The sequence below is a fragment of the Vigna angularis genome, chromosome 1 (assembly GCF_016808095.1).
Source record: "Vigna angularis cultivar LongXiaoDou No.4 chromosome 1, ASM1680809v1, whole genome shotgun sequence".
NCBI classification, from domain to species: domain Eukaryota; kingdom Viridiplantae; phylum Streptophyta; class Magnoliopsida; order Fabales; family Fabaceae; genus Vigna; species Vigna angularis.
The window spans coordinates 26,865,437-26,937,525 of record NC_068970.1 but is presented as its reverse complement, the minus strand read 5'-3'; the positions used below and the strand labels follow the sequence as shown (position 1 = coordinate 26,937,525).

The 72,089-nt window shown below is 34.8% G+C and overlaps 3 protein-coding genes across 8 annotated transcripts; 1 reads left to right on the top strand and 2 right to left on the bottom strand.

Moving 5' to 3' along the window:
• The first annotated feature begins 37,477 nt into the window (after positions 1–37,477).
• On the top strand, positions 37,478–42,563 carry LOC108344566 (UBP1-associated protein 2C-like). Of its 6 annotated transcripts, none has more exons than XR_008248821.1 (2): positions 37,478–41,708; positions 41,968–42,033. XR_008248821.1 is itself a non-coding variant. In XM_052877556.1 (2 exons), the coding sequence occupies exon 1, from the start codon at positions 37,583–37,585 to the stop codon at positions 38,756–38,758; it is 1,176 nt and encodes a 391-aa protein (XP_052733516.1). In that variant the 5' UTR covers positions 37,478–37,582; the 3' UTR covers position 38,759; positions 42,220–42,563. The 6 variants fall into 6 exon arrangements, 5 of the variants coding, with proteins under 5 accessions (XP_052733516.1, XP_052733513.1, XP_052733510.1 ...); XM_052877556.1 differs by lacking the exon at positions 41,968–42,033 and adding an exon at positions 42,220–42,563 and having other exon boundaries at positions 37,478–38,759; XM_052877553.1 differs by lacking the exon at positions 41,968–42,033 and adding an exon at positions 42,216–42,563 and having other exon boundaries at positions 37,478–38,759.
• A 299-nt stretch (positions 42,564–42,862) lies between these two features.
• LOC108327871 (U-box domain-containing protein 2) lies at positions 42,863–44,854 on the bottom strand. Its single transcript, XM_052868659.1, has 2 exons — positions 44,586–44,854; positions 42,863–44,205 (listed from the first exon to the last, which is right to left on the bottom strand). Exons 1-2 carry the CDS (start codon positions 44,852–44,854, stop codon positions 43,245–43,247), a joined length of 1,230 nt encoding a protein of 409 aa, XP_052724619.1. The 3' UTR covers positions 42,863–43,244.
• Positions 44,855–53,355: 8,501 nt separating this feature from the next.
• LOC108324830 (putative transcription factor bHLH107) lies at positions 53,356–57,008 on the bottom strand. Its single transcript, XM_017557758.2, has 2 exons — positions 56,042–57,008; positions 53,356–54,051 (listed from the first exon to the last, which is right to left on the bottom strand). The coding sequence occupies exons 1-2, from the start codon at positions 56,360–56,362 to the stop codon at positions 53,566–53,568; spliced, it is 807 nt and encodes a 268-aa protein (XP_017413247.1). The 5' UTR covers positions 56,363–57,008; the 3' UTR covers positions 53,356–53,565.
• Between the last annotated feature and the right edge of the window lie 15,081 nt (positions 57,009–72,089).

Below are 72,089 nucleotides of genomic sequence, written 5' to 3'. Positions count from 1 at the left end.
ATCTAAAGATCATATATTAAATGTTTTGTTTCCTAAACAATGTTTCTATTAACGAGCTGACGTGTGCAAAAATATTTTTAACACACAATATGTCTAAACGATTACCTACATTTAAAACATTCATTGCATGTACGAAAATTACCTCTTTGCTTATATGTTTTGTTCTCTTTATTTGTGTTGATCATTGATCGAGGTCATACCCGAATCAAATTAATGTGCAATTAAAGTGCAATATAAATTACGAAGTGACTCCTAGGTTGTCTCTCAAGGACCAAATATTGGTTCAGTCATTAGATCAAACACTTGGTGGGAGGATTTTGTGGACAGTTTTGTGACTTAAAATCTACCAAACTAAAGCATGAATTCAAACACTAATAGAAAACGGTTGATCACCAACTCAATTACATTGTTCCAATCACATATTAACAACAATAACTCACTCCTTTAACCTTTATTCCAACACAAGCTAACCAATTAAGCAAAGACTAACCATGTTTCCATAAAAGCGAATTAAGCAAACGCCTTACACATATTCAATCGATTCTGCACCACATAGTTCATCAACTAAGCGAAGATTAAACACCAATTAGGAAACTAAGCATATGCCCAATTGCAAGTGCACAAACAAATTTAATATCAGCCAAGTCAAAGTAGTAAAAACATACTTCCAACCCAAAAATCTCATGGAAACGATCCAATTTTGCTAATGACCAACCAAGCATACCTAAGTTACCATTAAAATAGAAAAATTAAATGGAATTAGAGCACATAAACGTGACAGTAGTACCAAACAAAATAAGAAACGCAAAACTAAATTGGAAATGAAAACGCAAATCTGAAATGTAAATGCAAAGCGTAAAAATAAATTGGAAACGTATATGCAAAGCTTAAAACAAAATTGGAATCTAAAATGGAAGCAAGAAACGAAAATAAAATTCAAATTGCAATTGAAAACGGAATTCATTCAAAACAATAAAAAAAAAGACGAAAACAAACATAAAACCCCCACAACGGGGGTGGAAAACGCCTAATGTTAGGAAACCTCAAAAGAAGAAAACGTGAATGAGGGAGACATGAATGAGGGAGACGAGAGAAGAGAGAAATATGATTTTGGGTTTATAGACCCCAAATTACAATTTTTCCTTTCTAACGGGCTTCTACAAAAGATGCCCAAAAATGGCCCAAAGTTAACCTAAAAACAAAATTAAAAAGAAATGGTGATGTGGAAAACAATAAATGATGTGGCGGCTCTCTTTACGTCCCAATAATAATTCCAAAATTGTCAAGCAAATAATAATTTGGAATAATTAGGCCGAAATAATTCAAATTAATTAAAATAAGAATTATTAGTCAAATTAAGTCCAAATATTGAAAATGAGACAATAATTGGAAATTAAACACAATTCACTTATACAATTCGGTGTAGAAAGCTAAGTGAATAGTACAAGGAACAATTCAAAAAGATATCAAGAGAGTGACACAACATCCACACACCGAAACAAAAATACATACAAGAAAACAAATAGATTTACACAATCCTCAATGAATCCTGGAAAGAGAAAAAGAGTAGACAACATCCAATGCATAAAGAATAATAGAAAGCAAAAACTCATGGAAATCATCTAGGCAATTCAAGACATGACAAAATAATCAATCAACTCAAGAGGTGAATCAAAAGTAACAAAACCTCACAAATGTACTATCATTGTTTCTCTCAAGTGTCTAGGGTAAAGAATTTCAACTCAATGCACTCAAGAAAGCAAGCAACAAACAGACTTGGCAAACCTATAATATTAAAACTGAAAACATATGCACGTTCAAATCAAAAGGTCTTTTCATGGTTGTAATGGGGCCAAGGACAAGGTAGGATAACATATGGATGAGAAGTTACAAACCAAAAGAAATAAGGGAGCAATGGAGAACAAGTGAAAACACAATCAAATTACACCCAAAACCACTAATTCAATCCTCTTCTTAACTCCACTACTATTCAAAAATTTTATTTTTCTGATTTTATTTGTATTGTTCTATCTTTTTTATATTTTTCTTTCTTTTATTGTCTAGTCTCTTTTCTTTTCTCTCTTTTTTAGAACACAATTGACTGTAGGAGAAAAGATACACAACATATTTATAAAACAAGCAAGAAGAGGAACCAACTAGTCAATTCATCAGACTCTCAAGAAGACCACATTTGTTCCCAAAACAATTCCAGAGCTCCAAAATTTCCTAAGGTTGAAGTAATAATGGTTTTTCACTTAAGGATAATTGATGAGCTTCAAAACAATGTAAAGGGAAAAAACATAGGCTAAAAAGGGGTTATCAAAGGATTAAACACAAGGTAGGCTTATTTGGCTAGAAAGGCTCAAGAACAAAATTGCCTTTATTACTTCCAAACATGCATATCAATTAGGAATTATCAACAAGAGTCAAGCCAAGGCATGTGCGTAAGCAATCAAGAGATCTATCGTATAACGTAATTGTTTTTTGGCCTTTCACGTCAAATTTGAGGTCGACGTCATATCAGGAGACGTTAAATTGACGTCGAATTTAAAAAATTCGACGTTAATCAAATTGACATTGAATTTTGTTAATATTCGACGTTAAGAAATTTGTTTTTTTTTAATTAATTTCAATCCTTTTTTACAACTTTACAAGACCTGAAAAGTAGAAAAACAACAAATTTTAGTTTTGGTATTTTACAAAGCATGAACTATGAACGTGTAGTATAGTATCAACAACAAACAACAATAACAAACAAGAAACAAGTTCAATCAAACAACAACAACAACAACAACAACAAACAAGTTCACCCAAATAACAACAACAAACAAGTTGAACAAAAAACAACAAACAACTTCAACAAATAAGTTCTTCAAAACAAAAACGAAAACGAAAACTAACCTTCAAAAGGTGGGTTCGTCGGAATAAAGTGTTTCCACTAGTGAGAGAGAAAGTTGCGCCTATGAAGGACAAGAACACGAAAATAATCGGTCAAAACAAACGAAAATTATACATAAAGTAGTTAATTAACATGCATTTATATCAAATGAAAGAAAGATTACATGTGATGGTCGTCAAACTTCATTCGAGAAAAGTTTGAGAAGACAATAGGGTCTCGCGCACTAAGATAAAGTGAATGAATTTTCAATCTCCCGCTCAAATTAAAAAAGGGAAACTTTTGGCTGAAAAATAATATGTTCGAGCTCCTACAATATTCGACGTATTATATGTGGTTTAAAAGAAAAAAATAAAATAAAAAGGGATTACTTTTTGGCTTCTGACTAACAAATAATACGTCAAAGTCCTTACGGAATTCGACGTATTATTTATTGTTTAAAAGAAAAAAGAATTAAAAAGGGTGACTCTTTGGCTTCTGACTGACAAATATTACGTGGAACCCCTACAGGATTCGACGTACTATTGGTGGTTTAAAAGAAAGAAGAAAGAGAATGATGTGCTGGTTTAAATAATTACCATCATAGAACGTCGAATTGAATGGGGCTTTGACGTTCTACAATTGCATTTATTTACAAAAATGTCACTGGTCATTTTTAACGTTGGTTATTCAGTGGTTGGACGTTGAACGCGTGACGTTATACGCTATTTTTGTACTGGTGAAAGAACATCAAGTAGCTCATATCTCACACAGGGTACTTCTATCACAATCAACTCAACCTCTCAGACATCATAATAATCTTTCCAAGCGTAGAAAAGGAAGGATTTCAAACCATAAAGTAGCAATCAAGTGAAGGAAGAGACTAGAGTCTAAGCAAAATCTAGAAATCAAGTGAAACATGCAAAACTGTACACAGAAAGAAGCTTAAAATAGAACAAAAACAACAAAAATAACAAAAACAACCTAGAACTAGAAAAAACCTAAACAAAGAAAAAAAAATTAAACAAGGAAAAAGTTAAACAAAGAAAAATCTACCTCAATAGACCACACTTAAACTACACAATGTCCTTAATGTGTCACAAACATAATATCAAAGCAATCAGTACAATCAAAAGATCATGGACAAGTGCAATAAAAGTGGGGAAGGGAGGAGAAGACAAAAGAAAACTCCCCTGAGTTAGGGTGGAAGATGCGAAACTTGATTTAGGAGAGAAGTGTCTTCTACAACTGGATCAAGAAAGGAAGTTCTAAGGAACTGCTTCGTCCGCCAAATTTGATCACACAAAGAGATGTCTTCCACAACTAGGTCAAGGAAGGAAGTTTTGAGGAACTGCTTCATCTGCCAAATCTGATCGAGTAGGGAAATTTCTTTCACAATTGGATGTAAAAAGGAAAGGGGTTCAACTGGTGCATATTGATCTTCAAGCTTTTGTGTATGTTAGCACCCTTGTCGTCAACTGTGGGTGTTTGTTGGTCAAATTCATGTGTACCTCTTGAAATAAGGTTAGTGCATTATGGCTCCAAAGAATTTATATGCAAAGGTACAACACCCAATCCCAATGTATCAGACTGAATAATTGAAATACTTCAGTACATGAATCAAGTTAGATTTAGAATCAATATCAACAATAGTTTCAGATTCATGTTCAGTGCATGGAAAAGAAGCATTTAGATATAATAGCAAAAAATGGTTCTCATCATGTAGAGAGTGAAAATTAGAAGAATACTCATCAACAACATAATCATCAACAACATACCCATCAACCCCATAATCATCAATAACATACCCATCAACAGCATAATCAACCTGAGGTATGTTCACCTCCACTTCGCTGAAGGTTGTCAGACTCTCCTAAACTTGGTTCTTCCATCAATTTATTTTGAATATGAGACAACAACCAATCGGAAGTAGTGGTGGAAGAAGAAGAGAGTCTACCTGGCTCAAAATTCCTGCTTATAACTCTCTAGTCTTCAAGCTTAGAATGAAGATAAAAAACTTTATCAGCATCCTCAGGTGCAAGAGCAGACGAAGGTGGGAAAGTAGGTGGCATAATGAGCACATGACTTTGTTTCCCATCTCTTATGTTGATGGCACTAACATCTTCTAGAATCTGAACAATATGAAATGATAATTGCTCTGAATATTGAGATTGTTCCTGAGTGAGCTGAGTGGCCATCTACCCCATCTGATTAGTCAAGATTTTAATTGACTCTCTAGTCTCTTGTTGGAACTGAATGTTCTACATGGTCATCTGCCTCAATAGCTCCTCTAATGTAGGCTCAGAAGTCATAGGTTGAGGAGTTATTTGGGCAGGCTCATGAGGTTGTAGTTGTTGTTGTTGTTGTACTACTGAAGGCATACAAGTATTCTGAAATGGTGGTTCTTGATATTGCTATTGTGAAGCATCATTCCATCTCAAATCAGGGTCATTCATTCATGCAGAATTGTTGTTGTAACCATACATATCAAAATGATGCTGAGCAAGGAAGAATTCATCCAGAAACATTTGCATAAGATCTTCCCAACAGGTGATGGACCCTGAAGGAAGACAATACAACCAATCCCTTGCTACTCCCTTTAGTGAATACAAAAATGCCCTTACAAAAATGTGATCATACTAGACATGTGGAGGTTTCATTGTAGAGCAAATGATATGGAACTCCTCTAAATGTTTATGTGGGCATTCACCTACAAAACCATGAAACTTAGGCAACAAATGTATCATTCTAGTGTTGAGAATGCAATGAACATCATCCTCATTTGGTGTAACCGACTCCCAAAGAGCACTTTCATGAGTTGGAGGAAATCAGCATAATACAAATGAGAAGTAGAATTTGATGCAAATGCAGCAGATTCCATATGCACACTGTAACACCCAAATATTTTAAAGGGTATTACTGATAGTAGAGACTAAATTAATTCGATATCTCATATAAACAATCAAACTTTATTTCAATTACTCCAAAGTACAATACCAAACTTACAAACTTTAAACAATATAGTCTTCACCGTTGACATTTCAACTTTTAAATTTTACACAACATAATCTTCCCAATACAAATTTATTCTTTTTACAAAAATCCATGAAAGGTTTTCCCCGCATCTCTCTCATCTCTAAGCTTTTTCAACCACATCTGCAACATTATCTAATCACATATAACATGAGTTATATGATCATAGCATAAACAAATAAGGGTAAGCCAACCATATCAAATCAATCATTAAACTTGTAATAAGAATAGTTTAATCATTTATTTCTACAATTACTCAAATATCATTACCCCGATGTCATTAATTCATCATTATCAAAATCATCTTCCTCAATTTCATAAACCTTACAATTTATACTATGCTTACTCACGAAGCCTTATGGTCAGACCGCTCTCTGCCTGCTTCCTTAAGCCTCACCTGTATACTATGTCTTACTCTCTGAAGCCTTATGGTCAGACCGCTCTCTGCCTGCTTCTATAAAACTTATGATCCACATATTTATGTCAAAGCCTTATGGTCAGACCACTTGCTGCCTGCTTTCATTAACCTCAGGTGTTACTTTGTTCATACCAAGCTCTCATGGTATAACCGAACATACTACTTCCCGTAGGGAACATCATTTCATAAGCAATAATTTCTTATATCCACTCCAACATTTCATCACCTCAACATTTCATACTCTCTTATCCACTCCAACATTTCATCAAATCAACAATTCATAACCTCTTCTCCACATAACTCAATCATGTTCATTCTCTAATCATAATTTGACAATAACCTATTTTGGTGTTAATAAATTAAACATATCGTCGGCTATCATACTTCATATTATAAACTCATTTTTTGACCATAACGAGTATAACTCAACATATTTTCACCAATTAAAGATTCATAGATCAGCCAAAACATTTCATCATATCTTAGCCACTACGTATTAAAGTCTGAACTAAATGTAACGATAAATAAAATATATATGAAGTTTTTACCATGTTAAATTTATGCATCTCGAATTAACTTATTTTATTTTAATTTCATCCTATTAGAGATCTTTCTTTACCCCAATTGGTCACCGGAGAGGACCCAGATGTCTGAACGCATCAAACTCACCTTCGACGTCAACACATATGACTAGTCACAACTGACTGGACCAGGCCAGGGCTGCTCTATGATCAGGGATGTGCCAACTCAGGTTTTTAAGGTTCCTCTATCCTACCAACAAAGGGAGGCCTTCAATAATTAACAATTTATTTATTTAAATTATCTACCTTGTTCGCTTATGCTCTAAATCTAAAATGCCTAATTTTAATATTTTTACTTCGTCTTACAACAACCTCAAATAGTATCACTACATCTATTTAATACTCATATACAAGTTATTACAGAATCCTTACTCCAGACCTTCCAACAAGATCAATTTCAGCCAAGAAACTCATTCATGATAGAATTCATACAAGATAATTATAAACAATTACCCATAATAAGATATTACTATAAATGGTCATAGAAGAATACAATATTTGACAATCATAAGAATAATCTTAATATAAAAATTCATGGGAAACAAGAAGTTGAATCTGGCAGAGCCGGTTAGACAACTTCTAATCCATCCCAAAATACAATATAATTAAATAACAAGAACAATACATGTCTGGGGAAATAAGAAGTTGAATCTGGCAGAGCCGGTTAGACAACTTCTAATCCTTCCAAAAATGCAATAAAATAAATAAGTAAAGCAATAAATAGTTTGGGGAAACAAGAAGTTGAATCTGGCAGAGCCGGTTAGACAACTTCTAATCCTTCCAAAAGTGCAATAAAATAAATAACTGAAGCAATAGAAAGTTTGGGGAAACAAGAAATTGAATCTGGCAGAGCCGGTTAGACAATTTCTAATCCTTCCAAAATACAATAAAATTAAATAAGGGAAACAATAGAATGTTTGGGGAAACAAGAAATTGAATCTGGCAGAGCCGGTTAGACAATTTCTAATCCTTCCAAAATACAAAAAAAATAAACAACTAATAACATACAAGTGGCATAACATAATCAACATTACATTTTACAACTATCACACTTGGATATCAATACAAAGCATACTCTCATTTAAAATTTAAGATCATACAGAAACAAAATACTCCATATTCAAGATATAAGATCAGAAAAGCAAAATATAACATATCCAAGACTCAAGATAATACAAAAGGAAATACTCAAAGTTGGCTCCCCTTACCTCTATTCCAGACTTAGTTTCCTCTTCTCAAACCGTTCTCCGGAAACTTCCAAAATTTCTCCTCTTCAACTATAATTTACTCCAACTCTCTTCTCTCACAATTTTTCTAGAATTTTGGTGTAAATTTCCAGCCTCCCCCCCCTTGGCTATTTATAGTAAAAAAATTTACTATTCATTTTTACTATTCATTTTTACTATTCATTTTTTTATTCATTTTACTATTACAAAAATAATTTTTTATTTGCAAATTGGTGAATTCTGATCTCAAAGCTACGTGTAACACTTATCCTTTCCAAAAATATATTTTTTTTTTACTATTCACTTTTTACTATTCACCTTTTACTATTCACAATTTACTATTCATTTTTTTTTTTTTAGTATTTAACTTACAAATATTTTTCAAGGATCTTACAATCTCCCCAACAACAATTATTTTCGCCCTCGAAAATTATCTATTTAAACAAAGACTATCTAACAAAAGATTACTTACAAAAGAGATATGGATATTCCTTTATCATAAATTCTTCCAATTCCCAAGTCATTTCCTGTGTGTCTTCATTCCAAAGTACTTTTACTGTGCGAATATCTTTCCCTCTTAGCTTTTTCATTTGAGCATCTAGTATACGCACTGGTCCAACTTCCATTGTTAAATTTTCCTTGACCTGAATTTCATCAACTTCTAACACATGCTTTGGATCTGGAATATACTTCCTCAGTTGGGATACATGAAAAACGTTATGCAAATTTGCCAATCCAGGTGGTAATGCTACCTCATAAGCCACTGGCCCAATCTTTTTGAGAATCTGATACGGTCCGAGAAATTTTGGTGTCAGTTTCCTCATCTTGATAGCTCTCCCGACCCCTGTAGTTGGTGTTACTCGTAAGAATACATGATCTCCTTCTTCAAATTCTAACGGTCTTCTTCTTTTGTCGGCATATGACTTTTGTCTACTTTGAGTTGCTTTCATCCGATCTTGGATTAATTTTATTTTTTCTGTGGTTCGCTGTAATAGCTCGGGTCCCACTGTTAGTGCTTCCCCATCTTGAAACCAACACAACGGGGTTCTACATCTTCTTCCATATAAAGCTTCATATGGTGGCATACCAATACTGGAATGATAACTGTTGTTGTAAGTAAATTCTACTAATGGTAGTATCTCATTCCAACTTCCAAGATGATCTAATACACAAGTTCTTAGCAAATCCTCCAAAGACTGAATAGTCCTTTCTGTTTGACCATCAGTCTGAGGGTGATAAGCCGAACTCATCCTCAACTGCGTTCCCAGAGCCTTCTGTAGTGTCTGCCAAAACCTTGAAGTAAACCTTGGATCTCTGTCTGACACAATGTTTGTAGGTATTCCATGCAACCTCACTACTTCCCTGATGTATAACTCCGTCAGCTTTTCTAGAGACATACGTTGATTAATGGGCAAAAAGTGAGCGCTCTTGGTTAGTCTATCAACGATAACCCAGATAGAATCGTGACCTTTTGATGATTTTGGTAAATGTGTTACAAAGTCCATCGAGATACTGTCCCACTTCCATTGAGGAATGTCTAACTGTCGTAACATCCCTCCCGGTTTTTGATGCTCCACTTTTGCCTTCTGACACACCAAGCAGGCTGCTACAAACTCGGCCACATCCCTCTTCATTCCATTCCACCAAAATGACTCTTTCAGGTCTTTATACATCTTAGTCATACCTGGATGTATGCTAAGACGACTTTTATGGCCTTCGTCTAAAATTAAATGTTTTAATTCACTCTTTGCAGGTATACACACTCTGTTCTTAAATCGAAGGATGCCATCTTTACTTAGAACGAAGTCCTTAACTTGATCGGTGTCCAACAACCTGATCTTTTGCTGCAACTCTTGATCCATCGACTGCTCAACCTTCACTTGTTCTAAGAAGTCACTAGTGATTACTAAATGACCACACCATATATGATCTGGGGTTAACTGCAACCCCAAGTTCATATCACGTAACTTTTCTAACAGTTCTAATTCCTTCACCATCATTGTTGTTATCTGAGCTTGTCTCCTACTCAATGCATCTGCCACCACATTGGCTTTTCCTGGGTGATATAAAAGCTCGAAATCATAGTCCTTCAAATATTCCATCCATCTTCTTTGCCGCATGTTCAGCTCCTTTTGATCGAACAAATACTTTAGACTCTTATGGTCACTAAAAACTTGGAAACTTGCCCCATAGAGGTAGTGTCTCCATGTCTTTAATGCAAATACTACTGCTGCAAGTTCTATGTCATGCGTTGGGTAGTTCTTCTCATGCGCCTTTAGCTGCCTAGATGCATAAGCTACAGGTCTCCTTCCTTGCATTAGGACGCACCCCAATCCTTGATATGACGCATCGCAGTACACCTCAAAAGATTTGCTAGAGTCTGGAATGATTAATACTGGTGCTGACGTTAGTCGTTGCTTCATATCCTCAAAACTGGCTTCGCACTTGTCAGTCCACAGAAATGGTTGATCTTTACGAGTTAACTGAGTTAGAGGACCTACAATCTTGGAAAACCCTTCAACAAAACATCGGTAATAACCGGCTAATCCTGCAAAACTTCGTACTTCAGTTACAGTTTTCGGCCGCTCCCACTTTAGCACAGCTTCCACCTTTGCTGGATCCACTGAGATTCCTTGAGCAGAAATCACATGACCCAAAAATTGTACTTTCCCTATCCAAAACTCACACTTTGACAGTTTCCCATACAGTTGATGTTTTCTTAAAATTTCCAACGCCACCCTCAAGTGTTCTGCATGCTTTTCCTTATTCTCTGAATAGATAAGAATATCGTCTATAAATACTACCACGAACTTATCTAAACATGACCGAAATATTCTGTTCATGTAGTCCATAAAAATCGCTGGAGCATTCGTCACGCCAAACGGCATTACCACGTACTCAAAGTGTCCGTAGCGAGATCTGAAAGCCGTCTTTTGCACATCTTCCGTCTTGACCAGAATCTGATGGTACCCAGATCTGAGATCAATTTTTGAAAACACCTCTGCTCCTCTCAACTGATCTAATAGATCATCGATTCTTGGCAAAGGATATTTGTTCTTTATTGTAACCTTGTTCAGCTGTCGATAATCCACGCACAACCTTGAACTTCCATCCTTCTTCTTCACCAGCAATACAGGAGCTCCCCATGGAGACACACTTGGACAGATAAACTTCTTCTCCAGCAGATCTTCGATTTGCTTTTTCAACTCTACTAGTTCGGCAGGAGCCATTCTGTATGGAGCCATAGAAACTGGGCCAGCTCCAGGCATTAGATCTATTGTGAAATTGATCTCTCGACTAGGTGGTAAACCTGGTACTTCTTCTGGAAAAACATCAACATATTCTTCTACCACAGGTATTCCGATGATTTGTTCTTCAGTATTCTCTCTTTTCTCCTGAGCTAACACCACAAAGCAGGTAGCTCCATCTTTGATATCCTTCGCAACGACTCGAGTTGAGCTTAGTTCTAAATCGTTCAAATTTAGAAACTCTATCTTTTGTTTCCCACAGTCAATAAGAACGTGATTGGCAGTCAACCAATCCATTCCCAAAATAATGTCTAGATTTTGAAGGGGTAAGCAGATCAAGTTCACTTTGAACTTGCGTCCTGCAATTTGGATCGGGCATCCGACACAGACTGAACTGGTCGTAACTGGTCCCGATGCTGGTGTAGAAACTACTAATTCACACCCTAGATCAAGCATCGGTAATCCGAGTCTTTCTAAACATGCTAGGGATATAAAGGAGTGTGTGGCTCCAGAGTCAAACAAAACATATACGCATTCTCCTAAAAACATACAGGTGTGTAAGATTAATGTACCTGGCTTAGTAGCCTCTTCTGCAGACATTGCGAATACTCTCCCTGTTGCCCGGGGCTTTACTTCAGCAGAATCTTGTTGTTGTGGTTCTCCCACCTTCTTTTTCTTTGGACAAACATTAGCAAAGTGTCCCGGATCATTGCAGATGAAACATCTCTTCCCTTCAACTTTTTCCCCAATAAGTTTAGGGCAGTCACGTCTGAAATGTGCCCCTCCACACTCAAAACACTTCACTGTTCCTCGATATGATAATTGTGGTTTTTCATAAGGTTTTTTGTTGAATTTCATTGAAGATTCTCCCTTGGCAAGTCTGGAAACTCTACTTGGATCAAACTCCAATAATTCTATCATTCTGGCTTTCTCTACCAATGCTGGAAACTCTTGTATTTCCAATGGCATAAGTACCTTCTTCAGTTCATGCCTTAGTCCTCCCTCGAATTTTCGACATCTCCATTCTTCTGTGATATTCTGAGTATAAAACCTCGAGAGATAATTAAATTTTACTACGTACTCTTGTACTGATAACCTCCTTTGTTGTAAGGTCAGGAACTCCGCCTCCCTTGCAAATTTTGCACTGTTTGGAAAATATTTTTCCAAGAACCTTATCTTAAAGTTCTCCCAATTCACAGCCTCACCACGAACCGTCATCAACTGTTGCATACTTTCCCACCAATATTCAGCCTCCCCCACCAAAAGAAATGATGCATAAGTTAATTTTTGTTCTTCTGAGCAAGTTATTACCCGAAAAATCTTCTCGTTCTGCCTTAGCCAAGAGTCAGCCTCATCCGGAGTAGCCTCCCCATTAAATTTAGTTGGATCATGCCTTAAGAAGTCATTCAAGCTAGAATGATTTTGAGGTACTTGATCAACTTGTTGTTGCTGCATCTTTGTCGAGTTTAAATGATTTCTTCAAAAAGATAACAATACAATTTAGCATATGATATCAATTTCCTCCAATAGTCGTTTTCATCATAACAATTAATAGTTTTACTAGGAATAATAATTTCACTCCCCATAGTCCCAAAATACTTTCGAAAACCATTGCTCTGATACCATAATGTAACACCCAAATATTTTAAAGGGTATTACTGATAGTAGAGACTAAATTAATTTGATATCTCATATAAACAATCAAACTTTATTTCAATTACTCCAAAGTACAATACCAAACTTACAAACTTTAAACAATATAGTCTTCACCGTTGACATTTCAACTTTTAAATTTTACACAACATAATCTTCCCAATACAAATTTATTCTTTTTACAAAAATCCATGAAAGGTTTTCCCCGCATCTCTCTCATCTCTAAGCTTTTTCAACCACATCTGCAACATTATCTAATCACATATAACATGAGTTATATGATCATAGCATAAACAAATAAGGGTAAGCCAACCATATCAAATCAATCATTAAACTTGTAATAAGAATAGTTTAATCATTTATTTCTACAATTACTCAAATATCATTACCCCGATGTCATTAATTCATCATTATCAAAATCATCTTCCTCAATTTCATAAACCTTACAATTTATACTATGCTTACTCACGAAGCCTTATGGTCAGACCGCTCTCTGCCTGCTTCCTTAAGCCTCACCTGTATACTATGTCTTACTCTCTGAAGCCTTATGGTCAGACCGCTCTCTGCCTGCTTCTATAAAACTTATGATCCACATATTTATGTCAAAGCCTTATGGTCAGACCACTTGCTGCCTGCTTTCATTAACCTCAGGTGTTACTTTGTTCATACCAAGCTCTCATGGTATAACCGAACATACTACTTCCCGTAGGGAACATCATTTCATAAGCAATAATTTCTTATATCCACTCCAACATTTCATCACCTCAACATTTCATACTCTCTTATCCACTCCAACATTTCATCAAATCAACAATTCATAACCTCTTCTCCACATAACTCAATCATGTTCATTCTCTAATCATAATTTGACAATAACCTATTTTGGTGTTAATAAATTAAACATATCGCCGGCTATCATACTTCATATTATAAACTTATTTTTTGACCATAACGAGTATAACTCAACATATTTTCACCAATTAAAGATTCATAGATCAGCCAAAACATTTCATCATATCTTAGCCACTACGTATTAAAGTCTGAACTAAATGTAACGATAAATAAAATATATATGAAGTTTTTACCATGTTAAATTTATGCATCTCGAATTAACTTATTTTATTTTAATTTCATCCTATTAGAGATCTTTCTTTACCCCAATTGGTCACCGGAGAGGACCCAGATGTCTGAACGCATCAAACTCACCTTCGACGTCAACACATATGACTAGTCACAACTGACTGGACCAGGCCAGGGCTGCTCTATGATCAGGGATGTGCCAACTCAGGTTTTTAAGGTTCCTCTATCCTACCAACAAAGGGAGGCCTTCAATAATTAACAATTTATTTATTTAAATTATCTACCTTGTTCGCTTATGCTCTAAATCTAAAATGCCTAATTTTAATATTTTTACTTCGTCTTACAACAACCTCAAATAGTATCACTACATCTATTTAATACTCATATACAAGTTATTACAGAATCCTTACTCCAGACCTTCCAACAAGATCAATTTCAGCCAAGAAACTCATTCATGATAGAATTCATACAAGATAATTATAAACAATTACCCATAATAAGATATTACTATAAATGGTCATAGAAGAATACAATATTTGACAATCATAAGAATAATCTTAATATAAAAATTCATGGGAAACAAGAAGTTGAATCTGGCAGAGCCGGTTAGACAACTTCTAATCCATCCCAAAATACAATATAATTAAATAACAAGAACAATACATGTCTGGGGAAATAAGAAGTTGAATCTGGCAGAGCCGGTTAGACAACTTCTAATCCTTCCAAAAATGCAATAAAATAAATAAGTAAAGCAATAAATAGTTTGGGGAAACAAGAAGTTGAATCTGGCAGAGCCGGTTAGACAACTTCTAATCCTTCCAAAAGTGCAATAAAATAAATAACTGAAGCAATAGAAAGTTTGGGGAAACAAGAAATTGAATCTGGCAGAGCCGGTTAGACAATTTCTAATCCTTCCAAAATACAATAAAATTAAATAAGGGAAACAATAGAATGTTTGGGGAAACAAGAAATTGAATCTGGCAGAGCCGGTTAGACAATTTCTAATCCTTCCAAAATACAAAAAAATAAACAACTAATAACATACAAGTGGCATAACATAATCAACATTACATTTTACAACTATCACACTTGGATATCAATACAAAGCATACTCTCATTTAAAATTTAAGATCATACAGAAACAAAATACTCCATATTCAAGATATAAGATCAGAAAAGCAAAATATAACATATCCAAGACTCAAGATAATACAAAAGGAAATACTCAAAGTTGGCTCCCCTTACCTCTATTCCAGACTTAGTTTCCTCTTCTCAAACCGTTCTCCGGAAACTTCCAGAATTTCTCCTCTTCAACTATAATTTACTCCAACTCTCTTCTCTCACAATTTCTCTAGAATTTTGGTGTAAATTTCCAGCCTCCCCCCCTTGGCTATTTATAGTAAAAAAATTTAATATTCATTTTTACTATTCATTTTTACTATTCATTTTTTTATTCATTTTACTATTACAAAAATAATTTTTTATTTGCAAATTGGTGAATTCTGATCTCAAAGCTACGTGTAACACTTATCCTTTCCAAAAATATTTTTTTTTTTTTACTATTCACTTTTTACTATTCACCTTTTACTATTCACAATTTACTATTCATTTTTTTTTTTTTTTAGTATTTAACTTACAAATATTTTTCAAGGATCTTACACACACAATATGGAGCAGTAGACAAAGAAAGAGAATCATAATCAGAGGCACAGATAGAGGAAGCAATATGCATATATCCTAAATATGGAGCTTTATACATAGAATGCCTATAGCCGAAGGAGAATGTTAAGAATTATGCAACTAATGAACTAATGCTATCTAAATGCACAAACTATCAAGTCCTAGAATGCCTAACTAATCTATGAAAAATCCTATCAATATCAGGATTAAAGGATGGTAGTTCCTCAACATTGCCCCTAGTCATACGCTAAGTCAACTCCTATCAGTAAAAGTCAACACAGTGAAACATAAGAGGTAAACAACAAGTATATGCAAATCAAATCAAAATGGGCTGAAACTTTGTGACAAACACCCAAAAATCATGAAAAGATAGCACAAAAAATTTCAAGGAAAAATTCAAAGTGCAAATGTGTCAACCAACATAGGAAAGTGTGAAAAACGGTAAAAATAAAACTTCAAAAATAAAAAAGAAATAGAAAAGAGTCTCTTTTTGGATTTAAACGCATGGGCTCATGGCATAGCTACGAATATTGCATTACTACAAATTTCACTAAGGTTTAAAAGTTCTTATTAGGAGATGAGATTGAGCACCACAAACTCCCCTAAGACACCTAACAAGGCCATGACATACAAAGCAAAAAGGAAGCAATTACAAAGCAAAGAAATACAAACAAATGGTTCTTCCTCCCAAGTGTTTTCTTTCTTTTCTTCTTGGCTACCACTCTAGACTTGAAGCTCCCCTTAGGTCTCCACCACCTAGGATGCTACCTCAACAATATTGGCTCACCACAAAAAGAGAACCTACACCACAAAATAAAACCCAAACCGAGATGATAAAGTTCCAAACAAAAAAAAAAGAAGTTCTAAAAATAAGAAAGGCTTTGCAAAAGGAATTTGTGTATGAAAAAAACCAACAAAACCAAGAAGACAAGCAAGAAATTAAATGGTAAGAACAAAAGGTTAAGCACTCAAAAGAAGTTCTAAAGAAAGGTACTAGAGCACAAAAAAAAATACTAAAATATTAAGAGGGTGTTTCTTGTCTTTGACAATCTTTGAGCAAATGGGCATTAAGGCCACTCTTTTAGCATCATTGGCCAAGACTTAAGTTGTTGGAAAGTGGAATAAAATGCACAAAGCAATAACCAAAATGTTCTCAAATAGATTCACTAACAAAACAATGGTAGTGGTCAATGCATACAAATTTTGAGCACTTTTCTAGGCTCTCTTTGGTACTCTCTTTTAGGTCTTTGCTTAAAAGCTTTTAGTACTTCTTTTTCCACTATTTTCAAGTGCAAAACACAACCACCACACACAAGAAACTAATTATATTTTGGTTTTGAAAGCTCAAAGAACAAGAAACACAAAGTAAAAGAAAACCTACTAGAATCAAAATAGAGTTTGAAACATCAACAAGACAATATGGAATTTTTTTGGTTTAAATATGTTTTTAGTCTCTGAAGTATTATGCGATTTTGGGTTTCGTCTCTCTTCGAAAGGTTTGTTCATTTTCATCCTCTAGTTATAAAACTCGTATTTTTAGTCCTTAAAATGTAATGGTGTTAAATTTTCTCTAAGGTGGCTAACGGTGTGCCACGTATGATGCCACCTTACTTGCCCACTGTGTGCCACGTTTCATCTTCAAGGCACCAGCTGAACTGAACAGTGACAAAAAGAAAACTTATGGATGCTACCTTAAGCTCTCTTCAGCACTCTTCCTTTCTTTCCCTCTCCGAAATCCTAAACAACATCTCTTCTTCGAGGAAATAAAGAATATCAATAATCTTGGGATAAATCAAAAACAAAAACATATAGCGCTCACCACAGTTTAACTATTCGATGCAATCTTCACCGTCCGCAAGGCTTCCACCGCCGACTTTGACGCTGGCGGCGTTCCTCTCTTGCCTCCGTCGTCGATTCGTACTCCGCCAGCGTCCTCTAAGCCCATCAGAATTTATGCCCCTCGTGTGCGTCGCCAAATCCCTAATTCGAAGACGTGAGAAAGAACTAAGAGCAGTGAGAGAAAATGTGTTAAAAACACATTTAAATATGAAACAAGTTAACCAATATAAACGGGGAAAAACAGAAGTAATGAATTTTAGACTTTTTTTCAATTCAAAAGCATATTATGGTTATCTAGAAAGAATGAAGTAGTGAGAGAAATTCTGTTAGTGTTTATTGATTGATTTGAAGTTAGTTATAGAATGATACCAATAGGCTAAAAACTAATCTCAAGCCTATTAATCAGTAATAGTAATAGATTATTCTAATCTAATGAGCACATATGGATGGTCAACCAAGTATTCTAACATTAAATTAATATTATTCTAATACAGACGTTAATATTATAACAATGATCACTTTTAAAGCAGAATTTCTATATACAAGGTAATAAAATTCACCATACTTATACATATTTTTCCAAGCAACCTTACCTGTCACATTTATACATATTATCCCCATGAAGCCATTCTTTGGCAGTAAACTAGTCCAGACATTCCTCCAGGGAAGCAGCATCTCCATGAATTTCAACTGTCAAATCCATCATATTTTCATACTGATTAGAATTCTTCTCACATTCGGTACAAATCACCTGTTTTTTTTAGCGAAAAACATAACAAATGGGGCACACGAGGATTAGGGATTTGACGACACACACGAGGGGCAAAAATTTTGATGGGCCTAGAGGACGCTGGCGGAGTATAAGGCGTTGTTGCAGACGCTGGCGGAGACAGACAACAGAGGCAAGAGAGGAGCGCCACTAGCGTCGAAGTCGGTAGTGGAAGCCTTGCGAACGGTGAATATTGCATCGAATAGTTAAACTGTGGTGATCGTTGTATGTTTTTGATTTATCCTAAGATTATTGATATTCTTTATTTCCTCGAAGAAGAGATGTTGTTTATGTTGAAACAATCGGTACCTATTTTGCGCAGTGGAAATATTAAAACAGAGTTCGATATAGATTGTTAAAAGCAAAGAGCTTGTTTGATGATGACAAATTTCTGAACACCGAAAACGACGCCAAAAACTTGTAACCTCGGCAAGTGTGACCGAATCGTATCAAGTAATAAACTTGGTAAGACCAAGTATCGTTCTCCCAAAGGACTCACGACCTAGTTAGTTATATGACTTCTTGATTATTTAAGACTTGTGAAAATAAACAAATTCTTGAGGTTTCAAATGCAAAAGACAAAAAGTAAACACGTATGCATGAGTTTTGATCAATGGAAAGAAGAACACAAACTCTTGGAATGAATTATATGGATGAGTATGTTGTTGGGGTAATAAATTTCATCTTATCCACTCTCATATATTTAGGAATTCATCATTCTTTTCATCAATGTTAATGCCACTCTCTAATTTACCTTAAACCCGATGTCTCGGCAAAGAAAGCCTAATCATAATCACTAGTTTACAATGTCTTGTCTCGCTAGCAATTAATCATGCATTATAGTGAACGGAAGCTTAACGGCAACCAACCATCATATTCCTATGTCTAGGTTTATACTACTATTGGGAGAGTTTTCCCAGATCTAGATTTTACCGTATGTGTCCATATCAATAAAACCAATAATCATGACATCGAATGAGTTAAACAATGCATGCTTTGAGCAAAGAAGAAAAACCCTAACTAATGATGAAAGAAAGCATGTATCATAAATATGATGTTTAAAGGGTTAAATATGTTTTTAGTCCCTAAACTATTGGTCGTTTCTGGTTTTCGTCCCTCTTTCAAAGTAAGGTACAATTTGGTCCTCATTCTTTTCGAAACGTTTGTTTTAGTCCTCGAAACTTTGGTTTTAGTCCTCATTTGTTGACTAATGAGGACCAAATTTTTAAACGGTGTTAGTTTTCGAGGGACGAAAACGAACGTTTCGAAAAGAATGAGGACCAAATTGTACCTTACTTTGAAAGAGGGACGAAAACCAGAAACGACCGATAGTTTAGGGACTAAAAACATATTTAACCCATGTTTAAACACAAAATTCCATATATGAGAGCTTCAAAAGATTTCATTGATTCCCCAAATCCAATACAAAGTTTAGTTCACCATATTCATGGTGAAACTAGATGAACAATAATGAAAGAATGGAAGAGATAGAAAAACCCTAGAAAGAGAAGAAGAGAGCCGTCACCATCTCCAATTCTACCCCCAAGGGGTGAAAAGTGTGTTTTGCGTCTTCTCCAGCCAAAGATACAAACCCTAGGACGTCCTAAAGCTTATATACTATTCTAAAAATTACATAAAAGTAGGCCAAAGCCCAAATTAATGGCGCTCAGCGGTAATATACCGCTCAGCGGTAAGTGCGTGTGTTGAATTCTTCCCCTCAGCTGCACTTTCACCCCTCAGCGGATCCAACGAGTGTTAAATAGTGCCGCTCAGCGGTAAAATGGCGTTGAGCGGTACTTGTGGCTTCACCTTTTGCACTTTTTGTGTCCTTTTCTGATTCCAACTCTGTCCTACTTCACTTCTTTCATCAAATTCACCTCAAAATCTGCATAAAACACTGAAATCAAGCATAAACCTGTCCAACTCTGTTATTTCTGAAAATGTAAGCAAAAACATGATTCCAAGCTAGTTTCTAAGTGTTAAAGGTTGCTTTTAGTATCAATTTTAAACATGAAAATAACAGTTTTTCAACTGTTATCACAACCCCAAACTTAGAACTTTGCTTGTTCTCAAGCAAACAAGATGTAACTCAATCTTCCACCAATCACTACAATGATTCACCACATTCAAAATCCTCTTTTCAAGATAAATAAGTACTCAATTAAGCTCATGACAAAGACTTCAATCAAGACATGTACATGCTTTAGTGTTCACACAATCACCTAATATCCAACAAATGCTACTTTTCATGAATGATCAATCAACTAAGCATGGATGTTCATGTGCTCATGGAATCTTTCCTCACTAGATAAAGTGTTTCACTCAAACACACAAGTGTATAAGATGTATTCACTCATTCACTCTACTATCACAATATCACATGAATTGACTTTATCTTTCATTTAACCACAATCAAATACATTCACAAGCATGCATCATCACAAGGACTTTTCAATGGCTTATAATGTGGCTGGGCTAACAAGAAAATTGGTTTTTCTAGATCACAAAACCCTTGAGTTAAGAGAATCATATAAACACAATCATTCTTACTAATTCCCAACTTTCCTTTGCATTGAGCTTTGCTTTTTCTTCTCTTTTCTTTCTCTTTTTCTTTTTCTTTGCACATACTTAGCTCTTAGGTCAATGCTTTTTATATAGGCTACTGGTCCGAAACTGAAACGACAGATTACAACTGCCAGTGATAATCGATTATTATAAGTGATAATCGATTATTTGCAAGACTTGGAACGATTTGAATTTTTAACACTTCAACCGATCAACTCGAGTTCTTCACCTTCTGTCGCTCGGTTTGATTTGTCACAACCTCTTGTCGTTCGGTTTTCAACTATGTTTGCCCTGAGCCCTTATCACCTTTTGTCGTTCGGATTGGTTACTTATATCTTTCCAACATTTGGTGTTAGCTGCTCGGTCTCAGTCATTCCTCGCTATCGCTCGGTCCGAACTACTTGGTCTTGGTCAAGCCTTAAACCGTTCGGTCATCAACTGTTCGGCCTGTATCTGTTAGTGACGGTTCGGTATTCAACTGAGTTTGGCCAATGTTCAACTCCGTTCGGTCTTGAATTGATATTCACTCCAAGCCTTTAACTAGTACATATTGTTCGGTCTTTGACTGATAGTGACCGTTCGGCTGTTGACATATAAGTATCGCTCGGTCTTCAGTTGTGTTCGGCCAGTGGTCAGCCAGTGTTCGTCTTTAATCTGTTTTTGATCGTTCGGTTTTCAACTGCTGAGTGACCGTTCGGTCACGGTCATGCCTTCCACTACTTGGTCTTGGTCATAACTTTACCGCTCGGTCATGAGGTCTACCGTTCAGTCTTGATGTATTCTCTTATGCAGAAATGCTTTTAGACTCTTATACAAGAGAAGTCATCTTATTCTTTACTTTGTAACATCATCAAAATCATCATCTTCAAGGTAACAATGCTCCTCATTGGTAACAGTTTAGGATTTGGGAGAGGGAAAGAAAGGAAGAGTGCTGAAGAGAGCTTAAGGTAGCATCCATAAGTTTTCTTTTTGTCACTGTTCAGTTTAGCTGGTGCCTTGAAGATGAAACGTGGCACATAGTGGGCAAGTAAGGCGGCATCATACGTGGCACACCATTAGCCACCTCAGAGAAAATTTAACACCATTATATTTTAAGGACTAAAAATACGAGTTTCATAACTACGAGAATGAAAATAAAACAAACCTTTCAAAGAAGGACGAAACCCAAAATTGCATGATACTTTAGGGACTAAAAACATATTTAACCCAATTTTTTTATGAACTTATCATATTTAACCCAATTTTTTTATGAACTTACCAATGATCTAATGGAAAGTATGAACCCAAACCTATAAATATAAGACAATCAAAAAGATGTATATGATGCAGTTTTGAAATCCAAGTTATATATATAATTTTTGGTGATTTTTCAAAGCACAAACTAGAAATAAATGAATAAAAGGACTACACATGAATCTAGACAATATGAATGGATTAAAAAGTAAAAAAGACTCAACAAAAACTTAAATGATTTGTTAATTATATTGTATGGATGAATCTACACATTTATAGGTAGAATCTACCTAAAAAAGACTCAACAAAGACAACATGAATCTACACATGATTTGTATGGATGAATGATGAGTTAATATTTTCTCAATTTCACTTAGCTTATTGTACCGAATTTAATCAGGGAATTGTGCTAGAATGTCCGGTATTATCCCGTTTTGCTAATATTGCTTAACTTGACCAAAAATTTTAATTTTGATTAATTTGAATCATCTGAGCTAATTATTTGCATTAGTAATTGCAGGAAAAATATTGGAAATACAATTTGGGACATTTGGAATAATATTCATTTACACAGTGTTATTTACTTGAAAGATTTATTTTGTGTGGTGATCCGTGGAAACTTGAGATGAAATATTTTGTTTGGATTGGCTAAAAATTAGAAGTGCACGGTCCAAAGGTTTTGTGGCAACATCCAAAATTACACATGCTTTCACATGAACTCTTTCATTTCTTGGATTTTAAGGGGCATTAATTGGCTTGGTACATGGCATGTCACGGCTGAAATATCAATCAGTGGAGGGCCCCCTTGTTAGTTTTGGTTGAAGAAAACATGGAAAGAAGGTGGACACTTCACGGCTGCAAACACAAATAATGGGGGAATCTCTTTTGTCTTTTGGAAGTGGAGCCGCCACCTAGGATTGGAAAATTTGGCTTGGGAAAAGATATTGCTGATTTCACTTAGCCTTACCTTAGAAAACACACTAAGTCAAATTACATTTTAATAGCACAAAGGTCACGTGAACAATTTGGAAAAGTGGTGATTAATTGGTGAATGGAAAAGCACACGGCCCACACTTGCTGAAAAATTGGTGAGCCAACTTTGGAAGCACATTCCATCCTTTTAATTGAAGCTGCACGTGACCAAGCTCAAGGTACGCTTCCAGGGAACACAGAACACGGTACTTGGAAGGCTGCAGAATGATGTAATGCTGGATGCCACGGTCAAGCAAGAGGTACTGTCACGGCTGGAGCAATGGCAGTAGAGAAGTCAGTAGCAACACGCATGCAAAGTGTTGGAGCATCCAGTGAAGCACACGGCTGCCACATGAAGAGAGTGCACGGTCTTGGGCTAGGAGGAAACAGCACACGCTGCTGGTCACGCCAAGTCACCATGATGATTTTCATGGAGGATTCATTCACTTTTTGGGAAGAGTAGCATGCTGTTACAGCAAGGGGTGTCTCGGCTTGGAAGAAACTCTCCACGCTGCAAACGTCCAGCAAGGAGATGAGGGCACACCTACACGGTCCAGCTGAGATGGAAAGAAAGGAAGCAAACGGTGAAGAAGAGACTGTCATGGCTGGAGCCAAAAGATGCAAAGTGCAGTTACGGATGGGAAACCTTCAAGCGTCCACATTCCAGCAGCTTGACAGGGAAGAGCACTCACGGCTGGAAGAAGCATGCACTTCACGGACCAGCAAAGAGAAGCAATCCAATGGGGAGAAGAAGACTCACGGCCTGGTCCAAAACTGTCAAGCAAACAATGAGAGCTGCACCGTGAAGAAGTAAGGAGCAACGTCCATGGAGAATTCTTTTGGAGATTCACGTGACCAGCAGTTTGGAATGGAAAGCTGGAAGGGAATTCACGTGAATCTTGGGCTGGAAACGGACACCACAAAATGGAGGTCCCACTTGCTCATTAATTGAATAAAGAAGTCAGAGAATTGGCTATAAAGAGGAGAGCCGTGGGTGTAGAAAGGGGGAGGTAGGAAAGCTTCAGTAGAGTAGAAAGTCTCCAGTAGTATAGTTTTTCAATTTCCAGAAGCAGTAGGAATAGAATAGAGAGCCGTGGAGAGTTGGAGACAGCAGGGGGTTGGAAATTGATGAATCATTATTTTCTTCACTTCAGTTAGTTTATTGTGCTAAAATTAATCGGGGAATTGTGCTTATTTGTCCAGTATTTTTCTGTTTTTGCTAATTACGCTCAATTTAATCAGAAATTCTTATTTTAATTAATTTGAATTGTTTGAAAGTAATTATTTACATTATCAATTGCAGATAAAATTTTGGAATTATATTTTGGGACATTTGGAAATATCTCACTTCTTAGAATTTTTAAGAAGTAAAATTGGTTTGGGAAATATACACTCCACACACCCATTCACGGTTTAGTGAAAGCAAATAAAAAAATAAATGTTGAATTCTATTGAAGTTGGTCACGACTTGTGCAGGTTTCTTTAAGCATTTAATTGTGGATCTTAGATTTGGAAAAGAAACTCACGGAACAAGGAGCTCACTTACTGATTTCTCAATTCAATAATTGGACACATGGGATCCCTTGCTCAGTTTTGCATGTCCAATTGCTTGAAGAATATTGCTAAAAGAGAAAGGGAAATCATGGGGCCACCACTCACGGTTTTATTGAAATGCATTTAGTGAAATGCATTTAGTGAGGGCTTGGCAAAATTCATGCGGTCCAATTCAAAATGTAGAATGCATAGGGCTGCCACTAAGAAAGGAAATATTATTATAAGAGCATAAAGGATGACATTAGGGGTCACGATGAAGGAAAGAAGTTCACGTTTGGAGATGAGAGAAAAGATGTTGGCCACAAAAGAATATTTTATTCTAGCTTGAAGTGGTACACATGAAAGGGCTGGACTTCCACGCTAGCAAAGAGAAGGTGAAGAACTTGTTACGGCTGAAAAAAGATACAAGGTGCCTCAGCTTGGAGCATGTCCAGCAAGCAACGTACAGCACGTTGGCAGCAGCATGGTGATTCATGGAAGTTGATCTAGAGGCATGGCACTTCACGGTAGACGCACCAGTCATGTCCAGCAGTAGAAGCAAGAACATGGACAGCAGCTTGGAAGCATGGAGGCTACGGCTGATTGGAGAAGAAGAACATCCAGCTTTGAACAACCACCGAGAGCTGGGAAGTGTGGAAGCTGCCAACGAGAATCATCTTATCCCAGTAGCCATCTTCAACACGGTCCAGCTTCAACATCCAGCACATTTGGAGAAGTTAAGAAGCTTCAAACAGAAACAACATGCATCCATTGAGAGCTTCATTCACGGCTGATTCCAGGAGCTGGAGTGCACACGGTGATTCACCAACAGCAGCTGGTCACGGCTGGGAAGAGAGCACGGAAATGGAAGGTTTAAGGGTACACTCGGAAAGAACAAGCTGCCACGTCCAGAGGAGAGCTCTCCACGGTGGGCATTTAATTTTTGCTGGAAGAAAAGCAAAGCACATGGTGATTGATGAAGAAAAAGAAGAAGCATCCAGCAAAGACGTGAACATCCAGAGTGGGCAGCAGCTTTTGAGTGCAACAACTGGTTCAGTTTGGAGAAGTGGAAAGATGAGAGAAGCTCACGGGATTCCATTTAGGTGTGTGCTTGGAGAGAATACAGCAACAACACCATCCATAATACAGAAGCAACATGGACGTTCCAGCAAGAAGTGAAGACCCCACGGATGCCACATGAGAAGAAGAGTTGGCACACGTAAAAGAGGAAGTGCTGATGAGTATGGAGGGCCCCTTTTCTTCCTTTTGTTACGTCCATAATGTGCATTTGGATGAGTTTTTCTTTCATTTTGGAGCAATTGGGGAATGGAGAGAATAAAGAGAATGGAACGGTCACGGACAAGCAATTAGGAGAGAGCCCCACCCATTTTCATATAAAGGGATTGGTGAATGTTTGATTAAGAATTCAAGGGCTGCCAAACAAAATCATGAAATTAAGAGGTCACGGGGAGGCAGCAGCAGTAACAGCACAATTCTGAGGTTTTGCTATAAATTGGACCAGCAGCAGAGGAGCAAGGCATCAGATTTTAGGAGTAGATTAGGAAGTACCATTTACGTTTCTGTTCTGAAGTTCATTTTCCCCCTCCCCTTGGGAGGTTTAGGGGTTTTGTTTCCAGTGATGTCCAGTAATGAATTTGGTTTTATTTCAGTGAAGAATTTTTGGACTCTGTTTCTTAGTTGATGTTGTTGATTTTCATCTGCAAATTACCTTTTGTTTACAATTCCATTGAATGTTTAAATCTTGAATCCAATCTCTGTCATTTTCCAATTCACTGCAAATATCATTTTTGCTCATTTAATTCACCCAATTTCCTGATCGGTTTTCAAGTTGCAAATTTTAATTATGCCAAAATATTTCATTTTCAATTTATGTTTTCAAATTGTGATTGATGGTTCTCAGCTTTATTTTTTTTTACTGCACTAGTTAATTTACGTTCAGCTTTATATTTAAATTTTCACTTTTAATTTAAATTTTATTTTTCTGCATCCAAAAACTTTTACAAACCCCCCTCACTACGTGTTTGATCTGAAACTGAACCATAAATTGGTCCTTGAGAGACGACCTAGGAGTCACTTCCTAGTTATACTACATTCTTTATCTGTATCAAATTTGTATGACCGCGACAGTCGTACCAAATTTTGGCGCCGCTGCCGGGGACCAATGGAGGTTTGGTTTTAGATTTTTGTTGTGTAAATTTTTGTTTTGTTAATATGTGTGTTTTGTGTGTTTTGTCTTGTATATTTTTGTAGGCGACAACGACACCTTCAGCAAATTTTGGCGGTGTTGTCACTTCAGTCCAGGTTCATGTTTTAGATTTTTACTGTTTTTGTTTTGTTACGTGGTTGTAATATATGTTTTGTCTTTTATATTTTTATTGTGTTGTGTTTTGTATTATATCTGTTAATTAAAAAATTATTTAATAAAAAAAAAGTTTTTAATTTTGTTTTGTCTTGTTTGTGTCTGAAGCATGTTTAATTGTATTGCGTTTTATCTTTTGTTGTGATGTGATATTCTATTTTCTGAATGCGTGTCGTATGTGTTTTATCTGTTAAATAAAATAAAAAAATTAAAATGAAAAAAAAAAAAATTATGTTCTGTCTTTTGTGTGCGTGTAACATGTACAAATGTGTTGTGATTTATTTCTTTTGTAATTTTTAGTATTTAGTTTTATTTGTTTTATTTTTATTTTTCAATGTCTACCTATTTTGATTATGTGAATACTGCTTATTCTGCAAATGTCTCCAATTGTGATTTTCCTTCTGCTTGGTACTCTAATTATAATTCTGCTGATTTCTATGATGAGAACAATATGTCTCATCCTCAAAATTCTGAGAGCTCCCTTTGGGAGCCGGTTCCACCTACTGAGGATGGTGATCATTTAGTTCTCACCACTGGACTGATAAATTTGCTACCCCATTTTCATGGACTTTCGGATGAATGCCCATATGAACATTTAGATAGGTTTTATCGAATTTGCTCTTTAATGAAACTTCCAAATGTTCCGGATAATCTAGTTTTCTTAAGGGCATTCCCGCACTCATTAGAAGGAGCAGCAAAAGATTGGAAAGACTCTCTTCCTCCAGTGCTCATTACTAGATGGGAAGATCTTGAGGAAAAATTTCTGAGCAAATTTTCCCCTATGCAAGATGGATACAACAATGGTCCTGGATGGAATGACCCTAACTTGGAATGGTACAATTGTCCACATCATCAATATCAAGAACCATCATTCCAGAGTCCTTTCATGCCTACACCAGTCCAGCAATATCAGAGTCAGCAGTATAATGCTTCTGCCCAAACAACTTCTCAGCCTTCAACTTCTGAGCCCACATTGCAGGAGTTATTGGAGCAGATAACCATGCAGAATCTAAAGTTCAAGCAAGAGAGCATGAAGATTCAGCAGGAAACTCAAGCTGCCATGCAGAATCTGAGTGATCAGATCGGGCAGATGGCCACTCTTGCACCTGAGGAGACTGCTGATGAACATTTTGAGGCCCAAGCAAGAATAACCAGTAATTCTGACCCAGGTAGACCAATTTCATCTTCCACTACTTTTCAAATCTTCAAGGAAGTGGAGGTAAGCATACCTCAGTATGATTATGTTATTCATGATTATGTTAATAATTATGCTGTTGATATGTATGCGGATGACTATATTGTTGCTGAGCATGATTTTAATTTTCCCTCTGTGCATGATGAGAAACAATTTTTTCCATCATATCTGAATACTTCTTATCCATGCATTGAACATGAATCTGAATTTGTGGTAGATAATGTTTCTGAAATTGAAATTCATTCATGTTCTGAGGATGTATCTGAGGTTCAGCATGTTACACTGGATTTGGGTGTTATACCCTTGCATGAAATTTCTGTAGTGCCATTTTGCACTAACCATATTGCAGGAGGTACATATAAATTTGATCAACATACACCCACAGTGGAAAACAAAGGTGCGGACACTGACAGTTCGAAGATCAACAAGCACCTACTGAATCCGCTCAGTAACAATATTTGTTGTTTAAATCCGGCGGTGGAGGACATTTCACTGCTTGATCAGATCTGGAAGATGAAGCAGTACGTCCTCAACAATTCCGTGATGGATCATGAAGTGGAAAACCTCTCCCTACAAGTCCAAAATTGGCAACTGCCACCCTGACCAGGAGAGTTTTCTCTTTCTTTCTTCCCCGTTTTTCTACTTTTATTGCATTTGTCCTTTATCTGTTTAGTGTTTTAATTGATGATCTTATGCTTAGAACATGTTTAGGACATTGTAGTTTAAGTGTGGTCTCGGGGAGATTCTGCATTTTGTTTTTCTTTTAAGTTTGTTTTTCCTTTTCTTCTTAGTTTTCGAATTGTTTTTTTTTAAAAATAAAAAAAAATATATATATAAAAAAAAAATTGTGATAAAAATTTTTTTTGTTTAAAAGCATGCCAAATATGTATTCTGATATGTATATTTATTTTTCTTTCTTAGTTTTCAATTTGTTATCATTAAAAAAAAAATCAAAAATCAAAAATTCAGAAATTGTTTTGCGTAGTCCATGATTTTATTTCGACCCTCAGTTTCTTATTATTTAGTCATTGAAAATTTTCACTTCCGATCTTATCTTTTTCCTTATTTTCTTCATTGTAAATATATTTTCTTAGTTGTCTCATACATGTTTTTGATTGAAAATTTTTAGACTAAGAAAATATTTCATTCATCAATGCAAAAATTACAGTAATGGAGAAAAGGGATTGAACAGATCTGAAAATGAAAATTGCAATAGATATATATGAAAATAAAGATGTCCGGGGGTCGATCATTTCTGATCGTTAATATTACACACCACAATAAATAAAAACATAAAAAAAAATTAAAGTGTTCATATTACAACCCTTTTTCTGGCTACACTTGGCCAATAAAAACATATAAAAAAAAAAAACATAAAGCATTAAAAACGAAAGTAGTTGCTCGGTGGTGATCTTTGGGTAAGCTCCGTCGAGGGAGCTCTGGTTCGGAAAGTAGGAGGCCTAGGCGGAGGGATTTGTCGCTCATCTCTGTCGTCCTCGATGATGATCGGGACGGGAAACAGGTCCAGCAGCCTTGGTGCCCTCATTACCACCCAGCCATGTTCTTTCAACAAAAAAAAAAAAATAACAAAAAAAAAAATTTCGTGTTAATAATAAAAAAAAAAATTTTCAATAAATTGAGGTGTGATCAGGGTCTTACCATACATATACAGCGGCAGTTGTGAAAACTGAGTGCCAGTGGGGTCTATCTCCGCTTGCCAGCGCCTGACCCGATTGCCGTGATTGTTGAACCAGCAGTGCACATTGTATTCGCTGGCATCTCCGTAGGTCCTTAGTCGAGACGTGATCTCGACGACTTGCGCTCGGCTTGGATGAGTGACCCCATAGTTGAAGATGTTGGTCATCATCTTGACCTGATCATCTGTTGGGCGCCACCGCTGACTCGTGTATCTCTCGATTTCCATCTCACTCATCATATTTTCTAAATAAAAAAATATATATAAAAATAAAAAGAACAAAAACATAAAAAAAAAAAAAAAAACAAAACATAAAAAAATAATAAAAGGAAAAACAAGAAGCATAAAAAAATTAGATTAGTTCTGTGTTTTCCTTATTTGTTTTTGTTTCCCGTTAAATTTATTTTGTCCTGTCAGTCTTTGTTTCAGTGTCTTGTCTCAGGTTTGTCCATTTTCCAGTTTTCGGTCGTTCTGTTTTGTCCATGTTTAGGTCCTGGTCCTCGCAAAGGGTCCTAACGGATCTAGGTCCAGTATTTTGTCCATTATTTTTGATTTTAGTTTGATTATTAGTTGTTTTTAGTGTGCTTAATAATCAGAAAACTGGAAAGGCTGAAAAAAAAAATGAAGGGGAAGAAAGAAGATGGATCGGAGAGGGGAAGAGGACAGGTAATGCAGAAAAGAAAATAAAATAAAGGAAAGCAGGAAATGGAAAATAAAAAAAAATGAAATGGAAGACTGGAAAGCAGGAAAGCAGGAAATGAAAAAGAGAAATAAAAGCTGATAAATGAGAAGAGGGAGGATGAAGGACAGAAAGAAAGGGAGATCCAAAGTTCTGAGGACTTACCCGGAAGCGGAAGGTTGGAAGAGGAGCTCCTCGCGGGTCTCAGACTCTTCAAACAGCGCGGTGGCAGAGGCTCCGTGCAGACTCCAGATGCTCGGAGAAGAGAGGAGAAGAGAGGAGAAGAGAGAGAAGGGAGGATTAGAGAGAGAGACTAGGTCAGAAAATGTTGCTCGACGTTGAGATTGGCCTATTTATAGGCAAATTGTTTCCACTGTAGCAACAGTTCCGGTCGTTGCCACCGAGATTGTTGTCATAGTGCCGGTCATCTCCTTTTTCAAAAAAAAAAAAAAAAAAAATTAATTAGCATCTACTGATGGGTGCTAGGTGATTTAGACATCTGCTGATGGATGTCACTGATAACATCTACTGATGGATGTTACTGAAAAATTTCTTCCCATTTTTCCTACTTTTTATTACACTTGTTTATCTTATTTCACTGCTCTGAAATTGATAATCTGATGATTGTGACACACTGAGGACATTGTGTGATTTAAGTGTGGTCTACTGGGAAGAAATTCTGATTTTTCTGTTAGTTTCTGTTAGTTTGTATTTTGTGTGTTAAATTTTTTGTTTTTGAGCGTTAAATTTTTTTTTCTGTTTTAAGTTGTTTTTAGTGTTCTTGAGTTCAATAAATTTTACATTTTTCTCTTGATTTCTGGATTATCTAAGTTGTAGATTTTTCCTTCACTTACTTACTACTTATAGATTGTAATCCTTGCTTTTCTTTGCTTGGAAAGATGATTATACGTTTGAGAGGTTGATTTGATTGTGACGAATACCCTATGTGAGATTTGAGCCACTTAATTTTCTTTCTTGTGTGTGATATGTCTCTTGATTGCTTGCACATATGCCTTGGCTTGATTCTTTTTGATATACTTGATTTATATGCATTTTTGGAAGTGATAAAGGCATTTTTGTTCTTGAGCCTCTTTAGCCAAATAAGCCTACCTTGTTATTATCCTTTGATAACCCCTTTGAGCCTATACTGTATATATTTCTTTTGTTGAAGCTCATACACTGATCCTAAGTGAAAAACAAATGATTACCTTAACCTTAGGAAAGTCTGGAGCTATAGAAGTATTTTGTGAATAAGTGTGGTCTCCTTGGGAATTCTGATGAATTGGCTAGTTGGTTCCTCATCATGTTTTGAAATGATAATTTATATCCTGTTATGTGATAAAAAAAAAAAAAAAAAAAAAAGAGAAAGAAGACAGGATAAAAAAAATGATGAGAAAAAAAAAATTTTGAAAAATTTTTTTTGTGAATAATGGAGTCGAGAAGAGGATTGAATTAGAGGTTTGAGTGAGATTTCACTGTGTTTACATTTTTTCCTAGTGCACCTCTATTTCTTCTGAGCTATAGCTACTTATCCCAATTTATCCTCCCCTGTCCTTGGCCCCATTACAACCCAGTAAAGACCTTTTGATCTGAACATGCATATGTTTTAAGTATTGATAATTAGAAGCTTGCCAAGTCTACTTGTGTTTGTTTTCTTGAGTACATTGAGTTGAAATTATTTACCCTAGACACTTGAGAGAAACACTATAGTGCATCTGTGAGGTTTTGTTATTTTCAAATCACCTCTTGAGCTGATTAATTATTTTACCAAGTTTTGAATTGTTTGGAAGATTTCTATAAGTATATGCTTTTCAGCGATTCTGTGATTGGATATGGTCTACATCTTTTCTCTGTCTAGACTTCTTGAGAATTTTGTAAATTCTTTTTATTTTCTTGCGAGTTTTTATTTTTCTGTCTGCTGAGTTGTGTCACCTCCCTAAAAGTCCTTTGAACCATTCCCTGATTTGCGTCTTAATTTTGCCCAGGAGTGCAAAAGACTAAGTGTGGTCTATTTTGATGAATCATTATTTTCTTCACTTCAGTTAGTTTATTGTGCTAAAATTAATCGGGGAATTGTGCTTATTTGTCCAGTATTTTTCTGTTTTTGCTAATTACGCTCAATTTAATCAGAAATTCTTATTTTAATTAATTTGAATTGTTTGAAAGTAATTATTTACATTATCAATTGCAGATAAAATTTTGGAATTATATTTTGGGACATTTGGAAATATCTCACTTCTTAGAATTTTTAAGAAGTAAAATTGGTTTGGGAAATATACACTCCACACACCCATTCACGGTTTAGTGAAAGCAAATAAAAAAATAAATGTTGAATTCTATTGAAGTTGGTCACGACTTGTGCAGGTTTCTTTAAGCATTTAATTGTGGATCTTAGATTTGGAAAAGAAACTCACGGAACAAGGAGCTCACTTACTGATTTCTCAATTCAATAATTGGACACATGGGATCCCTTGCTCAGTTTTGCATGTCCAATTGCTTGAAGAATATTGCTAAAAGAGAAAGGGAAATCATGGGGCCACCACTCACGGTTTTATTGAAATGCATTTAGTGAGGGCTTGGCAAAATTCATGCGGTCCAATTCAAAATGTAGAATGCATAGGGCTGCCACTAAGAAAGGAAATATTATTATAAGAGCATAAAGGATGACATTAGGGGTCACGATGAAGGAAAGAAGTTCACGTTTGGAGATGAGAGAAAAGATGTTGGCCACAAAAGAATATTTTATTCTAGCTTGAAGTGGTACACATGAAAGGGCTGGACTTCCACGCTAGCAAAGAGAAGGTGAAGAACTTGTTACGGCTGAAAAAAGATACAAGGTGCCTCAGCTTGGAGCATGTCCAGCAAGCAACGTACAGCACGTTGGCAGCAGCATGGTGATTCATGGAAGTTGATCTAGAGGCATGGCACTTCACGGTAGACGCACCAGTCATGTCCAGCAGTAGAAGCAAGAACATGGACAGCAGCTTGGAAGCATGGAGGCTACGGCTGATTGGAGAAGAAGAACATCCAGCTTTGAACAACCACCGAGAGCTGGGAAGTGTGGAAGCTGCCAACGAGAATCATCTTATCCCAGTAGCCATCTTCAACACGGTCCAGCTTCAACATCCAGCACATTTGGAGAAGTTAAGAAGCTTCAAACAGAAACAACATGCATCCATTGAGAGCTTCATTCACGGCTGATTCCAGGAGCTGGAGTGCACACGGTGATTCACCAACAGCAGCTGGTCACGGCTGGGAAGAGAGCACGGAAATGGAAGGTTTAAGGGTACACTCGGAAAGAACAAGCTGCCACGTCCAGAGGAGAGCTCTCCACGGTGGGCATTTAATTTTTGCTGGAAGAAAAGCAAAGCACATGGTGATTGATGAAGAAAAAGAAGAAGCATCCAGCAAAGACGTGAACATCCAGAGTGGGCAGCAGCTTTTGAGTGCAACAACTGGTTCAGTTTGGAGAAGTGGAAAGATGAGAGAAGCTCACGGGATTCCATTTAGGTGTGTGCTTGGAGAGAATACAGCAACAACACCATCCATAATACAGAAGCAACATGGACGTTCCAGCAAGAAGTGAAGACCCCACGGATGCCACATGAGAAGAAGAGTTGGCACACGTAAAAGAGGAAGTGCTGATGAGTATGGAGGGCCCCTTTTCTTCCTTTTGTTACGTCCATAATGTGCATTTGGATGAGTTTTTCTTTCATTTTGGAGCAATTGGGGAATGGAGAGAATAAAGAGAATGGAACGGTCACGGACAAGCAATTAGGAGAGAGCCCCACCCATTTTCATATAAAGGGATTGGTGAATGTTTGATTAAGAATTCAAGGGCTGCCAAACAAAATCATGAAATTAAGAGGTCACGGGGAGGCAGCAGCAGTAACAGCACAATTCTGAGGTTTTGCTATAAATTGGACCAGCAGCAGAGGAGCAAGGCATCAGATTTTAGGAGTAGATTAGGAAGTACCATTTACGTTTCTGTTCTGAAGTTCATTTTCCCCCTCCCCTTGGGAGGTTTAGGGGTTTTGTTTCCAGTGATGTCCAGTAATGAATTTGGTTTTATTTCAGTGAAGAATTTTTGGACTCTGTTTCTTAGTTGATGTTGTTGATTTTCATCTGCAAATTACCTTTTGTTTACAATTCCATTGAATGTTTAAATCTTGAATCCAATCTCTGTCATTTTCCAATTCACTGCAAATATCATTTTTGCTCATTTAATTCACCCAATTTCCTGATCGGTTTTCAAGTTGCAAATTTTAATTATGCCAAAATATTTCATTTTCAATTTATGTTTTCAAATTGTGATTGATGGTTCTCAGCTTTATTTTTTTTTACTGCACTAGTTAATTTACGTTCAGCTTTATATTTAAATTTTCACTTTTAATTTAAATTTTATTTTTCTGCATCCAAAAACTTTTACAAACCCCCCCCACTACGTGTTTGATCTGAAACTGAACCATAAATTGGTCCTTGAGAGACGACCTAGGAGTCACTTCCTAGTTATACTACATTCTTTATCTGTATCAAATTTGTATGACCGCGACAGTCGTACCAGAAATTCCAGCAGGGAGCTGATCCAGTTTGCAGAGCACAGCACTACAGCATGGAGTCTTACGGTTAAGAGTTGAGCAGTGTACACCATAGGTTCCAATTTTATTCCTTTTGTTTGTTGTAATCTATTTCAATTCAATTTTAGTTTGATTTAATTTTCTGAACATCCAAGTCTGTACTGTTTTTATTTTACTTCTGTAATTACATTTCTGCTGTAATTTAATTCTCTGTTGTTATTTTTGTGCAATTAAATTTCTGTTGTTTTTACTATGTTGTTAATCATTTTTCATTGTAAATTTATTTTCTTTATTTTACTGCAGTAATTTTGATTCTGTTTTTACTGTTTTTGAAATTTACTGTTTTCTGTATTTTATATTTTTCTATATTTTCGTTTTTACTGTTCCAGATTTATTTTCACTGTTTTATGTTACTATATTTTCATTTTTACTGTAACAATTTCGTTTTAATTGTTTTAAATTTGTTTTACTGTTTTAAATTCGTTTTTACCATTTTAGTTTTATGGTATGTTTTTACTGATGCTTTTATTTTTGCGTTTAATGTTTTACGTTTTGTTCACGTTTAATGTTCTCGCGTTTATTTTATTTTGATGTCTTTTACCATTGGATTTTTACTGTCGTGTTTAATTTTCATTGCAACCAAAAACTTTCAGAACACCCCCCTACTTCGTGTTTGATCCAAAACTGAACCACATTTGGTCCTTGAGAGACGACCTAGGAGTCACTTCCTAGCACTATACTGCATTCTTTAATGCAATCAAATTTGTATGACCGCGACAGTCGTATCAATGAATCTACACATTTATGACCTTTTTTGACATTTTGATCATAACTTTATTCATAGAACTCTAAATTAAATGATTTTTCTTTTGTTGGAAACTAAACTAAAAGGGTTTTAATTTGACTATAAATATGTATTTTTTAGACCTTTGAGCTAGATGCAATTTAATTTTGAAAATCATCAACGTCTACTGTAGAGTAAAGGAGGTTGATTTGGACCATTCCAAGATAACTACAACTAGATAATAATGGAATAACATGAAAAACACGAAAATAAAAGCAAAGAGAGACCAAGATACGTAGCTCTTGAAGAACTTAAGCTCTTGATACCAAATGATGGCAATCTCTTAGCTAGGTTGGGTCAAAACTAGAAGGGAAGCCATGGAGAGGGTGATGGGTTAATGATGTGCCGAATGATGATGGGGAAAAATGGCTAAGTGTCTCCGCCTTGGAGAGTTTTATGGTGATGGAGGTGGTGTTTATTGATACTCTAAAAGAGGTTGAGTCAACTCTTGGAAGAAGGTGGCTAGATGAGACCACTTGGGTTACTTTAGCCTAGAATGACCTAATAAGAGTAGTGTGGCTCAAACTCCTTCAATCCAAACTCCACCTCCTTCACCTAAACACACCTTTCCTCATTGATCCTCTAAAACGTCTCACAAACCAAACACACTTCTCACTTCTATGTTAAGATAAGATCGTCTAGAGAAACTAAACTGTCTGACAACTCGAGTTTTGAAGTTTAATAAACAACCGTTAACGAAATATCGTTTAGTGAAATATAATGTCCAAACAAAATGCATATCAAAATATCTTTACTAAACATATGTAAGATAAATAATGACATGTCAATTATAAAAGGATAAACAATATTTGATAAAACACGTCTAGTGAAACAAGTAATAAATGTTATATATCTTATTATTATACTACTGTGAAAAAACATAGACTTGCAATAAACGTTTATATTACGAATTATGTTTCAACATATAAAAGATTAAATGCATGAACATATTAGATTTTGTCTAATGTGCTTTTTTTTTCTTTGTGTCCAAATATTGACAATACTGTTTATATATTTTTCTAATTATTATAATTTTTAGAATTTTATAATAATAATAATTTTATTATTTTTTATTATCATAAAAAAATAAACATATATACGTATAGATTTATTTTTTAATTGAAACTGAAAAAATTTAAAAGTAACCCAACAAATATTAAAACAAATGTTTGTATAAAATTGAAATAAATAATACTATATTTTAAAATATTCTTATTGTTTTGTTGTTAATATAAGCTGGTAATTAGGTCATTAACCTTATATGGAACACTTTATAGGAAAATTATTTTCTAATATATAAAAAAAAAAGGAAAAACACGTTAGCACGCACAAACATACGTGTTCAAAGCAGTGTCATCCGCCCGCAACGCAAACCAGGTTCAGTCCTATAAATACCCCAACAGGAAACAGATCCTCTTCAGTTTGGGTGCACAGAAACACTTCATTTGGTTTTGTAACTTCACTTCAAACCTTTCTCTTTGAAACCCTAATTCCCAAATCTTCTTCATGGACTTCTCGAAGAAGCGCAAGACCGAAGAGAACGGCGATACTGATTCTCTGTCGTCACCACCCTCCCAAGCATTCCCCACCGCCACCGTCCCCACAACCGCTCCCCTGGCAGCGGAAGACATCCGCAAGATCTTGCGTCCGTTTTCCCAGGAACAGCTCCTCGACCTCCTCCAATCAGCGTCGCTACGTCACTCCGATGTCCTCGACGCCGTGCGCACCGTCGCGGACCGCGACTCTACTCTCCGTAAGCTTTTCGTTCGCGGACTTGCCGGCGAAACCACCAGCGAGACCCTGCGCAGCGTGTTCTCCACGTTCGGCGAACTCGACGAGGCCATCGTGATCTTCGACAAGGCCACGGGACGCTCCAAGGGCTATGGCTTCGTGGTCTTTCGCCACGTGGATGGCGCCATCCTCGCGCTGAAGGACCCAAGCAAGAAGATCGATGGTCGCATGACGGTAACGCAACTCGCCGCAGCTGGTGGACCTGGGGGCTCCGGCGACGTATCAGCGAGGAAGGTTTTCGTCGGGAACGTGCCGTTCGAGATTTCCTCGGATAAACTACTGAGCGAATTCCTCAAGTTCGGAGAGGTCGAGGAAGGGCCTCTAGGGTTTGACAAATCGAGCGGCAAATCGAGGGGCTTCGCTTTTTTCGTTTATAAGACGGAGGAAGGTGCGAGGGCTTCGTTGGTGGAACCTGTTAAGACCATTGATGGGCACCAAGTGATTTGCAAATTGGCTGTGGATAGCAAAAAGACGAAACCCTTTGGAGGGGATCAACATCAGCATCAACACACGCAGCATCAGCAGCAACAACAGCAACATCCGCAGCAACAGATGCAACAACAAGGTCCTATGATGATACCTCAGTATGGTGGATATGGTGGGAATGGCTATGGAATACAGCACTCGGTGCCACAGTATAACAATCCGGTTCAGGTTTCTGGTGGTGGTGGGTATGGCCACGGAATTGGTGGTGGATATGGTAATTCGCAGATGGGTGGACCGGTTTCCGGTGACTACGGAACTAGACTGCCTCCCAATTCTGGTGGGGGGTTCGCTGAAGGCTCCCAGTATGGCTACCCTGCTTCTTCCACGCTTCCACCACAGCAGCAAGTGCCTATGCCGAGACCTCCTCCCGGAGGAATGTACCAAGGCGTGCCACCCTATTATTGAGGTAATGTTTTTCGTTATGAAAGCATAGTAGACTGCTGATTAGTCCATACTTCTGTTCATTGGATATATAATTTATAACTGGATCTGTGTTTTAGCTGAACTTGCATTAGATTGTTGAGAAATGCAAGCACTACACCTTTGAATGCAGTCTTTAATATTGACTTGGAAATTATAAAGAAAAATTTGGTCCTGGAACTTTTTATTATTGAGTTTCATGCTTAATTCTCTACTTTTCAACAGAATGTAAATGATAATAGAGTGGGCTACTAGAACTCCTCTAGGTTTTTCTTAAAAGAAATGGAGTTATGGTTTTAAAATGCAAATGCAGGTTTTTACTTGTATGTCTGAATGACTCATTTATCTTGCAATGTGTTTCGCAAAATTGATTGCTGGTATGAATTGGGTTTAATTTCTTTTGTACACATCATACTTTTCTTTATGGTCTGTGCATGTTGAAGTTTATTTAATTGTTGATTGTAATTATCATTCGAGTGATGGTTATCTCTTTTGGGCTTTGACAGTTCGTTTTGTTATTAAATGTTAATGATTGGTTTGAGTTTTGGATAGGTGTTTCATTCAGGTTTGTGATGGCTTCTTGGACGCTAATGCTTTAAATGGTTGTGCTGCTTTCGTGCATGCAGACAATGAAATCTTTGGTTTTGGTTACATGGACCTGTAATTTGTTGCTGCTTCACTACCTCTGCATCTATGTGTTATGGTTCCATTTATGATGGGTGTTAGTTGAAGCTTACATGACTTGGCGTAGTACTTGAATGTAGTACTTATGTGGAAATTTTGTAGAATTTTTTATTTATAGTTTTTGCCTAGATTATTTCCTAATTTATTGACTAAATGCTAAGGTGGTTACATTAAATTTTGAAATTGTTCTTTATTGTGGTCTATATTCCTTGCATATATTACTCTGGTTGTCATGGTGACTTTATGTATTCTTTTAATTTCCGATAACTGCAAGTATTTATTTGCGTTGTATGGTGGCATTCGTGATACTTTTGGATAATGTTTGAAATATCCTTCCGTCATGGTTTTGTACTAAATTCAGCATCAAATTTAATGAGTAAATTAGTTGCCTCAAGTCTTTTAGAGGCTTATTTGAATTGTCTTGTTGAGATGCACAGTTGGTTTGCCCTGAAATGGATGGTTGTGAACACCTTTAAAAATTGCACGATGACATATTTGAGTATATTTTGAAATATCCTTTCTCTTGTTTATTTTACTAAATTCAGCTTCAATTAATGACCAAAACATTTTTCTCAAGCCTTCATCCACACTGTGTTAAAGATGAGATCTGCTATCGATTTTACCTAAACTTGTAAATTGAAAAATCCCAACTGTGAGATTGACCACCATGTTTGTTGTGAAATCAGAGCTTAAACTTGATGTGGCAATTGCAATGCCGTGCTTTTTCATGTATAAAAGGTAAAAGCCTTCTAATGTTAAATTTATAATGATTACTTTTAAGCTCCATTCCACCCACCTAACCTGCTCTGAAATAAATATTAAAGGTAGAAAAGCGAAAGAATTTAACAAGATTTTTTTCTTGAGTAAACCACTAATTTGATTCTTGAAATATTACACTCTCTCGTGAGTGGTTTTTAAAGTAACACAGACTACTAAAGTAATCCTAGAAGTATTTTAAATCAAAGTAAACCCTTTAAGAAGTATACTTTAGGGATGGCTTGAAGTTTTATTACTTTCGGAATTATTTGAGAGAGTTTGAGAATTAATTGGTGATTTACTTGTATTTTATTTGTTTGTATCTATTACGTCAGGTATGCAGCTTTATAATGTTGGCTTAGGTCTTAACTGAACCTCACAATCAATTTGTAAGGCAAATATTGTCCTGGCTTTGAACTCAATTTTAGTCTTATCTTTATCTAATTTGAGCCTAAAATTATCACCCTTGGGACTACAAATTCGGCAATCCTTAAAGAGGTTGCAACTAAAGAGAACTAAGGGTTACTGCAGCTAAGGTAGCTTTCTGGCACATCCCCTCTCATCCAAGGCGATTAGCTTGGAGTGTGGCAATCATTTGGCCCAACTATGGATATAGGATAGACTTCTATACCTTCTTAAGGTTTTAGGTTAGAGCCTAATCAACCCTCGTAAAACTTTTTTATAAGGTGGGAATTGTCGTAGCCCTATGTAAGCCCTATCTCTGGTGGATTTGATACTAAACACCATCCTTGATTAGGTATATTTCATTTTTTTATATTGTGTTAAAAGTGAAGTATGAAATCTTAGAATTTGGACTTAGGACCTAATTTGATCTCACAACCTCATTTAACTACCTTGAAAGGTGAGAATTGTCCAAACTCTATTCAAGCTGTATCTCTTCTTGATTTGACACTAAACACCACCTTTGAGGCTGCTGTCATGGAGAAGTTTCAACTAAGATGGGCTCTTGGTAACTGCAGTTTAGATAGATGGCTTTATAGTAGAAGATGAAGAGCATTACAGTGTAATTGTGTTGGTTGTTTGCCTGATTTCTCATTTTGCTGCTGTTGAATAGTGAAGCTTCAATTAGGATCTTGTTACTGCTCTTTCTTAAATCAGTTTACATGTTACTGCTATTTTATTACTTACTTTCTTTGCTAAATCAGGCTACTTGTTAATGCAATTTTGTTACGTAAAATGTTTTGTCTCGTCTTGCAAGTGTTTCTCATGGGAATAATAATTAACTTGCTTTGCTATAGTTTGGTGTTTATTTTATTCATTTTGATCTGTCATGATCATGCTTTTGAGCCAAATAAATTATTGTATGTTTCTTTGGGAATGTTTCTACGATGTTTTCTAATTTTGATTGCTTGTGTATCAAAACTTGTGTATGTCCATATGTGCTGCTCTTTCTAATGATTTTCGAGGTGATCCTCCTGGTCGTTTTCGATTTGAAGTAGTTCGGCCAACACCGCCTTGCTGTTATCCTTCTGAGGTTAGGACTTTTAAATGCCATTTTGGTTTCCAAATGTTCATTGAAGGAGCCTAGCTATTTTCCCATAGGGTTTTAATTACTATACAACGCTGTTGACCAATCAAAAATCACTATTGGTATAATAACTATTAGCATAGTTACTATAAAACCTATCATACATAGTGGCTTGTGATTGGAAAACAGTGTAAAAATTCTTTACATTCTCTTTTGCTTATTTAATCACATTGAAAGTGACAATTACTTTGTAATAATTTTGTAGGGAAACATTCGTCTTAGCATAAGTGTATGGGACATGGTTTAATTTAATATAAGTGCTTTTGATTTATTTTTCGAGGTTACACATGCACGTAACATTCAATTATTAATTCGTGCTCTCTTGTCTGCAATAAATAGACCAGATAATGTTATTAGTTATGTAATCTGTACTGGAGATGAAACAAAATATATTCTTTTCATGCATAATAAATGTAATGTGTCTACATAAAATCATATCCACTTTGTATTTAGACAGTGTATCCAGTTCAATGTTCTATGTTAACATGGAGATAGACCCTACTCGTTCAGTTGTGAAAATCAAATATCAGGACAACTTTTGCATGGTGCATCTTCTCGTAGAAAGCAAGATCACATTTGATTGTTGTCCGTTGCAAATCAGTAACGTGATACGATATCAATATCCATGCTCGACAGGTGTTAGAGATCTGTTGAGAAAAATCTGGAGGTTTTTTCTTTTTGCCTTACAATTCATTGTCATGCTGAAAGATTTTATACCATTCCCCTATGGAATAAACCTGGTCAGCGTTTGATGTATGCATGCATATCGATACGAAATATATAATGCTATTTTGGGTTTTATGTTTTGGTGTATTTTAAAATATTTTAATGAAAGACACGGGTTAAGGATGAAAAATTCATTGTTTTGCCACAGGTAAAGTAGTATTAAATAATTACGCTTGGTAGATTGAATCATGATTGGAGATCGGGTTTTAAGAGTGAAAATTATTCGAAGTATTATGCCTGATTATGACTAAATATGTTTGAAGTTGTTTGTAATTGCAAATTATCGCATTGTACTGTAATTGACCCCCAATACGTGATTGGTCCTTTACACGTTGAACAACTATGATCTAAATTTTGACTAGATTTTGTTTAAAAGGCCTATATAGATGTATAATTATTTGTAGTTGTGAATAAATGTAGTACTAATACAAGTTCATCTCTTATAGCAATGACGTTGAGATAGGCTAATGTTTTTTATATATAGAATGTAAATGGATTTTAAGTTATTTGTTGAAACGCTAGAAATAAAACTAACATGTGAAGTTATTTGGATACTGTATATTATAATAGAAATGTTAAAAGTGAAAATGGAAAGAGACTGATTACTATTTCTTAATCTGTGATAGTTGTGTAGAAATGTCAAATATACAGATGGATGAGTTTTCCACGTAAAATTGCTTTCGCTTAAACTGTACCATCAATGACTGTCTTCACAGGTCAATTAAGTCTCTAAGAAATTTTAAGATAGAATGAGCCTCAGTTTGGCAAACTTTTGGAGCTTGTGCTGGTAACCAGGGACTTAAGCCCATTAGACGAATCCTCACCTGCATTAACTCTTTTAGTTATTATTTCCATATTCCTATGCAGACTTTCTCTCACTAAACTCTTCATCGTTCTCCTCCCTTCTTCTGTGTCTCTTTGATTTTTAAGTGTTACATATGCAATTCTTGAAGACTGTGGGCCTAAATGTGGCCCCATTTCTATTTGGCTTTCATCCCTGAACCATCGCAATAATTTCCGTGCTCTTTTCTGAGCCGAAGAACTCCCTAATAAAGCTACTTGAAGAAGTACAGGAACAATCCCTGACTGTACCATTTTACTTCTCTGTGTTGAATTTTTATGAGCCAGAATAATCAGAATATTAGTTGACAACTCTTGGCATTTGGGTTCATCTTCCCAAGATAAGATCTCAATCAAGCATTTTGGCACAATTGAGCTGTTCTCCAATGCTTTCTTTCCCATTAAAGTCACCCCCAAGTTCCCAAGGATGGTAAGTGCTTTCTCTGAAGTTCCTTTCTCTGAGCACAGTTCCAAGAGAATAGGTACAACCCCATTAGAAATCAAAGGCCCTGCATTCTCTAGCACGGTTGAGATGTTGCACATGGCTACCAAACACGACTCTTTTGTATCAAAGCTTGGGCATGACTTTAGAATGTCTATGAGAAATTGGAGAAAGTCTAATGAAGAATGAGGAAATTGGATGTTTCCAAGAGATGATAACGAAGAGAGCAAATCTGCAAACTCTCTTATTGATTCATCTTCAAGGTCAATTTTCTTAGGCAGTTTGCACAACAGTCCTGCCTCCACTATCAAAGCCTTGTTCCTAAAAAAAAAAGAACAAACGTACAAAATTCCCGAGATCGTATCAACAAAAGAAACTAACTGCAGCTGAATTACGGTTATAGCATTAAGTACATAAACTTCAAAAACTATGTTTTATGTATTATTTTAAGTTATAACATCAATATTAAAGAAAGTAATACGTAATCCATATTATAACTTCTTTTCTTACATGTCTCTTTCTGAATATAAAATGAAAACTTACGTATTAATCATAATAATAATACTTTCTACAACGAGAGTTGCCCACCATGATCTTAAAAAACGGTGATTTTCGGAATCATATTGTTCATTAAGCTTAAAACAGTTTGGGCATTAGTAATCATATTCTGTTCCCAGAATTGGCTAACTTCATGAATGACCAGTCAATGATTAAAGAACTAATTACCTTATTAATGAAGTTTTTTCTTTTTAATCTGATTTCTAATTTTGATTGGCAAGAAATCTTTAAAATCAATAGGAGTGTTTGAATCTTACTTGTGATTTCCATTGGATAGGTGGATCAATGCCTTGAGTGCTACTCGGCGGCGGCTAGCGACGTCGGAAAGCGCCATGGAAACCAACACCCTGAGCACCCCAAGCTCAGTCGCCAATTCCCTCACCTTCTCATATTCTTTAGCCAACCTTTCTATCTCCTTTGCTGCCACGTCTTTCTCTTCCCAGCTTCCAAAGTGAAGCTTCTTCACACTTTTTTGTAACAGCATCACATTCTCACACCCTTCCTTCTCACCTTTCTGCTTCTCCATTTCCTTCCCTTCCTCCTAGATATTCAACCTTCTTCTTCTTTCTTGAGGGGGACTCACTAGGAGAAACACTGCATGCTGAGGAAAATTGCCTTGCATTTTAGCCCCATGCTACAGAAATAATTAATGATTATTAATCAAAACTGAAACTATTTAATGAATCCTTTCAAGTATTCTAAATATTTAATAGCCTGCATTTATTATCTTTAACATATTCTCACCCAGCAATTAATAAAGGAGAAAAATTATATCACGCAAAGAAATGTTTATATTCTGAATAAATAGCATTTTCCATTAAAATGTTATAACTTTTTGTTGTATTTTACCTTCGTAAATTAAAGCATTTTTACTAGACGATGAGATAATTATTACCTGTATAACCTTTCACGTATTTTATTATTGATTAAAAACTATAAACTTATAAAATTATTAAATCGTAAGTGAGGTGTATCGAAACTTGCAATTTTTATAACAAATTTAAAATATGTATTAAAAACTGTATTATTCATATGGTGTTAAAATCCTTTTACCTTGAGAAGGTAACCAATAGGAGAGGAGACTGAAATAGAAATTACGTAGAAAAAGAACTCAATTATTTATACAATTTGTAAGTGAGAAACAAAAAGAAAACAAAATGCAATCCAAAATCGTTTGAGAGATAAAGATGGTCCACTGAAAATGATCATAAATACGGAAAAGGTTGGATGAATGTTGAACACACAAAATCATATTACCTAATAAGGTGGAAGAGGTCAATTTCTTTATATGGAAATGGCAGCACTTCAGCATACAACTTTAATTGAATCAATTACTCATTGGTTGGTGCTATTTAAATCGATCACATGAACAAAATCTTATTTCCTATGACTAAGTAAATTTTAAATCTTGGCAATTAACTTAACTGGTAGATTCCAACATTATTAAAAAAAGGAAATTACCCTTTTATAGATTTAGTTCTTATAATTAAAAGTAATTTAATGTTTATACATATTTTTAAGGTTTAGTTGTAAATTTGTTCCTATATTTTTGTAAGTTACTTTCATCACTAACTTTGTTTTAACTTTAATTCCTACATTTTAGATCATTTACGATTTTAGTCTCTAAATTCTTTTTACAATTTAAGTTCACATATTTTACAAAATCCATAGTTGTTGTCGATTTTTTTCCTCTTAATTTTTAACTACCCGTAACTCTATTTAACTTTTATTTTAAAAGCTTTTGATTCTGAAACTAAAAATAATTGTTTTTATGTTATCAAATTAATTTTAATTATCGTTAATTATATTTAACTTTATTTTAAAGAACAATTTGTATGCAACTATATAAGAATCGTTCCTTTACATTGTCAAATTAATTTTTTCTTACTTTTTAGAAAATTATGAATTATCTTTGATATAATTGTTGAACATCATCTTTTACAGTTTAATGAATTAAAATATGTTTTAGTTTAGTTTTTAAGTTAAAAAAATAATTAGTTAACGTTAATGGCAAGACAACATTGTAAAACTTTAATGTTTAACAAAAATGACTGATAATTAAAAATGAAGAGATTGAAATTGTGTAAAAATCTTCATGAACCAAAATTATAGATTTTCATAAGGACATTTTTCCGTTTTCCTTTAAAAAAAAGATTTTGGAAGGTGTAGTTAATGAAAACATGTGACGCGTAATAATTTTAAATATTATAATCTGATGTCACATTCATAATCAAACATTTTTATCTCATACAGGGTGTTGTTCCTTCCACCACCACCCTATACTTCTTCTACCTCTCCATTTTATTTTAAATATAATTATATCCTTAAGTTAAAAAGATTTTTACTTACCCTATTTTAAATAATTTAAAACCCTAATTTTACTTTCCCAGCACCCACCCATGGAACTCTCTTTTTCTTTTCCCATTTCCGTTTCACCTCCCCACCTCCCGCACTTTCATTCCTTTTTCTTTCCAGTTTATTTTTTTGGTTTGAAAGCTTCCATTGCCGCCATGGTGTGAAGGAATGTCGCCGCCATGGTGTGGAGGAACATCGAGGAGCATCCAGAGCATCAACCAGCGTGAGGAAGTATAAATCAACGGAGGTGACATCCTTCAACGGATGTCCCCTAATAAAACAAACCCTAAAATAAAAAACGTAACCTTTAAACGGAGGTGACATCTTCAACGGATGTCAACATCCGTTTAAGGTAAAACAGATGTCGACATCCGTTTAAAAAGGTTACGTTTTTTATTTTAGGGTTTTATTTCAAGGTTTATTCGAATATGCACCTGGAGGAAGCACGACACGCACTGCACCACTCCACGCACTGCACCACGAGAGCGACACTGCACCACGAGAGGGAGACTGCTTGATAATTCTTTCCATCACCACCAACCTTTGCAACTTGTAGTATCTCACAACGACGAAAGAAAGAGAGGAAGAAATATAATGTTAAAATGAAAGAAAAGTATTTTACTCATGTACGGGACTAGAATAGGTTATTAGTGAAATAGGTTGTGAATGGATAAAATTAAAAAATAATAATCCTAAAAATAAAATTTTACTGAGGGGCAAAATAGTAAAGGGGAGGTGGAGGGAGAAAGGTGTGGTGGTGGAGGGAGCAACACCCCTCATCTAGTAGTGTACTTATCCTAATTTTCGTAAAAACTTATAGTCTGCGACCAATTGTTCAACCCAATGTCAATCATCTAGTTATCAAATTAGTTTTTAATCATCCGTAAGTATATTTAACTCTTATTTTAAAAGTAAGTAATTATGTAATGTTAAGACAAAATCGTCTAGAGAAGAATAGATTGTCTAGCAACCTAAGTTTTGAAGTTTAATAATCAACAATAAATGAAATATTATTGGTTAGGAAAAACGGTCCAAGTAGCATCTAGGAAAGAAGCATTTTATAATGTCTGAAGTCAATAGTTGAATTAATGTTTTCTAGACCAAACTGATTGAATGAATTAGAAAGTCATAAACAACGTCTAAGCACTTGCTTGAGTTAAATGAAAACCTAAGACTTTATATAAGAAGTTACACAAATAAACTAAATCTTAATACAAAGTTTTCTCAAAGAAAGAACATACACAACAACGCTTATAAGAAACCTATATCATCTAGCACATTGAGAAGTGTCTGATCGTTAAGGAAAGCCTACATGAAAACTTTAGAGATAACATGTGTACTCATGTAGAGACGAAAAGAAGAATATGTCAAGAATGAACTATTTTCGGAACATGCAAAAAATAGTAGGATATGCTCTCAAGTTGAAATATCTCTTATTAAGAGTTGAAACAACATTGATGCTTAATAAATGAATTACAAAGCAGTGTTGTAAGTGAAAGTGTTTTACATTGTCTAATGAAAAATTCTCTAAAATACACATCTAAAACAACTTTTCATAAGAGTCTAATATCTTATTTTGTCTAATGCCAAAAGAGTTGTACATCATTTAATATTTCTTGAGTGATATACTTGAACGATTCATTAACTACTAACAAGACGAATGGCAAGATGTTTTGATCAAGCAGTACAAGTTAACGACTATAAACGATCAAAACATTTAATGCATTTATTGTAAAGTGTTATTTTGCGTGTATACCTTGTCCTTGTTATTTGTGCATAACAGGAATACTCAATGGATTAATCAGAACATCTGCACACGCGGGATAAAGACATTGAAAGAGGCAAAGAACACACTAGAGAAAATCCCGTGAAGACTTTCACTATGACAAAAGATGTACAAGCTACTCTTAAATGAAGACTTTGATAAAACACTATACATTTGTTGAAAAGACAAAAGGTTGCCTGCTCTCCTAAAAATCAACTCAGCATCCAACGGTCATATTTCAAAAGGGCTTATATAAAAAAGATAAAGAGAAAAGAGCTCCTGAAAAATGAGAAAAATATAAAGAAGCAGCTTGAAATATGGAAGAGAGAAAAGATTAAAAGAGAAAGTAAATGGAGAAAAGGTGTTTGTTGATAGCTAGGGTTCTAGGGAGAAGTCGAAAATGACATGTCAGGGCTGATGATGTGGTTGCCTCTCATTGGTTGATTTAGTGGGTAGAGGATCATATGGGTATGTGGCAGAACTTGACTAGTTCATCATGATGTGCTAGGATCCTAAACACATGGTATCATCTTGTTGATTCTGATCTTGTGTGTGGTAGGAGGGGTGTGTATAGGGAAATTAGGGGTGTAGGAGAAAAGGCTAACTATTTAGCCCATTTGTTGAAAAAGGGGTGTATGTTTGTAAAAACAAGGGTGCCTTCAGCTCTTTGAACATTTCTTTCCAGAATTTAGAATCATTTTGTAACTTTGGACTAATTAATTTCACACTTTAACTTCAGTTGTATCAATAAACATTAGTCTATCCAAAAATAATTTATGCAACCAAAAATACTTTTTAAACCCTTTTAATTTCCAAACCTGATAAATCCAATTGTTACAAATCTTATTCAAATAAACCTTTTAAATACAAGAATTGCACAAAAAATTTGATAGTAAACCTAAAATGTGGACATAAATATGCATTCTTCAAGCCATAAGTGATTTTTAGTAGATTAGGTTTATTTTAGGTCTTGTATAATGGGCCAAGTAGTTTCTTTTGGGTCTTGTATTTGGGCCTTGGTTGTAAAGTAGGGTTTTGGGCCTAAAGGAGATGGACCCTAAGGAGACACATGAATCTAAGGTAAAAACCTAGCTTGGAGAGAAAACCTTCTAGAAGTTTGTGGAGCCTTGGTTAGAGTAGTCTCCAAGTTGCTCTCTTTTGTGAGACACATGTTCTTGCCATGTGGCATGCTTCTAATAGATAGGATTTCTTCTTAGTAGTGGCCATGTGTCATGCTCCTAATGGAGATGATTTCTCCTTAGTAGTGAACATATGTCATCCTTTTAATGGAGATGATTTTACCTTAGTCTCTAAGTTAAAGTATTAGGGTTTTGCTTCTACAATTTGAAAACACATTTATGATTACTTAAGCTTATATATAGAGGTGTCTCACTCATGTAAATTCACCTTTGAACTGAGTATTGTTCTGCTACCAAATTTGTGTCATATTACTCAACTTAAGTCACCAAAGCTAGAACACCCTATATAGGTTTCCTCTAGTCATAATCAGTGTTTTTGTTTATTTTTTGGATTTTTGGCAATAGTGAATGAAGCGTAATAAAGATGGATGAAGTGGAAAGTAAATTTGGTTGAATTCACACACGGAGACAATGGTTGATGGAAATGCGGCATTTCAAAATGTATGATTTGTTTCACAGTTTGTCACCCTTGTAAAAATACAAGATAAACCTATTTGTACCTTTTAACCCTTCCTCAAACGATTACAATATTTGAATTCAAATTCCAACTTAACCCTAAGTAACTACTCTAGAATTGTCGTTGACGGTTTTAAGGTCCATATGGTCTATTCAATTACCTTCACCAACCTCTAGGTCGATTGTTGCTTTGAGTTGCCTCCTTTTGTTCATTAATTGATATCTTTTATCTTTTTGTTTGCTTGATCATTTCTCGATGGAAAAAGCAATTGTTGTGACTCCTCAAGATATGCATGTCTGTCTTATGTCATTTATCTCATAAAGAAGCACTTAATCAAACGCCTTATGTAGAATATAATTTTCTCTAATTTACAACCAGTGAGACTTAGAAGATGATGAGCGATATTCAATTAAATTTCAAGGGCAATGTCATTCTTTACTAACCTCATTCCTATGTTTTTATATAGTATAAGCTCTTGATCTTCAATCTTTATAATGTTTAACTCTTCGTTGATCGATTGTCCTTTAACCATCAATTATCCATAAGTAATTTATTTTCTTAACTTTTTATCTCACAGTAATTCTTGAGCTCAACAATTTATTCTCACTTTTTGTGACCCTTAACAATTTGAAACTAATTTAGAATTCGAAATATTTTGTTAAAATACATTTTGGATGGTGTAATTCAAAATGTAATTCTAAATAAAATATATTCCAAATTATACAAAATTATACAATGTAAAATGTATTTTGAAATTTATCATACATTTTAAAATTTATCTTTTGAATGTTATTAATTTTGGATTTGAAAATATATTCCAAATTATCCAATTTAGAATATATTTTTTCATTAAAGACAAATTGTCATTTCGGTGTATCTATGGGTTGCCGTATGAAGGTACACGAAGCAGCCTTTATTTAGAACAATTTCATTTAGTTTATTTCATTAAAATAATGGATTGAAGTTTTAAAGTGCAAGTAATTTGCAATATATATATATATATATATATATATATATATATATATATATATATATATATATATATATATATATATATATATATTCAGCTTTCTTTCTCACAAATAAATGTTCTCAATCACCAGTAATTATTAATGCTACTGCATTATTCTGTGCTGACTTCATCTCTGCCACAGATAACACATCTCCAACTGCTCCTCATACACTCAAAAATAACAGCTTCCACACAAGCCCTTTTTGAAATTTGGTATAATTATTGTCATTTTTGGATAATCCTTCTGAACAAGCTTTAGATTGTTTTTTGTACTTAGAAAAAGGGGCAATCCAAAAATAGTATAATTTGCCTGCATAATAAAAGACAAATCCAGCTTTGAACAACTAGAGGTGTCATTTGAGCCCCTGACCCATGGATTGATCATAATTCCTTCTAAAATCAAGCCCAAATTTTCTAACCCCCTTAATAGGGGGCTTTTTAAAAACCCCAACCCCTAAAGCTCCACATAAAATGGGTTGGGGTAGGGTTAGGATGAGACTAGCTCCCAAACTAAATTAATTCACTTTTAATGTTTTTTTAGTTATTTCTTTTATTTACTTTACAAGTTCAATAATTTTCAAAATTTACATGATATTTAATATCTTTTTAATTAAATATAAATGTATAAATATTGATTTTATAAAAACTTATTTAAAATAATTTTTTAATTATAAGTATATTTTAAATATATAATTTTATTATTTTGGAAAGTTAAAAAAGAAATTTTTTATTATTATTTTTATTTAAAAGAAAATGAAAAAAATTTCAAAAAAGAAATTATAAAAGTAACACAGTTGAAAATTTGATTTTTCAATAATTGAATTCTGATATCTATATAAATATTTGAAATATTAATTATGGATAGATTTTTAATTCAAATCTACTGATTGGATGAATTTTTAATATCGGTGTAAAATTTTTATTTTTTATAGTTTGTCATATAAAATTCTTTTGTTGAATGTTTTGTATAGATATATATACATTAAAATTAATTTCACATAATAAAATAACTAACTTTTTAATGAAAATCCTTGTTAGGCAAAATTCTTATGAATATCATATATGTTAGTATACAAGATCTAGATGTAATCCCAGTGGTTATAAAATCATATTTTTTTTCTAACCTTTTAGATTAAATTAATATTTTAAAATCATACTTATCTTTATCCAACAAAGATGGTTTTTATTGAATTATTTATCATAATTGAGCCGATTGTAATAAAAAATAATTAAATAATAGATACAATATTTTTAAATAAATATAATATTATAATTTATAATACTAAAATTAAAATTATTATTGTATTTAATTATTAACATATAAAATAAATAAAAATTATAATAATTATAATAATAAATAAATTACATCAATGTCTCTTAATAAGAAACTAATAAAAAAGACAAATGAATATAATATAAAATATATGAAAAAGACATAAAAATATATAAATTGAAGTAAATGACTAAATTATACGTTTCATAAATTTTTTTTAAAAGAATTATATAACTTTGTAAATAATAAATATTAATTTTATTAAATTTGGAAAATTAAAAAAGTTAAAAAGTTATTAAGTCAAAATTTTAACATGTTCACACCAATTAAAAATAATGTAATTTTGATCACAAATCTTAATCGAATGATATTGATTTAACCTAGTGACAAAATAGATTATCATCTATAAATAAATTCGTTAGTCCATCAAAATTTTACAAATTAAATCAATTTTTTTAACTTTTAAACCTATTTTATGTGGATATCTCTAAACCGTCAAATTTACAAACCAAAATTAAGAAACCAAAATTAAGATGAAAAAATTATCAAAACAAAATTTGGAAATTAAGGAATAATTGTATAAAAGCATTATTATTAAACTAATTAATATAGAAACAGTTATGAAGTAGAAAATTAATTTTATTGGTAAAAAAATATAATTATACATGAATCAATTATGGTTATAAGTTATTACTAACAAAGACAAAATGAAAGCTGGATAAAAAATACACATGATTTGTGATTACTTGTGACTTAAATTTTGTAAAAAGGAAAGCCCATGAGCTGGCCCTGACCTATAGGGCTTTAGGGGTTTTTAACCCTGTGAGCTTTTTTAATAAAGAGTTATTTTGGCCCTGTAGACTTTTTTGACCCCAACCCACATGGGTTAGGGCCAAATCAATCTTATTAAAGGGACTCATTTGACAGCTCTATGAACAACAGATAGATATTAATAATACATTTTCTTATAAACTCTATAACACAATTTCTATTATTGGATAAACGCGATTTTCATGATGGTATAACACATCTTATTTAATGAATCTCATTTATCACTTAATGAGATTGACCCAGTAATATAAAATATGTTTGACAACATACAGTGAAGTGTGATGCTACTAATGCCACACTTTGTAACACATGAAATAAAGAACATAACACATGAAATTGTAGACATCAACACGAACAAGATCCATGGTTGCATGAGGAAGTGGATGTTTCAATAAAGCATAGTCTTCTCCTCTTGTTAGCATGTGATGTTCTGGGTGAGAACTCAAGTGAGGCAGAAGCCTTTTCCAGTACAGAACACAGTGCCTGATGAACAGTTCTTGCAAGAGCTTGGCATGCTTCAGTATGAATATCAATGTTCCCTTTGCAACATGTGAAGACGAATACATTCTTCATTCTTCCTGCCAAAGTTGAAATTTCTGCCTTCTCTAGATGCAGTGGAAGAGAATCAAGGGTTTGTCTTAGGTCAGATATTATTTCAGGTCGAAAATCACAGCAAATAGTTGCACTGTAAGACATGGATCCATCACATGGTTCAACTTTCACTTCATCTGCATCCATTGGGATTGGAAAACCCTTGCTTACTTCTACTGCAGTTTTCTTCAATTCCTTCACTTGCTTTATCACTTCAGCCAGTAAAGTGGCTTTATCCATCTAAGGAATAACATTTGACCCACAAAATCAAAATCAACAGATTTTAACAAATGTTTTACTAAAGCAAAGAGAGGATGATCAGAAATAAAAAGTACAATAATTTTTCTTGTCAGACAATAAAAAAATAAAAACTGTGACCTCATGGATTAATTACTGCCATTATTGTTTTCATTATCACCTCTGGTACCTATCAACATGACTTCAGCTTAAGCCAATTAGAGTGATAAGTGATAACTCAAGTTGATTGATCCTGTGGTGATGGTGGCTTGAATAAGTATGATAACTTCATTACAAATGAAGCCAAATCCAGTAATTATACTAATTATGGATTTGATTAAACTAAGTCTCTAACTACTCTCTAGTTTTGGTTAACCAATGCTTAAAAAACATATGATGGTTTTTCTTCCATGTCCTGCATCACCATTATCAGTTAGCCAACAAAAAGAATATGTCTGTTCAACAAAACAAGACAAAACATGCAAAACACAAACTATCACATAATATTTAAATACACTGACTCTGCCATATGACACCCAGAAGAACAGCTGGCACGTCTACGACAACACTTGATAGGAATATCCTATCAATCTGATTGAGAGATGACATTTATGCTCCTTTATTTATTTTCCTCTGATAAGGACCATCAAATTAAAATACTTGGTCAAAATTGACATTCTACTGTGTTTAATGTTTAATAATTTGATTCATATGACTTGTTAAAGGAAAAACCCAGAAAAAAGTGGCTTTTATATAAAAATATTTCCAAGAGCAATCCAACTAAACCAGTAACCTTTTAACAAATAAAGTAGTATTAATATCAGAAGCTATATTTGGGCACCTAGCACAAGTAAATGAAGAATAATCTACAGCAGTAATACTCACCTAATGACACGGTGCACAGAGAGGAAACATCTGGTTTGCATGTACATAACTTATAGAATAATAAATGAAGGGTTTTCGGTTTAGACGTATAGAATATGAAATCCTAAAACAATATATTATAACATGAAGTATAATAAGTGAGGATTCATAATAAATAACTCCACATTACATAATCAACTTATGCATATTGGTAGTTGACTCTAGCAAGGAGCAACTTCCATACACCTAGTTGACCACATAAGGACAACTATGATGCAATCAAAAGCCCTTTATTTAATTACAATAATGTGCTTCAAATCTCAACTTGTGGTGTTTATATACAGCAGACTCTGTGCTCCATTCTATTTCCAAAATTAACATGGAGCCTGAAAGGGAAACGTGCATTCACAGCCACAAGCATTATGACATAACTGAAAATAAAATTACCATAAGCGAACTTTGTGTGTAAAACTGTCCTAATGTGTCAAAAGTCAGTATTTTGTTTTTGTCAAGTAGCTCATTGATAACTCAAAATATGTTTTCTTACTCTAATTTTTTATTTTCAACTCTCCCCGGTAGAATAGTTTGCATTTCCATCTTCCTTCAACTTAAACTGATTCAACGTAACACGAAGTCTGCATAATGGTTTTTCACCCTGCTTCATCCTTCTATCAAATCTGTTATTCCTTTTTCATATCACCAACAGAATACGTGTTTCATTGAAACTTGTCACTGTTCTTATGAAAGAACTGGCTAGATAGAAAAATTTAGAAATGCTATATGATTAAATCCATTTTTAGAATAAGTAGGGCAATTTTAAAAAAGTCATACTTAGATTAACTAAGGTTCCCAATATACATGTATAATAACAAATCTCGTCCTAAATTTGAATGCAGTGAAATATTGCCCCACATTTAGCACAAAAAAGTGAGTATTGTATTGTCCCCACAAATTTATATATATGATTACAGTCCTCTCACTTAAAATTTCTGAATCAGTCGCTGTCCAATTATAGAATCAAAGTGAAATCAGGAAAGTAAAGAGCCGAAATAATTCAGTGATGTAATAAGGCATGCACAATAAAAGAACAAATTTCCAACAGAAGGAAAAGGAAGGAACAAAAACATACCTTTTCAGTGGATGGTACAAGGCCACGTAGTGTTGCAAGATGACCGTTTATTCTCTCCCTCCTTCTTCTCTCTGCTTCACTGTGATTCTTCAAAGCAGCCAAAGCTTTGGCCTCACAAATCTCATTCTTCCCTACCTTTGCAGCTGAAGAGCACTTCACCAGCTCTCCCTTCTCACTCTCATAAACCAAAGAATGTGACGATGACAAGCCACCCTTCGCAACTTCACCATTGGAAGCTCCAACACTTTGCAAAGTGGGATTGAACAACCCCGAAATATCAGAGCCAGAAGGAGAGCTTTTCTCATAGAAGGAGTGAACCATAATATTAAAGGTTTTAAATTGCAGACAAACACAGTCTATGCAGATAGAATTGCAGTGGTTAGGAAAATTACGATCAGGGAAACTCTAAAAAGCTTGATTTTTGGACCAAAACTGTGATCATGAGCCGTTTTTGTTAAAACCCTTTTTAGGGGAGTGGAGGCACAGGAGAAAGAGAAGAAAGAAGTTAACCGGGTGGACGAGTTCGAGGAGCAAACCAGAAAGAAAGCTTTTGGAAGTGGATGGTGCCTTGAGAAGGTGTTACTGTGGTCTGTTTGGTGATGGTGTTGGACATAACTTCCATTAGGCAAGGGAAAAGGGTTGAAAGGGTTAAAGGGGTGGAAGATCAGTGTGAAAACATCCACGTTTTCATCTTGGTGGTGTTGAGCTCAACCATTTCCAAATGAGAAAAGGCCAAAAGGGTGAAGAACTTTGGGAAGTGAGACTTGACTCTGACTTGGATTTCAGTGAGTTTGAGTACTGACAAGAAACAAAGGTTATGCTATGCTTGATGTCTTGAAAGTGCAGAAAGAATTCAGAAGAGGATCACCACTGAACAATGATCTTGAGTTTTGAGCTTACTCATATATGCCTAGTTTGAACCAAAACATCCATGTGGTGCGTAATGTTGACTAAATATTTTATATTTATGTTCATTATTTGGTCAATGTGTTATAGCCACCCTCCTCTGCTGACACTGTTACTACTGAATTATTCATTCAGAGTAGTGGAAACCAACCCATTGGATTTAATATTTTTTTATTTCTTTTCTTTTCTTGCTGCTTCGGATTTAGATGCGTGCAAGCTTAAATTTTCCTTCTCAAAGTGTGATTTTATTATAATAATAATAATAATAATAATAATAATAATAATAATAATAAAATAAATAAATATATAAACTTATTGGATTGCTGATTCAAAATAATTAATTATATTTTCTTTTTGGGTGGCGCGAGCGAGATAAGGTAACATTGTGGTTGGATGCTTGAAGTCGTGTTGCTTCGTCGCAGCTTAGTCATATAGCCATTATTAAAGGGTCTATTATAATATTTTTTACGCCTATTTTTAATAACGCAATTTCAATAAAAATATAATTTTCATGTCTTTTTTCACACTAAACTATTATAATACTCTGTAGAACTACACTTTATACGACGATAAAATCGTAACTACGTTAATCACTACGTATTATTTTGTGACGCCTTTGATCATTATTGTCTTAATATTATTAACAACATTAATCCTAAACTAAAATAAGGACCAAAAATGGAGCTTTTCATTGGAATAATTTTTTAAACCCAAACCCAACCACCAATTTATTTAGTTTTAACGCGATATGTATAGTTAAATCATAAAATTGAAGAAATATTCAACTATATACAACTAAGATACATTTTATAAACTAGTATAACAAATGTTACACCGTTCATTACATTAAAAAAAGAAACTCACTGTTATATAAAAAATCTCCTCCACCTTGATTATATCCAAAAAGTATGTTAATATAAAAATATGCTTATATAATTATTTAAGAAAGCACGTGAATAACGTGAAATATACGAGAATTAAAAGTGTTGCATAGAAGTAATATTTTTGTTCTCACATACAATGCATATAGGTTGTTGTAGTGATAGTACAGTTGTTACATACTTCCTTCAATGGTAGTTATTTCAAACTTTAAAAAAAAAAAAGTAGGAGGGTGAAGAGGACGAAGCAACCCATATATCATCATGCTTAACATTTCCATGGAGATTCCTACAATAATTTAATAAAAAGGGGAGGAAAAGAGATTAAACAAGTAGGAGAAGAAGGGTTCCGACAAATACCTAATCTTATCTTTGATGACTTTTTCTTGTTCATAGTGTAATTAATATTTCGATTAAATTATATGGACATTCCATGATGTTCTTTCTTTGTAAATTTTAATGATGCATGTATCCTTCACTTCCTTTATTATCTATAGATTCAACTTTTTAGCTATGCATTTGATTTGACAATCACAATTTCGTATATTCACACATATACGAATAATAATCATGATTTAGTTCGTCATGATCCCTCTAATATACTAGTGAATTTTCAACTTCCCCTTTTAAGATACAACTTTATGAGCCCTACAAATATGCATGCAACTTAATCATATACTTAAAGAATTAATCTCTTAGAAGTATACTTAACAACAATTAGCAAATTGTTATTGCTTTTAACTTAAGGGCGGGCTCGGAAAATACTCTCTCTCTCTCTAATAATAAGATATAGTTTTGATTTTTTTTTTCCTATAAGAGAATTCTAATTGTCCTTAATATTAATTAGTTTTTACTAAATTGTTTTAGTTTGTAAATATAATTGTTATGAATTGTTTATTCATCTTTCTTGTGAAAATAGGAGATTTTAAAAGTAAAATTTCCTAATTGCATTTTTGTCTCCATATATTAATCATTTAAGAGTAATTTTGAAAAGAGAAAGTATAATTACAAACAAATTTAACACTATTAATTAAATGACTGACTTTTTTTTACACAGTTAGTAACTTAAATTAACCATTAATGTGTTTTAATTAGTTCGTTCACCATGTCAAATTTGCACTCTTGACGCATCCGAAAAGTAAAGGATCTTTTTCATTTTATGAGGTAGCAAAATGTCCTTTATTTGAATGAAGAGGTTGGTCCTTAAATGGAAGATGTTTAAATAAATTAATTTTGGAGGTATTTTGACTTTCTTTTATATGTTGTTTTCTGTGCCCTATAAAGTAATATATCAAATGTTGAATTAAGTGGGACGTGTAAGTTGTGTAAAGTAATAATAAAACTTGAGTATTTGAAAACAACTTCTATTAACTAATAATAAGTTCATTGTAATGTCGGTTGGAAATTGCACCATTTTCTCCACATAAGTTTACTTAACCCTAGTTATATTACAGCAGATATTGATTTGGACACTCCACCTAAATTCCTTCTATTTGACATTCTTATTGGGCTAAAGTGTATCTAACTAACCCATTAGTTGAGTTCAACTAATTAATTCAAAATATCAACTTACCCCACACTCTTTAATCACCTCTAAATAAATGGAAAGTAACCCAACAAAGAAATTTCAAGTCATTGCCCACCTTCAATACAATACATAATCACATATATATTCAAAGCACAAAGATGACAGAGTTATACTAGAAAAAATAAACCCAACATATCCAAAGATCATCATCATCTTCTTGATTCCAATTGGATTCATTTAAGGGTTCCAAACGGTGGTTTTCACATTACCCGTGTCACCATGCCATGAGTAGACTAAAAATTTCCTTTGGGTTTACCATCCACTATTTAAAGATTACCAAATTTCTATATTCCGAAAACACTAACCTAAATCGGCTACAACGGCAAACAATTTTTCTCTGTCTTAGTCTTTTCCACAAACTCAAAGAACCCATATCGTGTTCTCCCAAATAACCATGGTCAATAAAGATCTCCTTCTTTGCAACATTATCTTCTTCATCGTAGAAAAAATGCAGACATCATCTGTATCAATCTCTAGACCTGCAAACAGAGAATGAACCACAACATAGAAATCCCCTCTAATTACATCATCGTGAGCTTCTCCATGTAATGGAAGAACCACTTGTCGTTGTAGATAAGGGTTGAAAACCCTGGTTCAAGAAGAGAGAGTGTTTCTCGTGCTGCAAGCACCATTCTACAATTGTGTACCCTAATTTGGGTGGGAAGGGGACTGCCACGTGACAGTCCCTCATTGGCTAAGCTTGTCACACAATCCCTAACTAGACAACTCATTCACTTTTTGTTAGGATGGCAATTCTACCATTAGCAATTTTAACGTCGTAAAAAAAATGACCAATTTGAACCGTTTTTACAAAATATGAAACAACTGTGAACATCTGAAAAAGGATAAGACTTCTTTGAACACTTTGACTAAACATAGAGACCAAAATAAGTATTAAGCCTATATTAAATTATATTACATGAGATGCACTAAACAGGTAAGAAGGAGAAGGAGCAAACAATATCTTATTTCTTTTCTTACTTTTTTTGGTAAACTTCTTTATAATAATGTAAAAAATATTTTGCTAGATTTCTTTAAGAAGAGATAAAACATTAATGAGTTGTGAAGAAATTCATACAAAAGAACAAAGATATCACTTTCAACCAAAAGTATTAATATAATAGGTTTTTAAGTTCTTTTACTTATCAATGTAAAACTTCCAATTCAACTTAAATTTTTAACTCTTTTTTCAAATGTTAGTTTGTCCACAATGAAATGTCTCTCGATCAACTTTCAGAGTTTTCAAACCTACCTTCAATTTTTAAGAGAGCTGGAAAAAGATTCTTATGAGTGTTTAAATTTAGTTGACTCAACTCAAAAGAAGAAATGTTTAGGTTTTGTAATATTCAGCCGAGTTGAAAAGGATTGATGATATAGATGAGATATTATAAGAGATCACGAGAAAATATGAAGACAAAAATTTTGTATTTTATTTTATAATTTTTAGTTTTAGGCCTTTGTTAATTTTTAAAATTGTTTTCTAATTATTTCTACTGAACTTTATATAAAAAACTTTCTAATTTTTGCTGAAGTAGTTTAGCCGTGTTCACGTGAAGCAATTAGAATATACAAACATTCATGAGAATTTCATGCATTGATCATTTGATTCGTTAATTACTTGAGATTCCAGAACACGGGACTTCACTACGTACGTAAGTTGCAGCGCTAGCATATATCAGAATTGGCACATGGATTGCTGATCAAGCTGTGATTCTAATTTGTTTCCGTTTGTTGACAACAAAGTAAATCAGTTCCTTCATTAAGAAGCAACTGACACAGTTCTATTCAGATTTTCAACTCAAGCATTTTATCGAACAGTTTAGCCGCTGATCAATATACGAGTGGCACGCAAGTAGTTCGATTGATTTTCGATGCCTAATAAAAGCACGCACATAACCATTGGGTTGGAGCAAATTAGTGATGCCCTTTTGTGCTAAATTCTGCATGCAGTGCAAAATCATAATGTGGCACACAGTATTATTGCTTGATTTAGTATTGGCTGATGCTTCATTGCAATTATGTAAACTAAGAAAGTTTACAACGCTGATTGAATTATACAATATTTCATTGCAACCAAGTAGCTGGTTGACATTCTGCGGTGAGAATTAATGATGCCTAAGAAATTATTAATTTGTGTTTGTATCCAACATATTACACATATTAAAGAATTCGATTCAATAAATTAATTTTTTTTATTTTATAACTTTTTAAATCTAAAAATAATATTTATATATCATAACTAATCATAATAATTTAATATCATAATTATTATATATGATTACGAATTATTATGTTATTATTAACTATTTTATTATTATATATTTGAGATAAATATTATTCTAATAATAATATAATATTTTCTTAAAATATATTCATTTAATAACAATTCTTACTTATTACTATATTTATAAAATTTCAAACTTTTATTGATTTAAACGTGGAAAAAATCATTTGAAGATACCTGTCCATAAATCTACGCAAATTGGTTTATGCATATTTAAAAGCTGCAGAGTTCAATTCGTGGAAAATTTTATCCGTGGGCCCACTGAGTATTGGATGAAAAAATTGAGTGCAGTGTGGTGGAAATCGTTCTCGTGCATTTATCTCTCTTTGGTGTCTGTCTTGTTAGTTCCTAATTTTTGGTGCATTATTTTACTCAAACTTTGCTATTCGTTTGTTCAGTTTCACTTATTAATTTTTTGTTTGTTTTACCTTTGATTTGACTCATCTACTTTTCTTGATTTTTAATGAGAGATATAGTTTTGTAAGATAATTTATCAAAGGATCTGGATTGTTTAAGATTAACTTTTGATATTATGAAATTAGGAATTAAGTATTGTCACCTATGTGAGAGTTTCCTTAAATTTGAGTTTAAGTATTGAAAAATTAAAGCACAAATTAAACAAATTAAGAAAATATTGTACAGTTGGATTTATGGATATAATTAAAGTTCACATTTAGTTTCAAATTTTAGAGCTTATATATGGGTAAGATGTGCTATGAAGTGACAGACATAAATCATTTATTACATTTTTTTCAGTGTTAGTTTATATCTCTTTTTTAATTTATCGTTTATGTTTATTGCTCTTTCTTTTCTTTTCTTTTTTAAATTGGTTTGGTGTTATGGAAAACTAAATTTTTGAAGATTATTTGATCAAATCAAGATTAAACAAATCGAATCGAGTATTGTACCAATTGTTTGATGATTCGAGTCTGATCTTTTATCCACTTTCAATTTTGTTTGTTTGTCATGGCAAATTGTGTTGCTAATTTTAGAAATTAAATTAGAAATTAATTGAATCTTGATGGTTAAATACAAAAATAGATTGAAAGCTATTATGATTTAATTCATATATTCAATTTAGTTGATTAATTACTTAAACTTAAATTTGAATCCTTACATAATTATGATAAAAGGATTACTTGGTACTTTATTATGTTGATTGATATGTTTAAAATATTAATTAATATTACTAATATTAGTATTTATTAGATTTAAGTTTGAATTATATCTAAAAAAGGTCATCCTTAGTCATTTATCAATATGAGACTAATTATTTTACTTTTAAAAGACTCAATTTATTTAATATAAAAACGAACATATTGATCTATAATTTTACAAAATTTAGATACTATAAAATTAGATAACGGTAAGTAAAACTGTTTTTATTTATTTATTAATATAATAAATAGAAACTATTAGAGAGTTGATAAAGTGCTAAAGACTATAAAAAAAACATAGGTTCTCTTAGAGGATAAAATATGGTATAAGCGGACCAACCATGTACTAAAATAAATAACGCATAATAGGATATGTTATATTGCAAGAAATGTCTACTATTTTGGTTTGACAATAGATTCGTTAAAAGACAAATAACATAAGGATTTTTTTTAATAAAGAACTAAACTTGTTTTTCCTTTCACCAAATTTCTAAACAAAATGGTGTCAACTTTAGAAGAATTGTATGCTATGATTAAGGAAATGTACATTGTCCAAAAAGAAGATAAATACATCTAGCTATTGAAATGTTGTGGATAGAAAAAAAAAGCATTTACTATTGTACGAAGTGCATTTATTCCATCAATCATTAACAAGCTCTTAAGATGAGAGAAAGATATTGAAAAGAGCTAAAACTACTCAACAACCTAAAATAGTTTTATAACAAGTTTTTGACATCACTGGGGTTAGCTTTTTGTTTAGTCAACTGTGTTTTATTTATCAATTTTGGTTTAAATTGTTCATAATTTGTTTATATATTTGTATGTCAATTTGTTGTGTATAGTATAAATTTTATTTATAAATTAACATTTAGCTATTAATTTGTCTCTAGTGTTTCCTTGATTTGTATGTGAGGTAGGGAAAGAGCACACCAAAAGCACTAATCACGCATAATCATAACAAACGTTGAGCTAAAAGACATTAAACAAGTGTTCATTGGAGAGCAACTCACTATTTTCTAAGTTTCGAATTTTTCTAAGTTTTTTTTATTTAATTTTATTTAAATTTTGTTTTTCAGCATCACTCATTGGGATACTATACTCACCCAACGACCAAACACCATTGTTTCAGCACTCATTAAGCCATTATACTTGCCCAACAAATTTTGGCACTATGAACACACTCGTTGGGTGAACTAAACAATGTCTTTATACAAAAAAACTTGTTAATGATTCCATTTACTATGTCAAAATTATCAATAGACAACACCCTTTAAAAAATGTTTATTTAATCAAGTACTCTAAATCAAAATATGAAACCAAAAGACAACACTTTATGAAATAAACGCTATAAAATTGACTACACATAGATACCACTACATCCGAAAGACACTACCTATATTTGATTTATATTTTTTTTAAAATAATAATTTTAGATAGACCAATATAGAACATTTTTAGATTTAAGTGTCATGTATTATGATATATATAGATAATGTTTAATTTAAAAAGCATCACCTGTTATTTATTAAAAAATTACTAAAACCATTTCGCACCCTTTCACATTCCCTCTTCCTTTTTTTTCCTTGTTTGTTCTCTTACTCATTTGTCTTTTTTCATATGTATTCCTATAAATAAACTCACATGCCCATTCTTCTCTTCATTTGCATCCATCACGTTCATCCTCGATGACAAACGTAGTTTATTTCTTCCATAATCATGAACATAAACACATTTTTCGTTTGAAGCCATGCGTGACTATTTGCAATTTGTTTCATTCAAGTGGTACAGTTGAAAGCTGAAACATGATTGAGTTAATGTATGATGTATTGTATTTTTGATTTCTTATAATATTGTGAGATCTTTTATTGAGTGTGTAAGGACCTAAATATTTTTTTAGGGGATGGTGTATGGACCAAGCTTATGTTGATAATTGATGTGGTGGGGGCGTCCTTTGATGATTGGTATGGTAGGGAAGGGCTTCACGGGGGCAGCTGTTGAAGAGGTGGGGGAGAACTTTAAGTGGGCAGCAGGCTTAAGAGTCTCACCACCTGGAAGTGCTACAGCCGCCAACGAAACACCATCATCATCTTCTTAAGTGGGCATGACACCGAGGAAGCAAAGGAAATGGCTAAGGTTCATCCGGCAACACACAAAAGGAGATTCACTTCTTCATTTTTAGAGATTCTTGAAGGAGGAAAGAAGAAGAAGGGAGGGAGAGCTAGACACTGTAACAGAGGATGGAACGGCAGAGGAGGAACACAGTGAAGAGATTGATTCAAGGTTTGCAAGGAAGTCTTCAAGAGGTAAGGGGAGTTAGATCTTTTGTTTGATTGTTGAAATATGTTGTATTTGATGCAAATCTGGGAAGAAGGGATGAAAATTTGGAGTTTCTGGGTTCTGGAAATCTGATTTCGATTCTGCAGAATTCTGCAGAATCGCGCGTTCGTCCCAAATGGCTCGACCAATTGGTGGTCGGCCAAACAGTTTGAGCGTTCGTCCTTAAGTATTGAATTGACCGTTCGTCCTTAAGCATTCAATTGAGCGTTCGTCCTTAAGTATTAAATAGAGCGTTCGTCCTTAAATATTGAATAGAGCGTTCGTCCTTAAATATTGAATAGAGCGTTCGTCCTTAAAGCGTTCGTCCTGTCGAGTGTAGCGTTCGATCTTATTATGGATTCTTAAAATGGTCGGTTTTGATGTCCTAGTGAAAATAACGTTCGGTCTTAGTAAATTAGTGATTATACGTTCGTCCACACAGTATACGTTCGTTCACACAGTGTTTATTCGGCCTCTTCATATTTGATCTGTATAGCGTTCGTCCCAGTGAGCATTCCTAGGTATAGGCGAGCGTTCGTATTAGTAGCAATCGGTTTTGGAACGTTCGTTCAAAAAGTGTTCGGCCTGGTTTGGAAAATGGCGTTCGTCCTGTACCGTTCGTTCCTTGGTGTCCGGTGAATAGTGCTCGTCCAGTTAGCATTCTACAAATTATGTGTTCTAAGTTTATTTTCTCTTGAATTGAATTATGTGTACCAATGTTTGGAATATTGTCTGTGACATGAATTATGTGAAAATATGTGAATGTATGAGATATGTTGGAATTGTTGTGATAATATGGTGGTATCTGATTATTCATAATTGGGATTAAGGTTCAAAGTAACAGTATAATTCATGGACGTAATTCCATGATCCTCAAGGAGAGGATACATGGTGGTGATTTGGGGTGTACAGAATGATTACATGGTAGCTCAGTCTTGGGGGTTTTCCTGACGCTCCAATGGTCTTTCATTCTCAATTAGAGAGGATTGATCCATGTGGTGAGGAGTAGCAGGAGGTCCTAGTCTTGGAGGCTTCCAGGATGCTCCAGGGCGCGGAACGGACTAACCTCGTGAGGGTGGTAGGGTGAAACCCATTGGCAATGGCTTTGCAAAGCAGTAGAGGCCACCACGAGTGCATAACCCGCCATAGCTCGGTAATCATTCTAGTCCGGACGAGTCGGGGTATAAAGTAACAAGTCTTGTGATGTCAATTTACCATGTTTGGATGACTTTTGCATGTTGTATGAGTGGGTGGAATTATGGTTTAATGAACATGCTCTAATTGCTCTTTTATACGAATCTAAGTATGATAACATTGAATTAACTGTGCTATCTGTATAACATGCTTTTTATATCTAGCTCACCCTTGCATTGTTTTTGTTATGTGCTGTTTGGGTATGTTTCTTTGGCGATGATCATCCACTTGGATGGGAGCAGATGTTGTTGCGGAGAGTCCCTTGGAGCAAGAGCTGGAGGTTGCTGATATTGCGGAGTAGTCTTCTTAGAGTTTCCTGATTGAACACTTGTAGTGTTTAATCCTTTCAACTGTTTAAGTTTAAATTTTTACTCCTTTTGTTTGGATTACTGTAATTTCGCACTTAAATTACACGTCAAAATTCTGACTGTTCTCTATATTTGGATGTTAACATCCTTATTATATAATATTGATTGTTATATAATCGGGATGTTACATTAATGGTATCAGAGCAGTTCTTCCTTAGAAAGTTGTTGGTTGTGGGTGTGCACTGTTTGTGATTGTGAATTCTGGCCAGTTTGTAAGAAGTTACATTAGTTTCTTTGAGTTAGACTAATAGTCTTTCTCTCTGTGTGAACAGAAGATGGCAACTAGACTTCCTCTTTCCCTCGAACCGTGCAGTTTGAATCTAATGGTATGACGGGAGTCTGTACTTCATGCATCGCAGCAACAGAATGTTGCATTGGTACAGCAAAGGACCATTGCGTTACAAATTCTAGAAGTCGCAAGGGTATCTGCCGAGAACGCGAGAGTGACCTCTAAGAATATTCAAAAACAATTCATTGAAGTATTGACTAGTGGCAGAACCACTCAGGGTGCTTTTCCCTCTGTCGTTCCTGTTTAAGAGTGGAGCCTAGAGAATTTTCTTCTACACAACTAAATTGTGTGCCGATACTAGTGTCGAGGAAGCAGACCCATGGTTTAGAGATTTTGGATGTGAATCGAAATCAAAGTCAAGTTGACAAGACTCAGAAGAACAAATCATTTGGGGAAAGTAAGGCAAGAAACCCTATCAGCAACCCAATCGCTTGTACCTACATCAGTAACGTGTTCTCAAGGTGGTGGTGTTCACTACAAGAGAGACTGCCCTAAACTCTCTAGGGTGAAGATTGAAGAGAAGAAATGCTTTGTTTGGAAAACTTTAGTATACTAGTGAGTGATCAAGGATTCAAACTGGTGGTTTTACCCCAGCATCAGGACAAATCCCGACTAGTTCAATTTGTGTTAGATGCCCAATTATCGTTGCCGAATGCAAGTTCATGGTGAACTTGATCCCTTTATCTCTTCAAGGCCTGGATGTCATTCTGGGAATGGATTGGTTGACTATCAACCGTATTCTTCTTGACTGTGGTCGAAAGTAGTTGGTGTTTTCCGACCCAGATGGTTTGGAGCTGATCGCGAACAAGGAAGTCTTGACGGATGTTAGGAATGGAGCCATGTGTCTTGTAGTATTAATTCAACAGAAATTGTGATATACGAGTTCGGGTGTCTCAAATTCAATTGTGCTGCTTTATTGGTTATATTCTCTGACGCGGTTAGTGGTATAATGTGTGCAGATACTTTGAAGGATATAATTTTACGTACTCTTGTTTCATATTTGGAACATTATAAGAATGTGTTAGCATAAGAGTATTAAAATGAGAGCTATATTCAAAGAAACTAAATCTTACTTTTGGAAATGAATAACACAACAGCGTATGATAAGACAAATATCAAACATATTTCATTAATTTAGGCCCTTAAGGTCGAGGGGACTACACATTTTTCTAAACCTCATAAGTTATAACCAGATACCATAATATTCGTGTGAAAATGGTACCACACACGTTAAACAAACATACAAAAAAAAAAAAAAAATAAAATAAAAATAAAGCAAATAAATATTACAATCCTTAATTAAAATAAAATGTTCACAAGTCGGCCACGAGTGACCATTAAGAGTACAGTCCATAAAATACGATAAAAAAAAATTCAATAAAAAAATTCTCGAGCTGGTTGTGGTGGTCTAAGGGAGAGCTCCGTCGAGGGAGCTCTGGTTCGGAATGCGAGAGGCATGGGTGGAGGGATTTGTCGTTCATCACTTTCGTCGTCGATGATGATCGGAATGGGGAACAATTCCAGCAGCCTCGGCGCCCTCATAATTACCCAGTCATATTCTTCTAACAAAAATTTGTGTCAATAATAAAAAAAAATATATATATATATATAGAGATATGATCAGGGTTCTTACCATACATGTACCGCGGTAGCAGAGAAAAGATGGTGCCAGTGGGGTCTAGCTCCGCTTGTAGGCGCCTGACCCGATTGCCGTGATTGTTGAACCAGCAGTGCACGTTGTATTCGCTGGCTTCTCCGAAAGCCCTGAGTCGAGACGCAATCTCGACGACTTGGGCTCTGCTTGGATGTGTGACCCCATAATTATATATGTTGGTCATCATCCTGATCTGATCGTCTGTAGGACGCCACCGCTGACTGGTGTACCTCTCTGTTTCCATCTCACTCATCCTCCCTCTCAAAGTATTTCTAAAGCATAAAAATAATAAATAAAATAAAAAGAACAAAACAAAAATATTCAGTGTTTTCTTTATTTGTTTTTGTTTCCTTTTAGGTTCTTTTTGTCCAGTCAGTCTTTGTTGTTTCAGTGTCTGGTCTCAGATCTGTTTCGCGGTCCTCGCAAATGTTCCTAAACGGATCTACGTCCAAGTTTGTTTGTGTCCATTTCGTACATACAAATAAAATTTTCCTTTTTTTAAGTTTAATTTTATGGGGTACGTGGCGTTGTTCTACCCGATTGTCTCTGCCATACCTTCAAACGAAGGGAGATTAACGTCTGGTTTCCAGCCGATATACCCCTTATCTTTGTTAAGACAGTGTGTTCTTAGTTTTAGTTAATAAAAGGAAAATAGAAGAAGAAGAAAGCAAATACAGGAGCAGAAGTAAAATAACAAGCGGAGAGTAAAGAAGAAAGCAGAATGTAAGTGCGAGTAATAAAAGCTTAGAAGAGAAAAGTGCATGAAAGGAAGCAGAAAGAAGAAAGGAAAGAAAAGAAGCAAGAAGTAAAGGAGAAGGAGAAGCTGGGTAAAGGAAAGAAAGAAATAAGAGAAAAGAAGTACTTACTCGAGGCGGAGCAAAACCTTGGAACGTGAAGATTGAAGTTTGGCTAGAAAGGCTCCCGATCTCGCGTTCAAGCTCTCCGATCTCCAACACTCAGGCGTTCAGATCTCACAAGCTCTCACACTCAGAACTCTCAGTGCTCAGATCTCTCTCTCTCAGACGCTCTAAAATCTCAACATTTCGAAGTGTCGCCCAACGCGACTAGCACCTCGTTTTATAGCCAAGGAACCTCACTGTGTCCACAGTTCCGGTCATGCGTACCGGAACCTTCAATAGTATCGGTTAAAAAAAAAAATAGTATATGATTTTTACCACATTTTGGGAGTATGAAACATTCAATTAGAGAGGATCTCTTGCTATGTGAGTAAGTGTAGATATGACCTGATTTTGGTGTGAGATGTGATATGTATGTTGACCTAGAATTGTCTCTTTGTATGTGGTGGGAGTTGTCCTGATAAGCTCTTTCAGCGGTGGGGACTGCCCGGGTAAGTTTATTATATGAGTTGTGGGAGGCAACTCTACCTAAGAGTTAGAGGACAAGATGAGAGAGACGTATCTCAACTTGTGTTGGTAAGCTTAATTTTCGAGGACGAAAATTTTTGTGTTGGGGAGAATGTAAGGACCTAAATATTTTTTTAGGGGATGGTGTATGGACCAAGCTTATGTTGATAATTGATGTGGTGGGGGCGTCCTTTGATGATTGGTATGGTAGGGAAGGGCTTCACGGGGGCAGCTGTTGAAGAGGTGGGGGAGAACTTTAAGTGGGCAACAGGCTTAAGAGTCTCACCACCTGGAAGTGCTACAGCCGCCAAGGAAACACCATCATCATCTTCTTAAGTGGGCATGACACCGAGGAAGCAAAGGAAATGGCTAAGGTTCATTCGGCAACACACAAAAGGAGATTCACTTCTTCATTTTTAGAGATTCTTGAAGGAGGAAAGAAGAAGAAGGGAGGGAGAGCTAGACACTGTAACAGAGGATGGAACGGCAGAGGAGGAACACAGTGAAGAGATTGATTCAAGGTTTGCAAGGAAGTCTTCAAGAGGTAAGGGGAGTTAGATCTTTTGTTTGATTGTTGAAATATGTTGTATTTGATGCAAATCTGGGAAGAAGGGATGAAAATTTGGAGTTTATGGGTTCTGGAAATCTGATTTCGATTCTGCAGAATTCTGCAGAATCGCGCATTCGTCCCAAATGGCTCGACCAATTGGTGGTCGGCCAAACAGTTTAAGCGTTCGTCCTTAAGTATTGAATTGACCGTTCGTCCTTAAGCATTCAATTGAGCGTTCGTCCTTAAGCATTCAATTGAGCGTTCGTCCTTAAATATTGAATAGAGCGTTCGTCCTTAAATATTGAATAGAGCGTTCGTCCTTAAAGCGTTTGTCCTGTCGAGTGTAGCGTTCGGTCTTATTATGGATTCTTAAAACGGTCGGTTTTGATGTCCTAGTGAAAATAACGTTCGGTCTTAGTAAATTAGTGATTATACGTTCGTCCACACAGTATACGTTCGTTCACACAGTGTTTATTCGGCCTCTTCGTATTTGATCTGTATAGCGTTCGTCCCAGTGAGCATTCCTAGGTATAGGCGAGCGTTCGTATTAGTAGCAATCGGTTTTGGAACGTTCGTTCAATAAGTATTGAGAGTTGATCTTTATAACGTTCGGCCTTATTATGCTCGGTAAACAGCGTTCGTCCAGATCGTTTAGATGACGTTCGTTCAAAAAGTTTTCGGCCTGGTTTGGAAAATGGCGTTCGTCCTGTACCGTTCGTTCCTTGGTGTCCGGTGAATAGTGCTCGTCCAGTTAGCATTCTACAAATTATGTGTTCTAAGTTTATTTTCTCTTGAATTGAATTATGTGTACCAATGTTTGGAATATTGTCTGTGACATGAATTATGTGAAAATATGTGAATGTATGAGATATGTTGGAATTGTTGTGATAATATGGTGGTATCTGATTATTCATAATTGGGATTAAGGTTCAAAGTAACAGTATAATTCATGGACGTAATTCCATGATCCTCAAGGAGAGGATACATGGTGGTGATTTGGGGTGTACAGAATGATTACATGGTAGCTCAGTCTTGGGGGTTTTCCTGACGCTCCAATGGTCTTTCATTCTCAATTAGAGAGGATTGATCCATGTGGTGAGGAGTAGCAGGAGGTCCTAGTCTTGGAGGCTTCCAGGATGCTCCAGGGCGCGGAACGGACTAACCTCGTGAGGGTGGTAGGGTGAAACCCATTGGCAATGGCTTTGCAAAGCAGTAGAGGCCACCACGAGTGCATAACCCGCCATAGCTCGGTAATCATTCTAGTCCGGACGAGTCGGGGTATAAAGTAACAAGTCTTGTGATGTCAATTTACCATGTTTGGATGACTTTTGCATGTTGTATGAGTGGGTGGAATTATGGTTTAATGAACATGCTCTAATTGCTCTTTTATACGAATCTAAGTATGATAACATTGAATTAATTGTGCTATCTGTATAACATGCTTTTTATATCTAGCTCACCCTTGCATTGTTTTTGTTATGTGCTGTTTGGGTATGTTTC

What these genes read in the sequence shown, in the direction of transcription:
- LOC108344566 (XM_052877556.1), top strand. Translation starts at nt 37,583, where the DNA reads ATGGACTTCTCGAAGAAGCGCAAGACCGAAGAGAACGGCGATACTGAT.
- LOC108327871 (XM_052868659.1), bottom strand. Translation starts at nt 44,854, where the DNA reads ATGGAGAAGCAGAAAGGTGAGAAGGAAGGGTGTGAGAATGTGATGCTG. An exon ending in CTATCCAATGGAAATCACAA is followed by an intron (nt 44,206 to 44,585) that starts GTAAGATTCAAA and finishes AAATAATACATA; the next exon opens with AAACATAGTTTTTGAAGTTT.
- LOC108324830 (XM_017557758.2), bottom strand. Translation starts at nt 56,362, where the DNA reads ATGGTTCACTCCTTCTATGAGAAAAGCTCTCCTTCTGGCTCTGATATT. An exon ending in TTGTACCATCCACTGAAAAG is followed by an intron (nt 54,052 to 56,041) that starts GTATGTTTTTGT and finishes GTTATTCCTTAG; the next exon opens with ATGGATAAAGCCACTTTACT.